At 47.1% G+C, this 71,420-nt stretch overlaps 1 protein-coding gene across 9 annotated transcripts; it reads right to left on the bottom strand.

The window, feature by feature from the left end:
• Positions 1 to 14,566: 14,566 nt before the first annotated feature.
• On the bottom strand, positions 14,567 to 57,402 carry EHF (ETS homologous factor). 9 transcript variants are annotated; one of them, XM_051852261.3, is made up of 10 exons: positions 57,241 to 57,400; positions 48,798 to 48,932; positions 36,354 to 36,453; positions 31,050 to 31,295; positions 28,384 to 28,446; positions 25,871 to 25,939; positions 25,691 to 25,759; positions 20,837 to 20,899; positions 19,050 to 19,245; positions 14,567 to 18,934 (listed from the first exon to the last, which is right to left on the bottom strand). In XM_051852261.3, exons 3-10 carry the CDS (start codon positions 36,448 to 36,450, stop codon positions 18,835 to 18,837), a joined length of 903 nt encoding a protein of 300 aa, XP_051708221.3. In that variant the 5' UTR covers positions 36,451 to 36,453; positions 48,798 to 48,932; positions 57,241 to 57,400; the 3' UTR covers positions 14,567 to 18,834. The 9 variants fall into 9 exon arrangements, with proteins under 9 accessions (XP_051708221.3, XP_089165902.1, XP_017201404.3 ...); XM_089309776.1 differs by lacking the exon at positions 48,798 to 48,932 and having other exon boundaries at positions 20,837 to 20,896; positions 36,354 to 36,530; positions 57,241 to 57,402; XM_017345915.4 differs by lacking the exon at positions 48,798 to 48,932 and having other exon boundaries at positions 20,837 to 20,896; positions 57,241 to 57,401.
• Between the last annotated feature and the right edge of the window lie 14,018 nt (positions 57,403 to 71,420).

Genomic DNA, 71,420 nt, shown 5'->3' on the forward strand with positions numbered 1-71,420 from the left:
AATTAGCCAGCTGTGTCTCTTGGTGGGGATTCTAACCACTTCACATCTCTTATTTTGTCTCCGTAAGTCAAGGAGACTATCAAAATCTCCACTTTCTTTTCTGCCTCTATGTAGCTGCCTCCTGTCTGGGCTCTTTCTTCCAAAGGCAAAATTTCAAAATTCCCTGAGATAAAAAGTCACTTTAAATTTGCCTTTCTGCACAGTTTCCTCTTCCTTGGGACCTTGTTCCCATTGGTTTTGGTTGCCTTAACCACTCTTGATGCCATAAAATTTTTCCAATTATTTCGTGGAAAATCATTGTGCTATTATGGTTGGAAGTAGAAGTCTACACTGTTATTTTAAAAGATGAAGAGTGTTTATATTTCATTGGACCACAGTGTTATTTTATTTTTAGGAAAGATAGAAAAAAGAAATATAACTTAAGAGTTTGACCTTTATGTGATAGAAAGTTTTTTGAAAATTCACAGCCCAGAATTGACACATCCAGAGCTCTGTTGGGTAGATTATATTGGCAGAACTGCATGCAATGGAATAGACATGGGAGAGGCCAAAAATATAAAGATCAAAAATGGTTTCCCAGCCGGCACCATGGCTCAATAGGCTAATCCTCCTCCTGTGGCACCAGCACCCCGGGTTCTAGTCCCAGTCGGGGCACCAGATTCTGTCCCGGTCGCTCCTCTTCCAGTCCAGCTCTCTGCTGTGACCTGGGAATTCAGTGGAGGATGGCCCAAGTGCTTGGGCCCTGCACCTGCATGGGAGACCAGGAGAAGCACCTGGCTCCTGGCTTCGGTTCGGCGCAGCGTGCCCACCATAGTGGCCATTTTGGGGGTGAACCAACAGAAAAGGAAGACCTTTCCCTCTGTCTCTCTCTCTCACTGTCTAACTCTGCCTGTCAAAAAAAAATGGTTTCCCTGCTTGAGAAACAACCGAATCTTTCAAATGCCTACTCCTTGCTCTAAGAAGAATAAAAAAATTGTTCATCCTGCAACAGTGAGCTTGTGGGCACCACTTCCTAACAGAGTGATAAAGGTAGCTCAGAGGTAAAAGGAAGGACTTTGACACCAGATAGACTTTGGTTTAGCCCTATCCCTGGCACTAACAAATTGTATGAATGTTGTAATATCACAATCTTTCTGAATCTCGTTTTTTAATCTGTAAAATAGAAATACTAATACCACATAGTTAGTATACAGATTAAATGTGATTTTAGCATCATGGTTGAGGCAGGATTCAAACCCAGGGGATCTGGCCTGGGAATCAAGTGTTACAATGCACTACCTCTCTAAGAATCAGAGCGTGTTGGTGAACTCCCAAAGCAAATTTCCCCAAGACTGGAAAGCCTGGAGGAGGAAACAGGCATTGGTCAAGTTCACCCAACTCCTGCAGTTGCCCAGCATCATCACTGCCACCAGATCAGGGGGTTGCAGGAAAGGACTTGGACCCACAGACCACAGCAATCAGAATCTCTAGTAAAAAGCTGCCAACTATATAAGCATCCATTCAGATCTCCTTGGCTCAGGATTCTGTCTCTACTTGCCCCTGGACTGAATTATACCCAATGCCTCCAAACACTCCACCAGAGAATGCAGTAGGCTCCATGTATCTGCCAGGACAAGTCCTTTCCCCAATCTCCCAACTCTCCCTCTGGGTTCTTCTTGGCTTCCTTGCATTCTCCCAGCCCGAGGGACAAATCTGCCTGTCAAGAAACAGCTTGCACTATGATAAGCAGGCTGTCATCACAATGTTCTGTACCTCCTTAACAAGAATAAGGACCCTTGTAAAATGAAAAAAAGTTAAACTCCTAGAGATTGGGCCCCATGCCCTGTATTCTCAGGCCTTTGAATCTTTATTCATGCCATTTCTCCTACAGAAATGTGCTCTCTACAAGCCCTTGTCACCAGTTACCCCCACAACTGTATTAACCAATATTCTTCATTTCACAGTCAGCATAAAACTCATACTATGTAAAATCAGGGAAGATTCCACCCTGTAAGTAAATAGTCTAGTAGTGAGGAGTGCTTCCACCAGCCAAGGATGCCTACTCTCCCCATTCCTATTCAATATAGTCCTGCAAGTTTTAGCTAGAGCTATTGGGCAAGAAAAAGAAATCAAAGGGATATAAATTCGGAAGGAGGAAATCAAACTATCCCTATTTGCAGATATCATGATTCTATATATAGGGGATCCAAAAGACCACTGTGAGACTATTGGAACTCACAGAAGAATTTGGTAATGTAGCAGGATATAAAATCAACACACAAAAATCAATAGACAATGCCATGTGTGAGAAAGAACTTCTAAGATCAATCCCATTCTCAATAGCTACCAAAAAAATTAAATACCATGGAATAAATATAACCAAGGATTTCAAGGATCTCTATGATGAGTATACAAAACATTAAAGAAAGAAAAAGAAGACACACAAAAAAATGGAAGAATCTACCATGTTCATGGATTGGAAGAAATACCATCAAAATTTCCATACTACCAAGAGCAATTTACAGATGCAATTTAATCCCAATTAAAATACCAAGGACATTCTTCTAAGATCTAGAAAAAATGATGCTAAAATTCATATGGAAGCACAGGAGACCCCAAATAGCTAAAGCAATCTTGTACAACAAAAACAAACCCAGAGGCATCACAATACCAGATATCAAGACATACTATAAGTCAGTTATAATCAAATCAACCTGTTGCTGGCACACAAACAAATGGATAAACCAATGGAACAGAATAGAAACACCAGAGATCAACCCAAGCATCTAAAAGCAACTTATATTCAACCAAGGAGCTAAAACCAATCCCTGGAACAAGGACAGTCTCTTCCACAAATAGTGCTGGGAAAACTGGATCTCCACATGCTGAAATATGACGCAAGACCCCTACCTTACACCTTACACAAAAACTCATTCAAAATAGATCAAAGACCTAAACCAATGACCCAATACCTTCAAATTCTTAGAAAACAATGGGGAAACCCTGTTAAGACATTGGCATAGGCAAAATGTTCTTGGAAAAGACCCTAAAGGTACAGGCAGTCAAAGCCAAAATTGACAAAGAGGATTACATCAAACTGAGAAGTTTCTGTACTGCAAAAGAAACACTCAGCAAAGTGAAGACGCAACCAACAGAATGGGAGAAATTATTTGCAAACTATGCAACTGATAAGGATTAATAACCAGAATCTAGCTCAAGAAACTCAAAAACAACAAAACAAACAACAACCCAGTGAAGAAACAGTCATTTTTCAAAGGAGTAAATCCAAATGGCCAACAGACACATGAAAAAATGCTCAGGATCACTAATTATCAGGGAAATGCAATTCAAAACCACAATGATGTTTCACCTTACTCCCGTTAGAATGGCTTTCACACAGAAATCAACAAACAACAAATGCTGGTGAGGATGTGAGGAAAAAATACCCTAATCCACTGTTGGTGGGAACGTAAACTTGTGCAGCCATTGTGGAAGACAGTATGGCGATACTTCAGAAATCTGAATATAGACCTACCATATGACCCAACCATCCCATTCCTAGGAATTACTCAAGAGAAATGAAATCAGTATATGGAAGAGTTATCTCATGTTTTATTGCAGCTCAATTCACAAAAGTTTAGATACGGAATCAACCCAAATGTCTGCCAATTGATGACTGATAAAGAAATTATGGGATATGTACACCATGGAATACTACACAACAGTAAAAAAAAATGAAATCTTATCATTTGCAACAAAATGAGTGAAATTGGAAAACATCATACTTAGTGAAATAAGCCAGTCCTAAAAGGACAAATACCATATGTTCTCCCTGACCTGTGATAACTAATAGAGCACCTAAAAGGTAATCTATAGAAGGGAAATTGACACTTTGAGATGCAATGACTTTGAACATCCCTTTTCTCAACTGTTGAAGAATAGTTTTTTCCCATACTATTTGTTGAAACTTCTATTTAGTATTGAGTTAATTGTATATGTATAAAGTTAATTGAAAATAGATCTTAGTAAAAAATAATGGGGAATAGGAGACAGAGGAAGAAGAGGGGTGGAATTGTGTGTGGGAGGGCAGGTGGGGGGGAAGAATCACTATGTTTCTAAAGTTGCATTTATGAAATGCAAGAAGTTTTTATTCCTTAAATAAATAAATGTTCCCGGAGGAAAGGAAAAGGAGTGCTTCCGATCCAGGTCCAAACTAGTGCAGGTGTTGCAGATGTCATCAGAGATCCAGCAACCATTCTCCAAATTTTTGTTTCTTCTGGCCCACTCAGGATGCTGCCTTTACCCTCAGGCTCAGTTCCTGGGTGGAAATGAAAAGATAGTGTCAGTAGTTCTTGGATTCACATCCTCAATCTTGAGAAAGTGACTTCTTCATCCCAACATTCCCAGCCAATGGAGATCCACTCTGGTGGGACCATCAGAGGTGATGCTGACAGCCTGCATCAGGGACCCCGAATGCTTGATCCCTGCAGCCCAGGCCATGTGCTCCATGCTGGAGCTGAAGGAAGAGAACTTTCCTAGCAACCACACAGATTCTGGAAGGAAACGGAAATCTCCTATGGAGAAAGAAGAGAAGGAAGTATTTGTAGGAGGAACCAAGAGGAATGCATTCTGATATGCAACCTGACCAACCCAGAGGTGAATCAAAATAAAGAAGTAAAAAGTGGATAACCAAGGTAAAAAGTCTTGTAAACATCTTACACACTTAAACTTAGATCAAAGACTAAGCACCTTAGGAATTCTAGTCTTGAGTTTTGTCAAAAAGAATAAAAGTATTTAAACGTCAGCTTTGTAAAATAAAATTATAGCCAAATCAGTAAGTGGGGGAAGGGAAGTGGGAGGAGCCAGGCACGGGTCAGTTTTAACCCTTTTCCCTCAAGCAGTCCGTCAGTCCTGTCTGACATGGGAATGTGTATTTTTGAAAAGCATAATTACTCAACAGTCAACGTTTTCATGAACCTAGAGATATCTTTGTAAAGATGAATATAGCTTATATTAAAGAACTATTATCTGAATTTGGTGATTCTTCCCCTTTCTATTACTTCAAGTTGAGTTCAAGTAAAATTGAATGATTTTTAATTTCTAAATGACATGTGAGGTCACATTTTCATAAAATTATTCCCGTCTATGCACTTATCCTTTTAATTGAATAACTAGTATGCTAATATGGTACAGATACAAAATTTTGCTGTGGAGCTTGCTCTTGTGAATATCCTGCAGCCTCCCAGTTCCCAGTCCTCAATCTATCTGTACTTTCATTATTCTGGAAGCCTGGAGGATTGTCCACCAGAGCTGCACAATGGTCATTTTGAGTAGTGAGATTTGAGTTATTGCTCTTTTTTTAAAAAAAATTGTGTTTACCTATATTTTTGATTTTTTCAAATAATATCAGATGTCACTGTTTACAAGGTACAATACTGAAAAATGAAAAGAGGGGCAGTCATTTGGTGCAGCGGTTAAGATGCCATTTAGGACAGCTGCATCCCGTATCAGAGTGCCTGGGTTCAAGTCCCGTCTCTGCTCTCCATTCCAGCTTCCTGCTCTCATGAACCTGTGAGGCTCAAGTACTCGGGTCCCTGCCACCCACATGGGAGTCCTGAATTGAGTTATGAGCTTTTGTCTTCAACCTGACCCAGCCCACGCTGTTGCAGGCATTTGGGAAGCGAACCAGTGGATGGAGGATCTCTCTCTCATGTGTGCATGTATGTGCATCCACATGTATGAGTGTCACTTTGCCTTTCAAATACACTAAGTAAATAAATAATTTTTTAAATGAAAATAGTTCCTCTCCTGCAGTGGCAATTAAATTCCATGCTTTTGGGAAGCATTCCTGGCCGTCAGAACCAGCGATTGCCTTTGTTTTCTCTGCCATCCTGTACCCCACTCTGGGTCCCCCCGCCACATACCCACACACTGTCTGGGCCCATTGTATTTGTTGGTGTGTCATGTATTCCTGCTGCAGGAGCTCCCTGGAAGTCCACTCTGTGGCTCCATCATTCAGCATTTCTGGGACCAATGAGACTCAATAAAAGGCAACATCCCTCTTGAGTTTTGAATTTCAAATTACACTGGATGCCACAGATACCTGTTTGCTTTTGGCAGAACTCAACTTCCTGTTTCTAAGAAAGCAGACTCGAAGGAATACGGGAGTACACCGGGCTATTCAACCCTCAGGTGATGCTTGAGAGTTCCGCTGAAAGAGACAACACTGCTTGGGAGCTGGCTCGTGCCCTACTTTCGCCATCTGGGAAGGCTGTACAGTCATTCTGAATAACAGCATCCACATCCCAAGGGAGCAGCGCTAACAATGGATGTTACACATCTCATGTCGGGCACAGTACTCTGCCCGACATGAGAAAACACTCAGTGAGGGAGCAGTGTTCCCAGGGGGCAGCCTCACTCGGAGGAGATGCAGTTCTTAGTACGCCAGGGCAGCTTCCCTGGCACTGGTCACACATGTCCGGGGATCTAGACTTGGCTGCATCTGCCTCCACTCTCAGACTCTCACCTCCACGAAACCATGGCCCTACCACAGTTCACCCAGGGATCACTTTAGCTCCCCAGTTTATCCCAGGGCAACAAGGGAAGGTATTTCCAGACAGTCTGGCTGAATCATGTACATGTACATGAATGTTGGAGTAGACTCAAGCTTATTTTCATAAATTTCTGGAACTTTCTAATTGGAACAACCTCAGAGATGCTCTCCCCCAACCTCTAGATTCCCAGATGAAGACACTAAGGCAAGAGAGTTTAAGAAAGTTGCTAGGGGCCCGTGGCTAGTTGATGGTGGTGTTGTAGGCTAAGTTTGGGCCTAAATGAATCTTCCAGGCTCTTGCCTTTTACCTAGAGATGAATTCTAAGTACAGGCCCAAACACGGCATACAGTGTGATAAACTTTATTTACAAAATGAGAAAAGGGCTTTATTTTGGGAAAGTGGACTAAAGAAAGGGAATTATCATACCCTGCTCTGTTCATCTTGAGTCCACGAGGAAAAAGAGTGCGCTTCCACTCTTCCTAGCCTTTTAGGAGCTTAGAAAAATGGAAGTGTTTACGTGGTACCACCCCCACGTCCTGGGTAAGAGGAAGTTGCTAGGGAGAGGTTCCCTGATTGATAGGTAGGTGGACATGGCAACACAGAGTGAAGGAGGTGCAGCCTCCCGCTCACAAGTGTAAAATTATCTATCTAAGCCGTCTCACAACAGTGAGGCCACACCTGGAGCCCTGGGAGGGGAGAGGGGTCTCCCAGCAGCTCCCTGTTACAGATCACATTGCCATGTGATGTCCTGGCCACTTGGCTCTCTCCTCCTGTAAAGTCCATGCTTCAGCTTAGAACTCACCACTTCTGCATGAGGAAGCTGAGGTTTCCAGAGGTTAAGTCAGTTGCCCAACGTCACCCAGCTTAGAAGGGAAGGTAGGGGAATTGCAGCTGGGATTGTTCCAGCTTAAACGCCCCTGTATTTTACTCTGTCAGCCTGTTTTCCACTTCCAGGGTTTGGAGAGAGCTCTTCCACCATTAATAGAGGCAGAATAGTGGGGCAGGCCCGGAAGTCAGGTGGGGTTTCCCACCCAGCTGCTGTGTGAGCCTGGATCGGTCCCTGGGCTCTGTCTTTAGTTTGTCTGCACTGTAGCAGTGCCCAGTGCATTGCCTGTCACCCTGCTTGTCTTCAACACGCCGCTGAAAGCTGTTGACAGTGAAGTACTTTTTTCCTTGTACCTGGGGCCATGTCTATTTCTTCTTGCTTTCTCTCTTGGTGGGGAACCCAAGGGGGACTCAAAATCTTGGGAGTCCCCACTCAGGTGAGGAGTGTCCTCAGGTCAAATGTAAGAGATGGCCTCTGTTTTCACAGCTTGGGCAGGGATCATCGACTCTACCTCGTGTGAATACACTGTTTGTTTTCCTTCTTCTCTTTCTGTTTGCCCTTGGAAAAGTCCATTGGTGTTGAATGACATGACTAAACAGTGAAAGAGAGAACAATTGATGTGTTAATAACTCTTAGGTAAACACCATTTGTTATTGTCACCACTGAGCTTTCAGAGAAAGGGCACCACTCCTGCTCCTGGGCTATCCTCCCATTGGCTCTGTCTTGCACCCACTCGGAAAGACAGGTTTGGAAAGGAAACAAGTCTACAAGGGATTGGTGAGCAAGAGGAAGGAAGGATATGGGAGAGAAACAGGGATTCCTAAAGAAACACAGAGAGCAGGAGTGGGAAGGGCAGGTGTATGCACTCATGCACACACACACACACACACAACAGAGGAGAGACAACAAAGAGCCCATCTTTGACCAGACGCCACGTTCTCTCATGCACCTTGCTGAGAAGAGCTGGGACCTCTGCATTCATCATTTCTTTTGCTGATTCACTCCCAAATTGGCACAACAGCCACGCTGGGCCAAGCTGAAGCCAGGAGCCAGGAGCTTCTTCCAGGTCTCCCACGCGGGTGCAGAGGCCCAAGGACTAGGGCCATCTTCCACTGCTTTCCCAGGTACATTAACAAGGAGTGAACCTGCCAGGACTCAAACTGCTGCCCACATGGGATGCTGGCATTGCAGGTGACAGATTTACCTGCTACACCACAATGCGGGCCCCTTCATTCATCCTTCCTTAGCAGCTCTGACTTGGTCACTCTGGTTCCACATTTGCTCTTCCATCAACCTCTAGGAAGTGTGACTCTTCCTCCTTGACTTGCTGTGATGCAGAAAGGAGATGATGCTGCCTGCACTAGAAGAATCAGCCTAAGAAGGTTGCACAGCATCTCCACGGAGGCCAGGAGGAGTGAGGGCTTTCCCTGAGACTGTATCCGAGCTGGGTTTGGAAGATCTCTGAAATGATGGGGATTTGAGGTCAAGAAAGCTCCAGTTGGCTGGAAGGATTAGGAATAGGAAAGTGGGAAAACTGACTTCCTCTCCTAGCTAAGAACCCCAGGGGCCTCAGGTCTGTACATTAAACTCGCCAATCTCTCATGATAAATCTTGTACCAAATAACCATCTGGCTGTAAGCAACTCTGGGACTATGGTTTTTAGATGAATCAGATACCAGGGCCAGCACTGTGTGGTGCAATGGTTTAAGCTGCCATTTGCACTGCCAGCATCCCAAATGGGCATCGATTTGAGTCCCAGCTGCTCCACTTCAACCTAGCTCCTTGCCAATGTGCCTGGGAAAGCAGAGGAAGATGGCCCAGTTCCTTGGGCCCCTGCACCCACGTGGGAGACCTGGAAGAAGCCCCTGGCTCCTGGTTTCTGAACAGCTCAGCTCTAGCCATTGCAGCCATTTGGGGAGTGAACCAGAGGATGGAAGATCTCTCTCTCTCTCTCTCTCTCTCTCTGTCTGTCTGTCTCCCTTATCTCTCTGTAACACTGACTTTCAAATTAATTAAATGAATCTTTTTTAAAAAAAGATGAAACAGATACCAATTCTTCATCACTAACTAGTAATAGTCAGCTGTGACAGGGTGAAATAATATGCTAGGTATCAATACATTCTGGGCTATGGGGCCGGCACTGTGGAGTAGCAGGTAAAGCTGCCGCCTCCAGTACTGGCATCCCATATAGGCACCGGTTCAAGTCCCAGCTGCTCCACTTCCAATCCAGCTCTCTGCTGTAACCTGGGAAAGCAGCAGAAAAGGGCCCAAGTGGTACAGCAGGTTAACACCCTGGCCTAAAGCACCGGCATCCCCTATGGGCGCCGGTTCAAGAATGGCTGCTCCACTTCCAATCTAGCTCTTTGCTATAGCCTGGGATGGCAGTGGAGGATGGCCCAAGTCCTTGGGCCCCTGCACCCACGTGGGAGACCTGGAGGAGGAGTCTCCTGGCTTCAGATCGGTGCAACTCTGGCCGTTGTGGTCAATTGGGGAGTGAACAATCAGATGGAAGACCTCTCTTTCTCTCTCCCTCTCTCTCTCTCTCTCTCTCTCTCTCTCTCTGCCTCTCCTCCCTCTGTGTAACTCTTTCAAATAAATAAATAAATCTTTAAATAAAACAAAGAAAATGGCCCAAGTCCTTGGGCCCCTGCACCCATATGGGAGACCTGGAAGAAGCTCCTGGCTTCAGATTGGCACAGCTCTGGCCATGGTAGCCAGTTGGGGAGTGAACCAGCAGATGGAAGACTCTCCCTGCCTCTCCTTCTCTCTCTGTATAACTTTGACTTTCAAGTAAATAAATAAATATTTTTATAAAGATTTTTATTTATTTATTGGAGAGGTAGAGTTACAGACAGTGAGAGGGAGAAACAGAAAGAAATGTCTTCCATCTGTTGCTTCACTCCCCAATGGACACAAGGGTCAGAGCTGTGCTGACCCGAAACCAGGAGCCAGGTGCTTCTTCCCGATCTCCCATGTGGGTGCAGGGGCCCAAGGGCTTGGGCCATCTTCTACTGCTTTCCCAGGCCACAGCAGAGAGCTGGATTGGAAAAGGAGCAGCCAGGACTAGAACCGGCACCCATATGGGATGCTGGCACTATAGGCCAGGGCTTTAACCCACTGCATCACAGTGCTGACCCCTTCATAATAATACTTTCAAAGAGAGACAATAGAGCATCATAATTAAGATCTCACAAAGGCAGAGGTTCAGACCACAGCTCTGCCACATATCAGCAGGGTGAACTCTGGCAAGATCTTTACCTCTCTGGCCCTCAATTTTCTCTTCTGTAAAATGGAAACAACAGCCAAACCTATCTCATGAAGTTGGAGTGAGGATTAAAGGAAAAAATAAAAACCCAATATTTAGCACAGTACTAGGGGTGTATAAACCCTCCATAAATTATCAAATAATCAGATGTTAGAGACCATTCATTTGAGTTCCACAGCACCACCAGGAAGTAGGTTTGTGTTTCCAATTAATGGAAGAGGAACTGGGACCGGCACTGTGGCATAGTGGGTAAAGCCACTGTCTGCAGTGCTGGCATCCCATATGGGCACCGGTTCGAGACCCAGCTGTTCCACTTCTGATCCAGCTCTCTGCTGTGGCCCGAGAATGCAATAGAAGATGGCCTAAGTGCTTGGGTCTCTGCATCAGCATGGGAAACCAGGGAGAAGCAGCTGCTGGCTCCTGGCTCCGGATCAACCCAGCTCTGACCGTTTCGGCCACTTAGGAAGTGAACCAGTAGATGGAAGATCTCTCTCTCTCTCTCTCTCTCTCTCCCTGCCTCTTTATAACTCTGATTTTCAAATAAATAAAATCTTTAAAGAAAAATGGAAGAGGAACTAAAGAGTAGAAAATGAAACATCATGTCCATAGTCCCCAGCCAGCTAGAGTTGGAGAAAACAGCCTCTCTCTTCCTTGTATCATTGTGATCGCTCAGAGGCTGAGTTTCCAAGAGGCAAACATTTGAGGGGGTTGGGGGAGGAAGAGGGCCGGGGTATCCCATCTTGGGGAACACATACAGTGAGAGAGACGGGCACAATAAGAACTGCAGAGGAGCAAGAACTTCTCTGCTGCCAAAAACAAGGGAGTGGATCTTCCCCAGAAGTAGGGAGAGGAAGGCCACTGGGGGCAAGAGTCACAAAGTCAAGAGAAAACAAGAGGGGCCTTCGTTTGTTTAACAAATAATGCGAGGGTCTGGTGCATGTGTTAAGCACACCCTAAATCTAAGAACAGGCAAGGCCAGGTCCCTGCCCTCCCAGAGTTTATGCCCCAGCAGAGAAAAAAGATACTGTACAATTAGACTAATAAATTAAAAGTATAATTTCAGACAACTTAAGCTCTGAGAAGATAGTGTGGATAACATAAGCAGCAGCTAATGTAAGGAAGCCAGTGTAATTAGGCAAGGTGAGTTTTTGAACCGAGGTTTGCTTGACTAGAAGGGGCCACAGACATGAAGCTCAAAAGCAAGTGCATTGTAGGTAGAGACAACAGCTGAAGCAAAGTCCTTGAGGCAGCATGAGTTTGACTATGACCCTCAGTGGGGCCTTGCCAGTGATTTGAGGTGAACAGAGGCTGGATCTTGATAGTTAACAGGGGAAAATTGTCTTAGGAGGAAACAGAGAGCCTAAGGCTCCATCACTTATGCAAAAAAGTTGTACCCAACAAGAAGAAAGAAAATGGCATTAGAATCATTGATAGTAGTCGAAGTATTTATTTCTCCCTAAATAGAAATGACAGTATTTTTCACTTTATGTTTCTGTGTGGGAGCAAACTGTTGAAATCCTTACTTAATGTATACTAAGCTGATCTTCTGTATATTAAGATAATCAAAAATGAATCTTGATGTGAATGGAAGGGGAGAGGGAGTGGGAAAGGGGAGGGTTGTGGGTGGGAGGGACGTTATGGGGGGGAAGCCATTGTAATCCATAAGTCGTACTTTGGAAATTTATATTCATTAAATAAAAGTTAAAAAAAAAAAAAGAAATGACAGTGGCAGACGTTCCTATTTGAGGAACTTTCATTTCCCTTTCCGTTTCCGTGATCCCCCCTCAATGGCAATATTCTCGACCAGAAAAATGGCATCCTTGAGACATGCTTAGTGCTGCCTGTAGGGTATCTGTGGGGTTTGAAGATAAGGCTAATCAATTCCTCCGGACAGCATCGAATGTGTTTGTACTCACAGATACCATCATCATTCCCGCAAACACAGAGCTACTTCCTCTGAATCTTTCCTTTGTGTTATCGTTGTTCTCTACAATTGGGGGCTGCCTTTGATTTCTAAGGCTCCTTGGATCCTGTTGCACAGTAGCTTAGTTTTTCTCTCCATTCTGTTTGGCCTCCCCCCCCCCACCATGTCAGATCCTAGAGCCTCATTGTTCAGTGGAATTTTCTCGGGGGGTGGGAATGTTGGATCCTTGCACTGTCTGACTGAGTAACCCCTGCCGCATGGAGCTATTCAGCACTTGAAATGTGGGCAGTGTGAGTAAAGAACTAAAATTTTAATGTATATTATTTTACCTAATTTAAACCTAAACAGTCACATCTGGCTTTTGCCTATAGTTTAAAATAGATAGTTCTAGAAAGACAAAATATAGAAGGGTTCTCAATTCCTGAAGAGTTGCTTTGCAAGCTCTTGGTGATTACTGAGAAGTGCACCAATGCAAATAAATACACCCAGGTCAGTCAGTGAGGATATTTCTTCTCAAGGAGAAAAAAAAAAAAGTGGAATATACTCATAGTTTCTGAAGTTTGATATGCAGGAATATTATCATCATAATTATTTGTCCCAGATATAAAGATACCACTTCTTGTACATGTGAAAAATAATCTGCAGGGGCCAGTGCTGTGGCGCAGCAGGTTAAAGCCCTGGCCTGAAGCACCAGCATCCCATATGGGCACCGGTTCTAGTCCCAGCTGCTCCACTAATGACCCAGCTCTCTGCTATGGCCTGGGAAAGCAGTAGAAGATGGTCCAAGTCCTTGGGCCCCTCCACTTGTGTGGGAGACCCGGAGGAAGCTCCTGGCTCCTGGCTTCAGATTGGCACAGCTCTGGCCATTGCAGCCATCCAGGGAGTGAGCCAGCAGATGGAAGACCTCTCTCTCTGTCTCTACCTCTCTGAAACTCTTTCAAATAAATAAAATAAAACTTTAAAAAAAAAAGAAAAATAATCTGCAAAGATCATTATTTCTCTAAGTGTATTCTCAGGAATGCTGGTTTCAAGAGGTCTTCTTTGCTGAACAGGACCTGTTGTCACATAGGCTTGGGAAACTGGGCACACTTGCTCCTTCCCTTGAATTAGAGGACTTCAATAAGGTCATGGGAAATAAAAGATAAGCTTATCTTGGAGCCCCAAATTTTGAAATCCACACATACAAGGTATCTTCCAAAGGCCATGAAAAAAAATGCTTATGTTTTAAAGGTTTATTTATTTATTTGAAAGGCAGAGTGATAAAGAGGAAGAAGAGAGAGAGCGAGATCTTCAATTTCCTGGTTTACTGCCCAAATGGCCACAATGGTCTGGGCGGGTCCAGGCTGAAGCCATCAGTTTCCCACATGGGTGACAGGGGCCCAAATATTTGAGCCGTTTTCTGCTGCTTTCCCAGGTGCATTAGCAGGGAGCTGGATTGGAAGTGGAGCAGCTGGGATGCAGCATTGCATGCGGTGGCTTAACCCACTGCACCATAATGCTGCAACCCCCTCCCCACCCAAAATGCATATTATGAAGAAACTATGCTTGGATTTCAAATATTTTGTCACCAAAATAAATTTTTTGTTTAATCCCATTTTCCGTGAACTTTCTGAAGCACCCTCAGACTGACAATGGCCACTGTGATGAAGACTCTAAGGAATCAGTCAGTAAACACCTCTGGAAATAATTGCTCAGCTTAGTGTGTCTTTAACCACAGAAACGTGTGTGCTCTAGCACTTTCTGGCTCTCTTCCTTGCCCTCCGTTTCTTTACTACAACCTGATATGCTGCATTTTATTTATCTGCTGGTTAGCGGTTTTTTCTTGTTTGTTTCCATCCCAAATACGGACTTCATGACAGTAGATGATTTTTGTCTCTGTCGTTCTCTGCCATATCTCAGTGCCTAAGAGACAGTCTGCCACGTGGTAGATAATAAGCGCTTGTTGAGGAAACAAATGCAAAAGCTATGTATGTTCCACTGCTTACTTTTGGATGGTCTGTTAAAGAATGAAGCATACATTTATAGGCTGGTCTCTGGTTTTATTAGTGTTTTCAGGGACTCATCAAAAAAAAAAACCCACATTTTGAAAAATATAATTCTTTCATAAAACAGAAATGCTCAGTTTGAATTTAACACAGTTTCAAGGGAAAGATTTGTGATTTTTTTTAAAAATGCAATAGCCCAAGGGTTATTTCCCACAAATTGTCAACCCAGAAGCCAGATGGGAAGAAAAGCAAGAATTACGCAGATAGCTACAGAAAGATTAATCCCAATTTAGCTAAACCTGTGAAGGCCTGTACATTGCAGAGGGTCCTAAGGCATAGTCTCAACAAGTTGTTGTTTTTTGTTTTGTTTGTTTTCAGCTGCTCTATTTCCTATTCCAGAAGCTGAATCCTGGGAACTAACACTGAGGAAAATTCAGCTCTGATATTGTGATTCTACAACACTCTTTCATTTACACTGCAAATATCCATCCAGCAGGTACATGACAAGTGTCTATGGCACACTATGGAATTAGACAACTTCCTCATATATACAGTTCCATGCTATGCACATAGTAGGCACTCAGCAAATGCTTTTTTTGACCATAAAAGAAAAATACAATTGCCTTTTCCTCTATTTTACCTTTTTCTATATTTATACATCTGAAAAATAACACACTTGTAAAACTAAAATCTCATATACATTATCAACCTTATCAAAAGATCCCTAAGTACGTTTCAAAAAGAAAAAATAAAAACCAACCCAAAAACACTAAAACTTAGGACTAATTTCCATTTAAATAGCAATTTACATCATAAAAACACATTCATAATCTTCATTTGTTAAAACACGTCAAAGGTTCATCACCACTGGCGCCATGTACCAGGGAAGTCTCACAGTTCCAAATAAGGCAACAGAAATCTCATCTAACATACATTGACTTGTGGAACCAAACAGCCTGTTTTGGTTTCATTTGAGCACGGTAGTAAGGCAAGTAAGGAATCTCACAGTAGAATATCCATAAAAGATCCTATGTCCTTGGAGGCTTGGCGTTGTGTTCTTTTTCCAGTGAAGAAATGATCTATACCCCAATAATAGGCATGTCCTCCAAATCACAGCTGTCTTCTAGAACTCATTCATTCATTTAGTCAACAAAGAGTTAGTGTGCACCGTCTTGTGCTAGGCACCAAGAAAGCAATAATGATAAGATACAGTCCCTGCTGTTAAAGAGATGACAGTCCGGCAAGACCAGAACTTTGAGGAAGGACCAGTATCATCTCAACATCTGGGTCTGTGCTGCTCCAGGGCACCTTCAAGAAGCTGAAGGCACGTAGGTCAAATGTCTAGGATCCTCAGATAATTCAAGTCTGGTAAAGTCTTAGCAGTACAGTTCCTGCCTCAAGTTCCCATGAAAAGCTATGGAAGCCCTTAGCTTAAGGAAGGTCCAAGAAGGTTGTACTTGGTAACCATGTGGACATCTAGCACAAACAAGCTACTCCAGGGAGAAGCCGTATCTCCCCAAAAGAAAGGGGGACTTTTCTGCAGGACTGTGTTCTCCCTTTCAACACTGTGGTAAGAAGTACGCTGTTTACACCTTAAGTTGGCATGGTTCAATTACCTTGCGTTCTCCAAGTCACGAACAGCACATAGAAAATGCAGCAATATCAAGCCAAGACAATAGAGAGATCTGCTGAGAACTTAATTCTCCAGCCTATTTAAACAGACACTGTGTGCCAAGAAGCCATCACTTTCAACAAATAACACAATCTGCTAATTATCTGCAGAACTCTTCTGGCTGGGACTGCCCAGATTCGCTTACTCCCTAGCAAGGACTGCTCTTCAATCAAAAGGCTGTAGAAAGAGCCAAAATCCATTTGAAGAAACATGAGAAACTTGCAGGTTTGAGGATGGGTGAACTCAGAGAAGGAGCTAGCCGCCTCATGTAATGAACAGGCCCAGCCAGGGAAAGAAAATGTCCCTAATAACTTCACAAGCACACGGACACCCAAATACCCATGTATTCACAGCACTTCAGTTATCTGGATTTTTCATTTATACTGTGAAGTACAGCCAAATGCTGGGAAGGCCTCAAAGTTCCTTAGCACTGCTTGGAGAGCAAGATGTGTCTTTTGTGCATGAATGTCCTGGCTGATCTTTGGAACTTTCCTTACTTTGTCCATCACTGCTACTTGACCACACCAAGCAGAGCCTCTGTAGAGGTGACCAGGCTAGGCAGAAATAAAAACGGACGTGGCTGTACCTTCAGAAGGTCTTTTGCAGATGCTCCAAGGTTACCACCCATAGTGATTCTTAATGTAATTAGGGAAAATTATTAATTCTTCTTACACCCAGCCTTCTGAACATGAGCGCATTATAAACACCTAGCAGTCTTTGAATGTGAATCATTCTACCTCAGCCAGAGAAGACCCTGTAGAAGGTCCTCTATGAGCTGGTGAAAAGTACTCCCTCCTACCAAATGAATGTTTTTGTTCCCATATTATTGCTCAAGATAGAGAGCCAGGAGAGAGGAGAAAGACAAAAACAAAACAAAAAACAAGAAGAGCCAAAAAAGAAAAGTTGTAAAAGGGAACTTGATGTGCAAAGTCATTTTCAAAGTGTCTACAGACTCATGTTCCTCCCAGATGAATCTCCGGGTGTCCCAGAATAATCCTATCATTGCAGAAGCTTCCAACTCCATGGTGACAATAGTTTCTGAGCTGAATTTTCTATTTATTTTTTCTATTCTTCCTTTCTTTTAAAAAAAAAGTTATAACATAAAATATTGGGTACAAATCTAGGCAACAAATCATTCACCTTGGAATGAGTTCGGATGAGACAGGAAAGAGAAGAATCAACAATGGAAGGATTGTAAGAATTAACACCTGCAAAGATTTTCTCTCTCTCTCTCCCTCCCTTTCTCCCTCCCTCTCTCTCTCTCTCTCTCACACACACACACACACACACACACATTTTTCTCAACTTTTCCTTCTGGAATGTAATCTTCACTTCACTTTGTGATTCTTGTGAAAAAGTCTTTTACTGGAGTTTTTGCTTTGTTGCTATCTTTAATCTGTCTGACATGAGTTCTTATCTGGGGTTCTGAAAAGAGGTCATGATAGATATTTTAACCCCTGTCTTTAACATTTTGAAAAATAAATCTATGAAATCCTGCTTTGCTTTGCTTCCGAGACTGAAAGGTCTTTCATATCTTTTTCGTTCCAAGAATAAATCACCATCATCATCTTGACTGGCTAAATCAGGGATTCTCAGTCAAGGGCAATTTTGTCCCCAGTAGACCATTTTCTGATATATGGGGACATTTTTGGCTCCAAGTGTTGCTGGGATCTAGTGAGCAGAGGCCATGGATATGGCTAAACAGCTGACAAGGCACTCAGCAGCCCCTCCCACCAAGAACCACCCAGCCAAAAATGTCAGCTGTGCCGCTTGAGAAACCCTGGGCTCTGAGGACTCAAGAGAAAACTCATCTGTCATTTCCATTTCACCATCTCCTTCTCCCCACTTCCTTGTGAACAGCTGGAATAAAAATAGCCAAGGCTGGACCCTCTCTTAAATAGCTGGAAGTGAGAAGTCCTGGCCATGGATGGTTTTTCACCAACCATCCAAGGGGAAGATGGGAGGAGAGCCCTAGCATCTGGTAAATCATCCCAGGATGAGTACAAAGCACCCTACCATTATTCCTCTCACTAAGTTAAACACTCCAAGTCAAGCGATTATGCAGTGATTAGAGTCCACCCTGGATTTTGGAAGTCCCCGTTCTCCATTCATTGGCTCCTAAAGGTCAAGTCAAACCTCCTAGCATCCTTGCAGTGTATCCCACCCAGAAGTTCAACCCAGCAACCATGTGGATGCTCCTGTGCAGAGAATACATCACCTCTGTCTAAATTATTTTGCATACAAAAACATTTAATGCCCTCTGGGTTTTTTCTTTTCATTTTTTTCCCCTTTCTCTTAGCAAGAAGCACAAGGCTACAAACTGTGTGATTCTTGCAGTGGAAAAGGACTTCACAATAGAGGCAAAACCAAACCACAACCACGTACAGCATCATATTTCACAGAAAACTGTGTACATTTGTTCCCCATATAGGACATACTTCAAAGTAACAAAATAATTTTCTTTATCAACTGTAGTGTTCCTTCTTCCCATTAGAAGTAGATTTTGTTTTCCCCTTATGGTACATAAATATCAGAGAAAAAGCCGTCTTTGAAATAGTCACGTCCAGGAGTTCGCCATTTGTAAGTATTCTGTGTGTGTGCTGGTTTGTGCTCAAAAGGGTTGGCAGCTTCAATTTTCATTTTCTCTCCAGCCACGAGCATTCTTCCCAAATTTATATACCAGTCTGCGTCCGTCCACACGTTCCAGAATTTCTCTTTTGTAGTAATATCTGTATGCAACAAAGCAGAACGCAGAAAGTGGTCAGGCAGAGGGATCGGACAGAGCACCTGGGCGAATGGCGGGTCTTGCGGCCTCAGCATTTTCAGAGATGTGAGACCCCTCACCTCATGGCCCTGCTGAGCTTCTCGTAGGTCATGCTGCTGTTGTTTTTCTTTTTGCCCCACAGCTGAGCCACAGCCTCTGATTTCAAGAACCTGAAGATGCCCTCGGACCGGTCTTCCCATTTGATTAGCCCCGGGTTCTTGTCTGGGTTCAGGAGGATGTCGCGGATGAATTCCCACAGGTGAGTCCCTCTTGGATCTGACGCAAAGCACAAAAAGAGGTTATTACTGTCCTGACTCCCAGCAAAGCAGGGGCGGAGGGAGCGCTGAGTTACAGAGCCTCCCACCGAGCAGGAGACACGCCATTCTCCCCTACGCACCAAGGAAGCCAGATCAGAGTCACCAAATACTGGATATTTTTTTAAAAAAAAAAGTTATTTGAGGGAGTCAGTGTTTGGCACAGTTGTTAAGTTGCCACCTGGGACACCAGCATCCCATATCAAAGTGCCTGGTTCAAGTCCCAGCCATCCCACTTCTGATCCAGCTTCCTGCTAATGTACACGCTGGGAGGCAGTAGATGATGACTCAAGTATTTGGATTCTTACTATGCATGTGGAAGACCCAGACTGCGTTCTAAGCTCCTGGCTTTGCCCTGGCCCAGCCCTGACTGCTTCAGGCATTTAAGGAATCAACCAGCAGATGGAAAATCAACCTCTCTCTCTCTCTCTCTCTCTCTCTCTCTTTTGCTCTGTCTCTCTCTTGATAATGAATACATAAATAGATTTTTAAAAACCTGAGGATGAGCTAGCACAATCAGGAAACTGAGGGTACAGAGAATGAAGTGAGTTTACCAAGGTTACACAGCCAACTAGCGGCAAAGCCAAGACTAAGGAATCGACTTTAGGTCTCCTAAGCCAAAGAATATTCCTTCTAATTATTATTCATAAATTACCTACAACTCACTTCCACTTGTTGCTTCTTTGGGAGAGCAACATTCAAGCAGTTTTATCCAGTGCCTCAACCAACTAGACCAGTCTGACCCACTAATTGTTTTGACCCAGCCAAATACTATAAGTAAGCCTCGAGAATTTTAGAGGGATCAGAGTGTCACCCAGGTTGAGGGTTGAGGGGCTCAATTAGAAAATGAAACAGCTACCATTACAGGTCTAGCAACACACTCAGTGCCACTCCTGTTGGGTTTCTGATGCCTCCTCGCTCCATCTGAGTTCTATGGAAACTGAGTTCTTTGGAATGACTTAGAGCAGTGGATAATAAAGACATTCCAAGTCCCTCTAATTTCTAGATTATACCAACCTTATTTCTTTCTGTGTGACATTCCTCCTCACTACCACCAATCCCAAACCTCTGATATTTCATATGTGTCCATGAGGTTTTATTACTGGAGGAAATTCAACTCCCAAAGAGCAATGGCAAATCTTAAACTGAACGGTCACGTCTTGGAACCATCATTGCACAAAAGCAAGGGGGTGCCATTTGACAAGAGCAAGAATGACTCATCTCAGTGCTTTCTCCCCCCCCCCCTTTTTGGTGGGGAGAGAGGAAAAACTCACTCCCTCCACACCTGCTGGGCATTTCCCCCCACTGGGACTCCCAGTCTTATGTCAAATATTACAGGATGTAGAGAAATAACGAGGGGACCCCACTTTGGGGAACATCTGCAGAGGGGTTGCTTTGCCAGCCAGCGAAGCCTCTTTTTTTCTCTTCCTATGCAGTCTGCAGCAAAGAAACAAAGGCAGCAAGCAGAGGCAAATTTGCCTTAAAACAAGTGGCCTCCAGGGAGGGCCAACCTGAAGGAGAAGCCAAGAGCAAGGGGAAGGTGACCAACTTACTGTGCTTTTTGGTGTGGGACTTGGCAGGGTGGTCGTGCTCCTTTTTCATATCAGCTGACTCTGCTAGGAGAAGAATGAGAACCATTGCATTAACTCACTCCCCGCACTCACCATATCCATTTAACTAGTATGAGGGTAGTTCAGGAGGTTCAGAGAAAAATGGAATTAAAAGATTTATTGGGAAGCTGGCACTGTGGCATAGCGGGTGAAGCCGCCACCTGCAGTGCCAGCATCCCATATGGGCGCAAGTTTGAGTCCCAGCTGCTCTGCTTCCGATCCAGCTCTCTGCTGTGGCCTGGGAAAGCAGTGGAAGATGGCCCAAGTCCTTGGGCCCCTGCACCCGCGTGGGAGACCTGGAGGAGGTTCCTGGCTCCTGGTTTCAGATTGGCGCAGCTCTGGCCATTGCAGCCCTCTGGGGAGTGAGCCAGCAGATGGAAGACCTTTCTCTCTCTCTCTCTCTCTCTCTCTCTGCCTCTCCCGCTCTCTCTGTGTAACTGTGACTTTCAAATAAGTCACAAATAAGATTTATTTATTTGGTACAGGAAATTGAAATCCATGTAAAGCTTTTTTTTCATTTTCTACCAAGTATCGAAGTGCTTGTGTATATATGGAGCTCCTACTGCATACCTGACACCATGAGGCTATGTGGTAATGAACCAAACAAAACAGATGATGCATGCTGTAGCGAAAAACAATGCAAAGTAAGAAGTGGGAATTGAAATAAGGAAGTCGGAATAGCTTGCAATTTAATACAAGGTGGTCAGAAGGACCTCTCAGATAAGGGGATCTGAAGGATATTAAGAGGGATGCAATGTGAAGAGTTTGTGCAAGAGCCTTCTACCCTCTATGATTAATAATAGCAAGTGCACAGGCCCTGAGGTCAATGTGTGTTAGTTATGCATACAGAACAGAAGGAAGCATAAGGCTGCCATCAGGAGGCAGGGGAATAGGAACTGGCGCTCTGACCATTAATGTCTAATGAGACTTTTCAAAGACTTTATTCTGTGAGAGATGGGAAGCTATGGAAAGAGTTAGGTCACTGGAGGGATTTTTTTTTTCCACAACACAAAAATGTAAACATTTACAACAAAGAAAGATAGCTTTTAAGCCAAAGGTGTGCCTTTTTTTGGCATACAGAGTTACATTTTAATCACCCTGACAAAGGGGCCATTGAGTGGCCTGAACACAGCACAGAGGCCGCAGTAGACTATGGAAAATAGATTAGTTTAGCCAATGAGTCAGTATGCTAACGTTCGAGAACATCACCTCAAGCTGACCTGTGAAATAAAAATGCTTCCAAACAGAAAACCCAGTGACCCGTGTGTGTGTGTGTGTGTGTGTGTGTGTGTGTGTGTCAGAGGGTACTTGGGATCTGCTGAAGACCAAGATCATGCCAAAAATGCCCACAATGGAAAGCCAGCCAGTTTTAACACACGCAGCCCCTAAGCCCAAGCCAATGCTGTAAAAGGGTCGGTCCCGTCAAACTGGCGTCTTACATGTACGTGATCATCGGGGCTTCTAACTGAGGGCTCACTCACACACACGTGGGCTTCCCGGGCATTCTGCACTCACTGAAACTACACGCTAAGGGAGAGAGTGCACATCATTTCTATGTCGAGAGCAATCTGTTCTTCAAAACAGTGTATCAACGTGACTATTAGTTCCTAATTAAAATGGCTAAGAGGAAGAGCTAGTATCTAGTGAGCACTTACCCTGCACCAGGCACCACTCTAGCCATTTCTCACGACTCGCTCTGTTGTGCTATACCACACTGTACACTAATCCATACGTTACAACTGTGAAAATTCTGAAAACCAGAGAGGCCAATGACTTGCCTATGGTTATCCAGACTGAAAGTGGAGCCAAGATTTGAACACAAACCTTTAACTCATACCCACCACTCTACGGCATTTCCAAAGACGGTGGCCTATGCTCAATCACCTTTGGCACTTAACTGATTTCACAAAGATCTCTCCTGGCCTGAGTCAGTTCATTGCTGTAATGCTCTCACTAGTGGAAAAAACTCATTCCAACCTGGAGATTCTGTATTTCTCAAGGGGCATGGGCCCATTTGTCTGTCTGATCACCCAGTTAGCCATGAATCAGCCCCCTGGACAATTTCTCCAAATTCCATGTCAGGATGAAGAAAAGGGATTGAATACAATCTGGGCCCAAAAGGATCCTCTCCTGGCTAAGAATTTCTGCCTTGGCATTGGCATCAGGAGTGCCTGCACTTAACTCTGTTTCTCTGAAATCTGGAAAGACAAATTCACAGGAAACGTAAGGCGTCTTCACTCTGCCTCCCTGTGGGTTCCAGGGTGAGGTTGCAACATCCCATCAGGATGTGACAATATTGCAACAGGGCTGGCACCCACCCCGGGTTTCCAAGTGATACATCACTCTGACAGGGCCATGTTGTTCTGCAGACAAAGAGTGGCATTTACCCAGCAGGCCACAAGCAATGCTGGTTTTCAACCAGCACCCAGAAGGGAGGCAGGGCTATTATTTCAGAGCCAGGGCTAAAATCCGGAAAAAAAAAAAAAAAGTGTCTCTCAGCATACTGGCCCCTGTCACTGTGAGTTCCGAGCTGATCCAGAACCCTTCCTTTGGATTCAGCTACTTTTGTGAGTAAGATTCAAGCTTTCATGCCCCTCCCCCAGAGAAATGTGCACATGTGTGAAGTGTGCACACTTGGGAAATTTTGTCAACAATTTTAGGGGTCCATGGCCACTCACAAGTTCATGGACTCTCAAATAAAATCTCCCACACTACATAAACCCTGAGATGCCAGCTGTTTACCCAGGCTAGACTTCCATCCACTGTAGGAAGGATTAAAAAAACAAAATCCCTAAACAAAAATGGTTTTACCATATCATGGGGAAAAATGCAGCCAAAGGCAAAAAAAAAAAAATCTCATTTCTTCCAGCCCTCTCTCCCCGTTCCAATGAGCAGGCTCAACCCATGGCTCGCCGACGTGACTTCATGCTACATCTTTTGATCTGCAACCTCGCTTTCATATGAAGGTCTCACCCCCTCTGCCCTCCCCCACCCCAAACACAAAGCAAGACCTTTGAAGTCAGCCAGGTGGTTCAGTGACTCATGCATATGAAATAATGGCTCGCTTGCTCTGGGGGAAGTTGTCCGGCCCGGCTTTCTCTTGCAGGGCTCCCAGTCACTGCAGGCCGATGTCCGGCGGGCCCAGGCAGGAGCAGTGAGAAGCCAGATTGTGATGCAAGCAGGGGAGCATGGCTTCGGCTAAGCTGCTTCCCAAGAAGCAAAGATTAGGCGCATTTGCATATGATTCACCTGTGAGCCATTTCTTTACGGGATATACAAATGTCAGAGTTCCAATAGGCTGTGCCACCCTAGCTTTGGGCTCAACAAGTCAGTAGATAAACACATCAAGCCTGAGTTGGCATGACTGGCTACAAGACTATCCAGCAGATCAGAACACTGGCGGGGGCCATTTTATGAAATGGGCAGATGACAGAGAAATCAAAACAAAGCCCGCTTCCCCACCTACATTTATCACAAAGGGCATCAGTTTACGCTCAGCCTCGCCTCAGCTCGGCTTGTAACCTGCACGAAAACCTAGACACATACTCAACTGCACTCCATTTTATGGGAACCTGAAATGCAAAGACGCAGGCAGAAGACCAAGGTCTTTTTTGGGGGGTGGAGAAGGCGTGGGGGGAGTGGTTCTGATCTTCCCCAGAGCCTTGCAAAGTTGTCATGGACTACAGAGAGCTCCTACTCCAAAAAAATTCACCAACCCCAGACGCTGTGTTGACTGTTTGGTGATAATTCCCGTAGACGTCCCGAGCTGTGTCACTCATTTTCCAGCTCATGTTCTAATTGTGGGATAGGAATGAGAGCCAGGGGAAATAAGAAGAGATTTGTAAAGTCAGACGGTTCAAAAACACAACAGGTAGATTCAGGAGACAGTGAGCTGCTCTTACTGCAAATATGGAAGCAGACCCTGCCCGCGACGGCCCCTGTTGACTCCTAGGTTCTGAAAGGTGGAAGTCAAGATACAGATGAGAGAAGGAAGAACAAGCCAGGGGCTGTGGACAGCAGAGCTGTGACGGCAGCTTTTAGATTTCCCAAGTGCCTCAAGCACTAAGGCTCAGGAAGAGGTGGCTTCAGCTTCCTTTTCACCTGGAATCTTTTGCAGAAAGTCCAAGACCCACATGGAAGGACGATTCTAGAGGAAAGCAGAGGTTCCCGGAGCCCCGAAGCCGCTGGTATTGTCGGGGTGACAACTGCCACAGAAATGTCACCCCAGCTGGCTTAGTTTCCCAGAGTGACAATGCCTTCCCAGTGTTTGGTCAATTTCCCAATTTCAACAAAGCCTTCGAGCGACACAAGTGAGACATAATGCTAAAGGCTGTTGGAGGGGAGGGGTGGGAGAGCAGAGAAATGAATGGGCCTCAGTCCTTAAACCTCAACGCCTCTCAACTTACGCTGGCTCCCAGCCCTGTCTCACTCAAGCCACTTGACCCAAAACAAAACCTCAAACCCAAACCCTTCCGTATTCCTGTTCTCAAAAACATACGCTCAACGAAAGAAAAAAGAAAAAAGGAAGAGTTGTTGTTTGAGTCCGTGCTTTCTTTCACAAAGACTCAATTAAAGTCCAGTTCTGAAGTTGCCCCAGACTCTGTTCATGGAGGAGGGCACTTCTCTGGCTCCATCTCACAGAACTGGAGCGATCCAGAAGTGTACAAGTTAAGGGACCACAGGAACTCTTTGACTCAACTAATTCCTGCATGTGTGCGTAATGGACCTCTCTTTCCCACTAATTCTCAGTAAGCACTCGCAGTAGGCACGTTGGCTTCAGTTGTCAGTACAACTTACCGACGGGAAGGTGACCAGTGGTTGTCATGGAGATCTGGGCCCGGCAGAAGGTTTTGCTGTCCAACAAGTCTATAGCAGTGGGAAAATAAATGGCATTAGCAGCCCCTCCTTGCAACGTAAGGCTGTGGCTGTGAGACAGAATGAGAATGTGGAGGTGTTCAGTGTTGGGGAGTTAGTTACCTACTGTGCTACCATAGTTGGTGTCATATAGGTAGTTCTCTTCTTTCCAGGAGTTCATGATGGAAGGATCTACAAAGCATAAAAAATGGAAAATGTCAGCTTTCATTTCTTCCAGGGTGAGGGGTCTGCATTTTCTAACCATCAGAGGGAAGGCAGGAGATTTTGCTTCAGTCACATGCGACTGTAAATAATAATGTGATCCCATTGTTCTTCCAGTGTCCCGGGGGAGACAGGATGTGCTGTGGTCCACACCATGTGCTCCATCCCTGATGCGTCTTTCCGGGAAGGAAGAGAAATCATGGTAGCAGGATTGTGTCCCAGCCCAATCCTTTAGCTTCTGAGGGATTTCCCCAGCCCGCCTTGTCTTACGTTCTACTATATAATCCCCACAATGTTTCGACCCCAGGTTGGGAGGGAAGCCTCGTCAGGAGTAAGAATATTTATAATGCATGATAGTGAGCATCTCCTATGAATATCTTCCTGGGAAAATTAATGTTTATTCTCTCAGAAAACATCTAGGCAGTCTTACTAGTTTCTTCATTGCTGAAATACAGAGGGAATCCACTCTGAGGCGGGCTGACATCCCACTCTCTCTAGGGTATCCACAAGTAGCTTACGAGGTGACACGAAATTCTTACATTGGAGGGGAACAACTCAAACAGCTCTTGACAGTAGGAGCCCCACTGGTTCATCTCGCACTCTCTGTGCTCGCTCGCTTGCTCTCTCTCTCTCTTTCTCCTGTGTGCTGGGTAAGCACGTCTCTCTCCGATGGACTTTTTAGATCCCAGATTTGAAGGAAATTCCCCTCCACCTGCCCCAGGTGAAGCCCAACTCCTACGCAACCCCCAGGTCTGGGCTGGTCTCCAACAGAGCATTCTCTTCCCCAGCTGCCCCAGAGTGCTGAGATCCCCTTACCCGATCCCCACCCGAGGCTCCCTGCTTCCCCTTGCCAGCAACGCAGACTGCCCCCAGCTGCCAGCCCGCCCAGGTTCTGAATGTTAGGCCCAGGGTGCTAAGCCACCGGCCGAGTTTCATTTTGTTTTTATAGCATAAATGGTATAAAACCTGACTCACTGGCTAAGTCCTGTTTACGACATAGGGATTTAGTTGGTATTTGAACTAATAGCTACGTGTTTGGGCACCCCAAGCCCAATCTCTCGGGGTTACACCCTCTCTTCTTGTTGGGTCATCTTGTACACCTGTTGTTGTCTTTGAAAACAAACTGAGCCACAGAGGTTTGGGGGTGTTGGCCCCTCTAGGAGCCTCTGCTCCCCTCCTCCTCCCAGGGTGGACCTTCTTCCCCACCCTTCAGCTCGGCTTTTCTGAACTGGCGACACAAGAATGTCTGGGCAGTCAAGGAGGGATTATCGAGTTATTTGAGACCTCTCCAATGTCACCCTGGCTCCTCCAGTGGGACTATCCGGCAGGTCAAGTCGGGGGTGGGGAGGTGGTGTCCTCTTAGCCAAGTCCTCCTTCTGCCTCTAGTGCAAGGGCAAGTCTCTAAAGCAAAGACCACCCAGGTAACACAGTCCCTGGTTTCTAGAGAGAAGGGCAGGGCTCAGAAGCCCCGATTAGCATGCTTAGCAGCTATTGGTTTTTTTTTTTTTTAATTATTCTTTAATAATGTCAGAACAGCCCCCTTTTAAAGAACAAATAACTGCATGAGTCAATTTTGGCACCAAGTGACTCACAAATCACCACCAGGTCAAATTCTGTCCTTGGTGACTGGCACACAACCCTCAGGGAGGCCTGTGGCATACCCGATCTCCCTGATGGGGACATAGGGAGGGACCCAGGAGCAGTGGCAGCCACAGTTGGAGCACAACTGTGGGCCTGGGGGAAAGTGCTGGGAAAGAGGCTGGGGACGGAGGAAGGGGAACCAAAAGGAACGTGGCACCACGGGGCTGCAGATTGCTCCGAGCCAAGCATTGTTTCTTTGCTCTAAAATATTGCACTGGAAGCAGGGGTTGAGTTCCACGATCTTTGGCCATCCCCCAGGAGCTCCTGAGGGCTCCAGAGACCACGGGAAGCACAATCCCAGGCTGGCATGTTTTCCTTCTTGTGAAACACGCCCTCATTAGGAGAGGGGGCAAGGGGAGGAGACACTGACTCTCCCTCTTCTCTTTTTCACTTTTCTGAATATGGCCAAGCCCCGCACCCCAGACTCTTTTCGCAGTGGGGAGAGCTACCTTAGACTCTGCCTTCTCCTAGGTCCTGCCCAGAGTTTGGAGGATGCCCTGACCTGTGGTAGTAGGAAGCAAAGAGGTGTGGGCACAGGCGGCTCTCACCATCTGTCTGTAGGCCAGAAATAGTTGGCAGGTACTGGCTCTCAAGGGCAAGGAATGGCATCCAAGGTGGGGTAGCCCACTGGAGACAGCCAGGAAGAGGCCTCCCCTGGTTTCCCACCAAAACCCAATCCCTCTCTCTCTCTCTTTCTCTCTTGTGCTCCCTCCCTGTTGTTCTCCCAGAGCTTCACCTGGCCAAGTTGGCTGCCTTTGGCCCCTACTACTCACCGGTTTGTTCGGTCTTGACAATGACATTGTGTGTGGACTGGAACAGGTCACTGCTGCACTGACCTAGGAAAGACAGATTGGGAAAGTCAGACAGGACCCAGCGGGAGCCACGGGTTTGATGCTTCAATAAGGTCAGAGCCGGCCTCTCTGAAGAGCTTCTGCCAGTCCCTTCACTACCTGGTCAGCGTGGGTGCTCATGGGAGGGGGCTTTACACTCAGCCTCTACAAGCCCGAGTCTGCAGTCCCCAGTAGCCTAGGGTACTCCAACAGTGGGAACTAAGTGGCACTGAGTAGCAAAGACCTCTACTCTGGAGAAAAGAGAGTTACAGAGGTCAGAAGATCAGTGTTTCCACTCCCATCCAAGGAGCCTATCAGCCCTTCTGGGTCTCAGTCTCGTTGTCTGCACATTTGGGGGTGACCACTGAGGTGCTTTTCCATACTGCGATGTGATATGAATTAAAGTGAGAATACAGAGAAAATCATGTTAACCAACGTGATCCCTCTTTCATTTAAATCAAATCAAACTCATCTTGATTGAGTCCAATACCTGAGAGACGTCTGTGTAGCGTGCAGGGACTCTGCCCTGATTTATGCCTTCAGCACAGGGACCAGCAGTGCACATTGCATTTCCTTGTGCTTGCTGGCAACTTCTCTCTGGTTGTGTCATACATAAAACACACACAAGGAGTCTTCAAGAGTTTATGGAAAATGGACCTTATCTTTTAATTCCATTTTTCCATGAATTCTTTTAAGTATTCTCGAATATCCTTGTGAATGAATCTAGTATATTTTCACTACCCAGATAGTTTATAAATATTTCAGGAGAGGCTATCACTGTGGTGTATGTAGTAGGGTAGGCCTCTGCCTGCCATGCCAGGATCCCATATAGATGCAGTTTGTGTCCCAGCTGCTCCTCTTCCAATCCAGCTCTCTGCTGATGGCCTAGGAAAGCAGCAGAGGATGGCCCAAGTGCTTGGGCCTCTGCACCTACAGAGGAGACCCAGAAGAAGCTCATGGCTCCTGGCTTCAGATCAGCCCAGCTCCAGTCATTGTGGCCATTTGGGGAATGAACCAGCAGAGGGAAGACCTCTCTGTCTTCCCCTGCCCCACCATAATTCTGCCTCTTAAATAAATAAATCTTTTAAAAAATAATAAACATTTCAGGAACAGAGATCACACCTCTGACCTCTTTGGCCTTCAGTTTTCCCATTTGTAAAATGGGTACATTGTATATTTTGTTATATGTTCATGGATGGATCAATTCACCTTAGATCACCTAGTGCAAATAAGCACTCAGTAAATGTTAAGTCAATAGAATATCTCCAAAAAAGCAAACAACAAAACAAGGGCGAGAAAACTGAATGACATCAGGCACTCAGGGGCAACAGCAGGATGCAGTAAGACCAAACAAGCCAGGGAAAGTCAATGGGAGGTCAAACACGGCCACGGCACCTCCCAGGCCTTCCCGCCTCTGGCTTCAACCAGGCAGGGCAAAGCTTTAAAGGGGTAGATTGAATAGGAAGTGGAGAAATAAATAGTTTTTGAGTCTCCAAGTGTAAGTCTGTTCTTTCTGGAGACTCCTGAGGGTTTGGTTTGGTTCTAGGAAAAGGAAAATGAGCAGCCACAGCTGTGCGGTGGGGAGGTGGAGCAAGTGCCAGGAACTGAATGAGGTCATGCAAAATGGCCGCCACCACTGCCGGCTCTGCAGCCAGGCTCTGGAGCTACGCTGGTGCTGCTGGCAGTGGTCAGGATCTGACCCCGGACCACGGCCCTGGAGCTCACACTTCCGGAGCCCCAGTTAACCTACCCAAACATGGCTTCTGCCAAGACATAAACACACTCTCCGCTGTAAAGACACATCTTGCGGGCCTTAAACATTGCTGTTTAGAGCTTTTTTTTTTTTAACACTATCAGGGGAACTTTATGCCAGTGGCAGAGACAGCTTGCAAGATGAGCTGGCAGCCCTACTGAGAACTACAAGCCAACGTAGCATGTGTGATGGTTGAAGAAGCTATCAGCAGTGAGCAGCATTTGCCATGGTGACCTATCTGTGGGAAAAGGGAGGCCTTGGCAGAGACACCTGAGGCTTTGGGGCGGCAGCAATTGCAGAAGCCACTGCAGAAACACCCTCCCCGTGTCTAGAGCATTCATTCTAACCCTTCTGTAGAGCTCTGGACAGGTTAAGGATCTGTCAAAGTACTGTAAGCCCTCCCTCCACCCAAACACAAACACAGATCTAATTGCATACAGCATCCCATCCCCCTTAAACTCTCACCTTAAGAACCTAAGTCTAGAAGACTTTATTGGTTTTTAAAGTAAATTATTAAAATACTGAATTAGAACATTGAACCCTGTTAGCAAAGGAGAGAAAAAAGGGTTGCTTCAGAGTAGCAAGTATTCTGTGAAGATCCAGCCAGTGCTTGTCTCCTTAAAAATTGACATGGCAGAGCCTGAAGGAGACACCTCAATTATATTAGAATTTTATGGGATTGGATACACCTGGTACCCCAGGCTTTGCACCTGTCCCCTCATCTCCCTCCCACTTCCCTGTCATGGGTAATCCTGATAAGGAACCCAGCCATGGGCAGAGCCACTGCTCTTCCCAACCAGCTCCTGGCAAGAAGGGAGGGGGGGGGAGAGAGAGAGAGAGAGAGAGAGAGAGTCACCATTCCACTTGAGATGCTGCAGGTTGCTGTAGAGGAGCTGTCCCGCCGTCCCTGCTGCCCTGGTGAATTCTTGCAAACTCATGCTGCAAAGGTGCTCGCCATTGATGTCAAACTCCTGGAAGGGAATGCAACTGGCGTCCAGCTGATTGGTGTCCAGGAGGTGCTGGAGCCACTCCCACACCTGGTACTTGGTCCAGTACTGAGGATGGATCTCATGCCACTGGCCTCCAAAAAACCCGCTGGAAACTGCAAAACAAGAGGTAGCCCCATGACTGAGTGACCCCTGGCTGTTCCCAGGGGGCAGAGTCTCAGACACGGGGATGCACTGCTGGCCGCTGGAGTTTATGGGGAGCACAACCACAGTGCGTGCACCCCAGGATATGGGGTAGAACACAAGACAGGGGGTTCACAGCAATATGGTTCTTCTCCCACTTGTGGTCTTTTAGCCTCTGTGTGTCACCGTGTCCTCCACAGCGTGATACTTGTCCCTAGGCACTAGATGAGGACACAAAAGCTGAATCGCTCTGTGCTCGCTCCCTACCTCCCCCAGAGTAAACTAATGTGAAAGCTGAATAATCTTGGCTAGAGTCTCTGCACCGTGGCTTACTATCCACACCCAACTAATTCTCCTCCTCTCAACTCTCTGTCCCATTTTCTTTCTCAAACACACACACACACACATCCTCAAATTCAGACACCATTGGCAACCAAAATCAAGGCCTGAAATTAAGATCCTTTTCTCTAAAATGACTTTGTTTCTCCCCAAAGTGGTCTATATTATCCATCTGCTAACCATGCTGATATCCCACTGCCCCAGGCTGGTTACTATAGCAACCATGATGTCACTGACCTGCTCAGTTACCTTCAGGACCCCCCCCCCCATCCACTGAAGTTAAATATAAACCTGTCAATCCAGCCATTGAGGCTCTTCACTAACTACTCCTCGTCGGAACTAGGACTCTTGTCTTTTTTTCCCAAATTTTCATTTACTTATTTGAAAGACACAGCTACAGAGAGGGAAAAGGGGAGGGAGGGGGAGAGAGAGAGAGAGAGAGAGAGAGAGAGAGAGAGAGAGGAGACCTTCCATCTGCTAGTTCACTCCCCAAGTGGCCACAATGGCTAGAGCTATACCAGACTGAAGCCAGGAGCCAGGAGATTCATCTGGGTCTCCCACGTGAATGGTAGGGGCCCAAGCACTTGAGCCATCTTCTACTGCTTTCCCAAGCCATTAGCAGGAACTGGATCAGAAGTGGAGCAACTGAGACTCAAACCACCACCCATACGGGATGCCAGCATCGCAGGTGGCAGCTTCACCCACTAGGCCACAATGCTGGCCCCTTGTCTTTTCATCTGTGCTGTTCTGTTAGCCCAGTTAGCATTCTGCCTGTCACTCCTGTTGAACTCCTACCCATCTTTCAAACTCTGACCACCTCATAAAGCCAGCTCGGATACCTCAACTTACAGCGAGGGCTCCCTGTCGTCTGAATTTCCAGGAGACACTCATGGTCTTTCTCATACTGGCCTTTGTTAGGTCCTGCTTGTCTCTAGAAGTCTCTGGTATGGTCTCATTCTCCTTTGTAGACTGTATATTCAAGGTCAGAAACTCTTACCTTTGTATCTCCTATAAAACCTACCCAGAGACCTTGCCAGAGTGGTTGCTCACTGTGTGTTTATTTAATAGAATTTGTTGCTGAAGAAGAAATTGGGTAAGAACCTTGAAGAGTTGTACGGTGTATTACAAGGTGATTAATGCAGACAGCAGTGAAGAAGTGAAGTTCATTCAAGTAACTATTGCTCAGCCTCTACTGTGCTGACCACTTAAGTATGTAAAGATCACATAGTCTGGGGCTGGTGCTGTGGCATGGTGGGTTAAGCCACTGCCTACAAGGCTGGCATCCCATATGGGCACCAGTTTGAGTCCTAGCAGCTCTACTCCCATCCAGCTCTCTGCTAATGTGCCTGGGAAAGCAATGGAAGATGGCCCAAGTGTTTGGGCCTCTGTCCCCTATGTGGGAGATGCAGGTGAAGCTCCTGGCTCCTGTCTTTGGCCTGGCCCATCCCAGGCCATTGCAGCCATTTGGGGGAGTGAACCAACAGATGGAAGGTCTCTCTCTCTCTCTCTCTCTCTCTCTCTCTCTCTCTCTTTCTCTTTCAAATAAATTAAAAAAGAGAGATCTTGTGTCCAGGGTACCTAAGAAGGCCAGAAGATCTTAGAGTTCCCTGGAAGGCAGAGGTGAAGGGGAGCAGTCCCTTCCAAGAAAGGTGAGGAGCAAGGGCCGGGGCGACGCCGCTGCAGCCCACTAACTGGAGCACGTGAGGAGTAAGGGCCGGGGCGATGCCGCTGCAGCCCACTAACTGGAGCAGGTGCAATCCAGCTGAACACGACGTGCAGATACTTCCACAAACTCAAGGTTCGCCCAGTGGAGGAAATGCAGTGCCAAGAGACTGTCCCTTTTTCTTCAAGGTCATCCTAGATGAGAACGTCTCAAAATTCACCATGACCATGAATCACCAGGGACGGGACGACTGTCCAAATGCAGAATCTGATTCAGCAGGCCTGGGGTGAGGCCTGAGTTTCTGCATTCCTGACAAGCTTCCACACCATGCCCCTGCCGCAGGTCTGTAAGGCGACAGGTGCTAGAGGGCTCAGAAAGGCCTGATCCCCGTGATACCCATGGCCTAGCCCTCAATATTCCCAGAGGAGAAGGGCCGGGGGGTAGTGTTTCCAACCCAATCCCACTTTTTCTAACACCCTCAGGATCCATCCTCTGCTTCCAAACCTTAGAATCACTAAGATCAGGAGGTCAAAATAATTTAGGGAACAAAAGTGACCGCCACTGACAATACCTGCCGCTCACAGTATGTTTTACTTCTCCCTTTTTTAAGATTTATTTAGGTATCTGAGCTTTACTTCTTATCCTCATGGCCACACAGAAGCAGCCCTAAAAAGGACATCTTTAGTGTTGGTGTGGGGAAGGGATAAGGATTGAAAACTTGAGTTCAAAAATCTGGTTATATAGAATTACCAGGACAGGCAATTGGCCTAGTAGTTAAGACGCTGATAAAAAAAAAAAAAAAAAAAAAAAAAAAAAAAAACACCTCTGTGTGTGTCCAGTGCTATGGTGTAGCAGGTGAAGCTGCTGCCTGTGGTGCCCGCATTCCATATGGGTGCCGGTTCAAGTCCTGGCTGCCCCACTTCCGATCCAGCTCTCTGCTATGGCCTGGGAGGGCACTGGAAGATGACCCAAGTCCTTGGGCCCCTGCACCCACGTGGGAAACCCAGAGGCTGCTGGTTCCTGGCTTCAGATCAGCACAGCTCCAGCCTTTGAGGCCAATTGGAGAGTGAATCAGTGGATGGAATCTCTCTCTCTCTCTCTCTCTGCTTCTCCTCTCTGTGTGTAACTCTGACTTACAGATAAATAAATAAATCTTAAAACACACACACCCCTCTGTATCCCACATCTGAGAACCTGGATTCAATATCCAGCTCCAGCGCCTGACCCCAACTTCTTGTTGATGCAGACTCTGGGAGGCAGCACTTGATGGCTCAAGTAATTGGGTTTCTGCCACCCATGTGGGAGCCCTGGCTTCAGCCTGGCCTCGTCCCAGCTGTTGTAGGCATTCGGAGAGTAAATCAGTGTGTTTGCTTGCTCTCTGTCTCACTCACTTGCTCTCACTCCCTCTTAAATAACTGAAAAGAGAGTGAGAGAGAAAAGAAAGTAAAAGAAGAGGGAAGGATGGAAGGGAGGGAGGGAGGGAGGGAGGGAGGCAGGGAGAGTGAATTTCCAGACGAGTAACCACACAGAGCTTAGACTAGCTGTTTCTGTTTTCCTCCACTTCTGATGTCTCACAACTATAGCTGTTTAAGGGTGGACTGTCTATTTTTAGTGGCTCCCGGAGTCCTTTGTCTTTCTTTTCTGAAAGAATTGCGTTGCTATGACACTGCAGTTCTGGGTCAGCCAACAAGAGGCCACAGCTTTCAACAACCCAACAACGGGCTTGGAATAATCTCTTCTGCAAACTTACTAGGATCTAGCTGGAAGCACAGTTCCTGATATTACATCCTGTTTAGACTCAGAATATCACAGAATTTTGTCTGATATCTGCTGAGGGAAGACTCCCCCAGCAGGCAGTGGGTCCCTCAGCTTCCTGGAGTTTCAGGAGGAACACCGAACGTCCTCAGGGTTCAGACCTGCTCTATCCTGCGCCCATTAGTCTTCATCGGGAGCTGAGCCTTCTTTGGGGCCTGTGAAAGTTCAGAAATAAACACACCACTCAACTTCTCCCTTCCTCTAGCTTTCTCCAAAGCCAACAGGAGAAACACTGCCCAAAAGAAGGGTGCCCAGGGGTGCCCAAGACTTCCTGCTTCACGTGAAAGTGTCCTTCTAGGTTCCTCCAGGGAATCTGAGGTCTGCGACAGAAAATGCACCTGTCCAGAAAGAGCACAGCTTTGGTAGGACGGATGATTGAATAAGGGAAGGCCACCTAAGGCCACCTGTTCACGCTTTCCACCATGCTTGGCTGGGAGTCCAAATACCAAGAGGTGGAGCTCCATGTGGATCAGGGCCACTTGTCAGAGAATCCAACTCTCCCAATATCCTGCCACTCCTGGCCTCTCCGACTCTGCTCCCCAACAGGCCACCTCCATGTTTCAAGGCAAATAAGGTCAACAGCACCTCCGGCAAGGAGATTAGCAACAGGAGTGGAATAGGGTGAGGGCCAGCACTTGGATGTTGGATGTGCAGCACTCAGCTTCCCCCGGTGTCTTCCCAATGGGGTGAGCTGCCCCGGATTCTGCATCAGATTCATTCTGTTCCGCTATTCCCCACCAAATTCTGATCAGCATATTGTAGATTAAAGCTCTAAAGCAGAGGCCTAGCTCCTCCACAGTCCCCTCTCCCTTTCCAAAGATGGAAGATAATATAGAAAAGATCAGTTGTGGTCCTCTGCCTCTTAGCCTTCCTATCTCCGTGTGTTACACACACACACACACACACACACACACACACCCCTCCTATCCTCTCCCGATATACCCCAAAAACAAGCTTCCCCCACCCTCACTGCCAGGGGGCCAACCCGGAACCTTGAATTTTCACCGGAGATGATGGAAAACGAAAGTGAGTTTTTGCCCGGCGCCCTGGAGCTCAGTAGAGAACTCTAGAAATCAAGAGCCACCCGCGCCATCCCCTCAGCCTCTCCTGGATAAAACTTTCAGGTTGCAAATGTCCCCGTGGAAAAGGAATTCCAGCCGAGGAAGAATCCCCAGGGCTGGCAGCGACGCCCACGCCCGCGGGGCCCCCTTACCGTTGCACGTGGAGTAGCTGTCCGCCCAGGCGGGCTGCTGGTGGTGGAGGCTGTTGCTGGGGTTCAGATTCATTACACCACTCCCTTCCAGAATCATGATCTGTAAGGGGACCAAACAGCCCATTCAGGCAGTGCCTCTCGGACAAACGTCAATTGAGGGTGCCGATCCTAGCGTTACTTTAGGAAGAAAAGAAAAGAAAAGAAAAAAAAAAAAACCAATGTGTCCTTCCGCCCATGGCCACAGCCCTTTAAGCAAAAGCAAAACTCAACGGCAATTAAAAATATCCAGGTTCAATTTTCATATGCATGAGGCAAGTTTTTACAGCCACCCATTCATAAATGAATAATCTCTGATCAGAAATGAAGCGAGAGGAAAATGCAATACCTGCTCCCAGGGCGCGTCTGGCCAGGATCCAAGTATTTTACAAAAGTGAAAATGCCAAAGAGATTGTGTTTAAAGTGGAATTTCAATCAATGAAAACTCGAGCCGGAAGCGGGGCAGACCCAGCGCCTACGCAGGAACTCCCACGAGTCCCCGGCCCACCCCAGCCACCCGGCACCTGGGGTCCCGGGAACAGGTTCTCCCGGGTGGTGCCTACTCGGGGTGGGCTGGTCCGCAGAGGGTCTCGGTAGTGACCCAGTTAGGTCAAGAGCTTGGCTACGTGGTCACGCCATAACTCAGTGATTTCTCTGACAGACACGGCCCCTTTGTGGGTAAAGAAAATGAAATTGTTCCTCTCTGGGGGAAAAAAATCATGATTAGGTTTTCTTCTCCGGTTGGAGACCTGGAGAATTCAACCGACTTCCACAGGAATCTTCCTTCCTCCATCTGCAGGATAGTTTTCCCGGGAAAGACCTGGGGAAGAGCTTTCTTCCATGGACCTGTGGCGACTTTCTGACAGTGTGGGAAGTCCTCACTGGGCACAGCTTCTCTTCAATCATCGGGCGTGCACGCTGCCCCCACTGCCGGGCTGGCCACCCTCCACTTACAGACCAGACCCAGCAGTGTGTTCAGTCATGCAAAGGAACTGCAGCCTCTTTCCAGAAGTCTCTTGCGCTTTTCCCCGAAGCTGTAAAAGTACCTTGTGCATTGTAAAATCTTGAGGTGGAGAGAGGTCTAGCTTTACAGCAGGAGACCGGGAACACTTGTCTGTTTTGAGGCAATCTTGCACCCTCGAGGGTCACCCATGCCCACCCAGCGTGATTCCAGCCCTTGACATCCCTATCTCCTAATTTAGCTACTGCTCCTCTGGTTCTGCCTAGGGCCTGAGGTTGGAGAACAGGGGTGTGGGAAAGGTGTAAAAATGTATATATGTGTTCATTTATTCAACCATATTTATTGGTCCACTCATGGGCTGGGTGCTGTGCTAGGTACCAGGGCTAGAGCAGTGATTAAGAATTAAACGAGGCTGGACTTGAACATTTGTGATGACTGTGAGCACTGTAACATTGCTGCCTTGTAAACAATCAGTTCTGAATGCGGCCTAAGTAGCAGGTGGAGAAGGAAAGAGAAGGTAGGAATGGTGGCCATCATAACCGTACAGGAGCCCTGGTGGGGAGATCGGGAAGCTGGGCTATGTGTCCTGGCTCCCCAGGTAAGAACTCTGAAGCCAGAAGAGCTGGAGTGGATTCCTACCTAACGTGCTAAGATCAGTCCTCACTCAACAAGTTCCTTCCCCTCTTTGAACCCTGGTTGACTCTTGTGCAGAATCCAGATCATCATACCGAGGCTGGACATTGGTTGGAGATTAAATGAGTTTCTATAGGTCCAGAGCGTGCAGCACAATTAAACAGGGCAGGCATTAGGAGGAGGAGAGCCATTTCCTGTCTGGATAAGCAGAATCAGAAACACCACTGGGCCTCAATTCCCCCATCAGGTAACCTGAAGAAGGTGACACCACTGATTTCCAAGTTCATGTTCAGATCATGACCCTCACCCTTGGAGAAGGAAAGCCGACTCAAGACAAGCATCTCTCTCTCTCTCTCTCACACACACACACACACACACACACACACTTTTTCTCTCAAGAATAACCCAATATTTTCCTACCCAGCTTTCTAGAGCATTTGCCCTAAAGCTAAGAAATCAGTTTGGGGACTTCAAGGCAAAAGACAATGTCCAGGTCTGCAAGGAAGGTAGCTGGGGGAGGGGTGGACATGGCCCAGTCTCTTGTTTGCTCAAGGCTGGGCTTATTCCTTGCCAGCATTTGCTCAACCACAAGCAGTGGAAAGGTTACTGTTTAACCCTGAATGTACTGAAGCTCTGAGCCCAGCCCATTTGCACCAAGGGGTTGGCCGTCCAGGCTTGGAGCAGCCAGGCTGGGAAAGATTTCCCTGAAATTCTTACACCAACATGTGCTTTCAGAGCTGTTTCAAAGTGGCCATGCCAGTGGGAACAAGACCTACTGGGTCAACTCAGAGTTACCACCCCAGGGTTTGCATCCACTGCTTCCCAGTCAACAGAAAGCAGGGTGATGGGACAGAGTGCCCAGTCGTTGCGGCTGGGGAGATGAGAACTCAGATTTTTCTTCTGCTTGACTCTGGATAACCTTGAGAAAGTTCCAAATCAGGCTAGCCCAAGACTTTATGACCCTCCCTTTCCCCACCTGTAAAATGGGAACAACGCCAAACTCAAGGAGTTCGCAGAGTGAGAACCAACGAAGCCATTGTACATAGAGAGTTTAGCAGGTAATAAAAAGTGAGCTCAATGAATGTCTCAGGGCCAGTTCTCTACTTGTGGCCAAATGCTCAGAAGCCCTTTTCCTGAAGGCAGGCATCATTTCTCCATGACCTTCCGGAAGCTTCCAGAACTGCCCTTCACCCAGAAAAGCCTCGAGGAATACAGGACCACCGCTGCCCCACCCACCCAGCCACCCCCTCCAGAGGTGGGCCTGTGTGCCAGCATTGATCCCGGCTGGTACCCCTTTTCCAAGGGAAAGGAGCCAGCGTGGTGAGGGGCCCTTTTTACAGGGTGCACTAAATGGTTACCACTCATAAAAGATTTTATGTGGCTTAACCCTTAGTGAGTCACAGTTCACTTGAGCTCACCCAGGCTTGTGAGCAAAGAAGGTCAGGGTCCCCAGCCCAGCAGGGAACAGCAGAGACAGTGCCCCCAGGGTGGGCCCACGAGGCTGAGGCTGGTTTGGCTGAAGGTCTCGGGCCAAGTCCTAGCCCTCTGAGGCCCAGTTTTTCAGTTGTAAACGAGGATGTTTGCCCCTAACAGCCTGGCAGGACTGTTGAGAAGATCAAATGAGATCATGGATAATAAATGTGCCTTGAGAACTGTAAAAAAGCTTTATTATAACCAACCCACCCACAGTCCCACGTAGACCTTCTATGGTGCACAGGGACGACTTTATGGGGTATAAAAAGTGGTCCCTTTAATTTAAAAGGAGGGGATTGTTAATGCTCTTTTTTCAGCTCCCTACTTTACCTTCTGCATAGATTTCATTATTTCTATTTTTTTAAAAAAGTGCCAAGTATGTGAAGGAGAGACTTTGGAATCAAAGAAGCCTGGATTCGAATCCCGGCTCTGCCTCTCACTCATGTGACCTTGATACGTTAATCTTTCCAAGTCTCCATTTCTTCACTGCTTTAAAAAGGAGGGGGGTCGGGGGTGGGGAGCAATACTGATTTTTCTTTAAGCCTAAGGGCTGTTTTGAAGGATAAATAATAAAATGGATTTAAAGGTGTCTCAGCCAGTGCCTGGCACTCATGCCCCCAATAAAATCCATTTCCTTTCTTTAAACATTAATTCTCAAGGAGTTCCTCTAAGACCTTGCTTCTTCCATTCACAGCCTAGAGATTCTACCCTGTGACTCAAAGACGAGCTGGCACAAGGACCTGAGCTATAGAGGGAAATGGAGGTGGGGTGATGGGGGAAGGGGACTGGGGGGCTCCTCAGCCCATCTAAGCTTCTCAGTGCATGGCTGAAATTCGGGGTGGGCTAATTCATTGTGGGAATATCCTGTGCACTGTAGCATGCTGAGCTGCATCCCTGGTTTCTGCCCACTCGATGCCAGGCCCCTGGCCCTAAAGTCCCCCAGAGCACAATCTGATCAGCCCAGTTGTGAACCATGGTTAAAAGCAAAGCCCATGAAGGCAGAGAACACCCACTTCACTCCTACTGGTGGGGCGACCTTGGCCTTCCGTAGACGTTCCAAGCTTTCTCCTGTCCTGGGAAACATACACCTTAGTCCCCACCTCAGGGGCTAGAGGACTAAAAGTGCTAAGGGACGGTGCACCTACAGCACAGTGCCTGCCACACGGGAAGTAGTGACCTAATCAGAGCAGGCTTCGGAAGATAGATGGGGCAGGGGATCCCCTCTTTGTCCCTTCCCAGGTGGTATGTATTCAGGGAACATAAGCTAAATCATTATGTGGACTATCAAAAACTACACACGTGGGGCCAGCATTGCAGCACAGCAGCCTAAACCTCTGCCTGGAACATTGACATCCCATGTGAGCTCAGTATTTGAGTCCTGGCTGCTCTGCTTCCAATCCAGCTCCCTGTTAATGCACCTGGGAAAGCAGCGGAAGATGGTCCAAGTGCTTGGGCCCCTGCACCTACAGGAGACCTGGATGGAGTTCCAGGCTCCCGGCCTCAGCCTGGCCCAGCCCTGGCCATTGCAGCTATTTGGAGAGTGAACCAGCACTTGGAAGATCCCTATCTATCTATCTCTTTCTAATTCTCCCTTTGTCTCTGTAACTCTTTCAAATAAATATGTTTTAAAAAACTACACACACACACACACACACTCACAAAGAGTAGGTTTTATTTTAAACCCAAAGAAAGACACTGACTGTGGCTTATCCTTCCTGGGCAGAGCAGTGTATGACACTGTGCTTCACTGATTGCCCAGGCTAACACACGGGCCAGAACTTCAGCTGCTGGTGCAGGAGCTGATAAGACTGACAGTGTGGGAGACGGCACTTTATTCGAGGAGAAGGAGCAGGCAAAGCACAGACAAGCACCTTCTGCCAGGCATGCAGCCAGCACCTATTGGGCTATAGGAAGCAACTCCCCTCTGAATGATAAGCCAGAGGCTTAGCTGGGCTGCTAGGACATGGCCTATTCAAAGCTGGTTTTGCAGCGAGACTGTGCTATGCTGCTGCGCCCAGCAGCCACACCTGAGCAGCAGTGGGAGACACAAGCTTCATTCTGTGCCTCACTTGTTCAATGGAAAGTTTTACATAAGCATCCATTCCTGTGGTGCCCCAAGTTGCTGCTGTGCCGCCCCACAGAGAGACAGCCATGGCCCTCTGCACCCACCTTTCCTCCAGGTGTTCATCAAAGGTTGGCTTCTCTCCCGAGAGGACTCCCTGGCCACCACCACCACCACCACCACCACACACACACATACCAGGCTGCACCACTGCAGGAAGAAAATGGAGGGAAACCCGAGCAGCTGGCCTGACCCTACGGCTTATGTGACTCTCACATGTTGGCTGTTGGTGAGTGGCAAATTGTGCACAGGAGAGGGTCAGGCCTAGCCACAGAGATGGAATCCAACCAAATCTGAGCTGGGAAGATACATTCAAGCGTGCAAGCAGCTTCAAACTCAGGCTTGCCTCACCGCGTGCCTGGAGGGCACCTCTTGGGTATAAGAGCTCAGATGGCAAAGGTTGAAATTATGGTGCCACCTCTTGGCTGGTGGCATTGACCTTGGCGAATTTCTATAGTCCCCCTACAGCCTCAGTTTCCCCTATGAGAAAACGTAGAAAAAATGGAGTTGGAATGAGGATTAAAGGACAACATGTGTGAAGTCTTCAGCACGTTAGCTCACATGTGGAAAGTGTCAAGGTCACTTCTTATCATAGGATCTGTGCATGAATCTGTCTTTAAGCTGGATGGGTTCACTTTGAGGATGTGCTTGGGGTAGGAGAAAACTCCTCAGAAGCAGGAGGGCCTGATGGGTGGGAGTCTTGGGCTCTGGAGTAAGATGGCCATGATTTAAATCTTGACATTGCTGGCCAGCGCTGCAGCTCAATAGGCTAATCCTCCACCTTGCGGCGCCGGCACACTGGGTTCTAGTCCCGGTTGGGGCGCCGGATTCTGTCCCGGTTGCCCCTCTTTCTGCTATGGCCCGGGAGTGCAGTGGAAGATGGCCCAAGTGCTTGGGCCCTGCACCCCATGGGAGACCAGGAGAAGCACCTGGCTCCTGGCTTCGGGTCAGTGCGATGCGCCGGCCGCAGTGCGCCAGCCGCAGCGGCCATTGGAGGGTGAACCAACGGCAAAGGAAGACCTTTCTCTCTGTCTCTCTCTCTCACTGTCCACTCTGCCTGTCAAAAATAAAAAAAAAAATCTTGACATTGCTAACTCACTAAACGGGGCAAGCTTAGACAAGATAGACAACTACCCTGGGCCTCAGTTTCCTCATTCAGAAAATGGGGATGCTAGAAGGGTTGTTGAGAGACTAAATGAAATGATATCTGCAAAATGCTTGAGAAACTGTGACATAGGAAGTATTTGATAAATATTAGCTTGTCTTTATAATAGTAGTCATTGTTATTGTTTGAGTGAACTTCCAAGAAGGAACTTGAGGCCCAAGTCTATTTCAAGCAAAGCCTCAGACCTCTATCACCTGCACAGTATTCTCCAAGTCCACCTGCCTGGCACAGGCAAGGCCACGCCTGGCTCCCCCACTGCCCCAGGCACCATTCTGGGGGCTGCGGTGGGATGCACCATTACTGCTGAGTGATGAGCGGTGAGGCTCAACCCCTGCTCACAGAGGCCATGTGGTTTTTTTCCTTGAGGGCACAGTTCTTGCCCAAGGGACTGAAAAGCACCCTCCTGCTCCCCTTCCTCTCCCCAGACTCACTGTGCCTGCAGCTGCCAGGTGCAGTGGGAGAGCACGCAGCCCCAAGCTCCGGGTGACCACGGGCACAGCATGCCCACACACCACAGCTGGTGAGCAGGTGCGAAACAAAGACCAGGGACAGTCGCGGGTCTGAAATGCAAGCTCCTAGCACAATGTGGCTGAAGGGCTCCACCATCCTACAAGGTCCCTGAGCACAGGGGAGACTCAGAGATTGCAAAGAATAGAGTGTGGGATGTGGGAAAACAGGGCCAGAAAAGCAAGAAGCAGAAGCTGTGAGACTTTGGCAGGGAGCTGAAGGCAGGCATCTCAAAACCCAAGAGGCTTGGCCCGGTCTCAGGACTCCACACGGGCCAACTGCTCCCCTGGCCTCTTTTCTTGAGTATGCAAGGGAACCTCCTGAGAGAGAACAGCACAGCCCCGCATGGGCCCTTTCAGCTGGAGAGAGGTCTACTGTAAAAACAATAACGATGGGACTATAGGAACTGGGACATATTGAGCACTTAAAATGTGCCAGCTCTGTGCTAATAGTGTCTCATGCTTCATCTCACCCAAGGCTGACAACCCTGCAAGCATTATGTCATTCAGTGGGTGGCCCGTCTGAGGCTGAGTGGTCACGTGACTGGTTCAAGCTCACAGAACTTAGTAAGAAGCAGAGCTAGAAGAGAATTGAAACTTGGACTGTCTAGAAATAAACCCTGGGGATGCAGCTGCTGGGAAGGGGGGTGCATGGCCAGAGAAGCAATGCCCTTGATTCATCCATCCTCACTCCCACTCCTGCACCAGACCTGGCCACAGCATTTGTTTTCCCTGTGCTGTCTCCTGCCTCAACCCTTTTCTCAAGCCTATATACAAAGACACAGACAGGTACACGTCTACCTACACAGGTACACACTCTTGTCTATACGCATACATACAAACAGACTGAATGTAAACAAACACTCCCCCTAGGACTCAATAAAGTTATTTTCAAATTTTATATTTGGGAAATAAATTGGCCCATGATTATTTATGCTTTACCTGAATTAGACCTCAGGCCAGAAAGCAGGGTTTGTTGCCCCTGCAGAAGGGAAGGTACACTGGGAACCAGCAGGCCACAGCACAGATCTTCTGCTGGGCTTGTGCCTACATTCCCAGCCCCAGGGGATGGAGAAGCAAGACCACGGACAACCTTCCTCCCAGTTCCCTTCTCCAGTCAACCACATCACCACCCGAGTGCCACGGAGCTGGCTGCCTTGTGGACATTGTTGCTCCTCAAGCCAGCAGAGCTCTCGGGCCTTTTAAAGCATTACTTTTATGGTGACAGCGATATCCAGACCATTCCCAGCCCTTCATCAAAGTTACCATTGGGTGCGCTCACAGCATTTGCCCTAAGGATGTTGCAACAGCATACTGACTTCCTGTTTCAATATGACTGGTGTGTCCAAGGACTGCTCCCAAGTAGGAGAAAAGAAAATTCATGTACATGTGAAATGTAACTGAACAGAACCCTACAGACAATATTTCACATCTTTACAAATGAATCAAGATGTGAGTCAAGCTTGGGGAATGTACTGATGCCCTTACATCACAGGGAATTTCATACCTTCATAGTGTATCTGGAAACAGACACTTCACATTCCCAGAGCAACATCAGATGTATTATTCCTGGGATTTCAAGCATTTTCGTCACCAACCACACATTATTGGGAGGACAAACCTGGGTCCCTTACAAGTGCACCTTATCAACTGCAAGCCATTTGGAAATACACATATTAAGCCGATCTTAATCAGCCTCGGCTCCAGACCCAAACAGGACGGCACCTACCAACAGCAGCGGGCACCAAAGTTGATCAAATGACAAGATTGCTTGAAATAACTCCTGGTGCCTTTATCAATGTCGCTCAGATATGACAGACTAAGAGCAGGGCAAGCTTTGCCTTTTCAAAGGTCACTGAGCCTTTTGAGACCTCAGTAGAAGCTAAGGCTCTCTTTCAAAACTGCACATCTATTTTCATTTGCACAAGTGTTCTGTGGGCCCCAGTGCCTATGAAGACTGTCCATCGACCCCCACAGCTCTGTGAATAGAAATCTCTTCAGAAAGTCTCTCTTGCATTCACACGGGATTGAAACTTAAAGAAAAGTTTGTAAGAGAGTCAGGGTTGAGAGACATAAATTTACTCTGACCTATGAGAGAAGGCCTGAAAGGTTCCAGTGCTGATGTCTTACCTGGCTTGAGTGTGGTCTCATTCTCCCATGGTTCCATTCCATTGGCAGCTGGCATAGCAACCATGCTGTTTCCTGGCAAGGCTACTCTGGGCCCAAAAATTCACCACCACCCTTGAACTTCAAAGTCTGTCTCCCCAACTCGGCTCCTTTCTCTAGTCTTAAACCAAGTGACTATGAAGTAGAGGGAAGAAAATATAGCAGAAACACAGACCCCACTTTGTGTGACAACCACAAGTCTTTCCAGGTCTTTGTAAAGGCCTGGAAGCCCTCAGGGTTACTCCTATGATGCTAATTTTCCCACTTGGCTGAAGAAGCCACGCAGGTTTCTCTCAAAGTGTGCCCTATAAACCACCTGTATCATCATCTAAAGAGACATTGAACTTGAAGTTTCGAGGGTCCTACCCCAGACCTCCGGATCAGAATCTGCATTTCTGAGAATCTCCTTGCGCACTGTCCCCACTAAGAATTTCTGGTCTAGAGACTCTCCTTGATTTCCTACTGTAGGATAAGTACCTCCAGGAGCTCTCCATCCATAAACACAAGAAAACCCCTGTGAAGTCAAAGACACAAGATGCAGGCAGGAGAATTCAAGCTCCAATCCATCTGTGTTCAGAACCCCTGAACTGCTAAAGTCCACGATGGATGGTGCTTCTAAGTGTGTATCTCTGCAGGCTGGACAAACAAGTCTGGCCTCAGAGTATGGCATCTGCCGAGGATCTCTCTGATGGTGACTGCCACCAAGAAATTCTCGCACCTGAGTCCTTCAAAAGACTACATCACCACCCTGGATTTGAGCCTCATGTTTCCCAAGAATGTTGGTGTCTCAGCCTTCGGCAGAGAGAAACTATCACTGAGAAACTGCTCCTAGCTGCTGAAAGTATTTATTTATATAAATTCAATTAATATATATTTATCAAATGTCTACCAAAGGCTCACCCCTGAGCTAGGTGCCAAGGCCATAATAGTGAACAAAACAAGGACACCGCCCTGCCCTGATGGACTATTAGCAAGGACACCACTTCCAAAACAATAGTAGCTCTTTCCAAAGTGGCCTGAGTGCATTCCCCACCTCCCATGGGGAATGGAATGGAGCAGGAGCCCAGAGAGCCAGGAACCGATCCTCCTTCCTCCAACAACACCAGGTCGGTGCCTTCACAGAAAACCCTCAGGAAGACATGCAGTTGGCAGACAGGATAATGTTTCTGAGTTTCACAGAGCAGCCTCAGCCAAAACCAATCTCCACTCAGGGCAGAATAAAGCAGTGGGTTGTCTGGATGGCCGAATGTCTCTCCCCAAGACAATGGTGTGTTTATGCAGCAGAGGGTTAGGAGCAGGTTGTTAACATAAAACCCACCATAAACAGAGTTGATAATTCGGTCCCCTGGCAGGGGCTTCTGTTATCTTCTCAATGCCTCCCAGAGGGTATAAGCCCTACCTTTTCATTTGAGTTGGCAGCAGAGTTATTTTTTTGCACCTGTTGCTCTGCTCCGATAACAACGCAGTTAAGCATTGATTTGTTGGAAAATAAACAGAAAAAAGCAAAGAAAGGCATCTGCCCAAACAGCCTGAGCTGGTTCGACCGAGCATTCATGCCAATTTGTTTTTCCTATAAAACCAAAGAAAAACCTGTGCTTTCAGTCTGGATGCTACCCTCCCACTCCCTCAGAACAGAAGGAGGTATCAAACAGGCCCGCGGGAGCTGGCAGGCCAGAGAAGCCAGAAGACACTGTACTTTTCCATTGGCTGCTCCGGTGAGGGCACTGAGGGGTAGCCAAGGCCTGCAGAGAGATATGGCCAGCTTCCAGCCAGCCAGGTTCCCGATCATGAATTAGATTAACAAGGGCAGAGAAGGGGCTGCTGGGATACCATCGAAACCCAAACCACACTCTTCCAAATGATTGACTTCTGAAAGTCAACATGGTCTAGAGAATAGGTGTGGTCTGTGGGTTGCCTCCTGAAGCGGAGACTCAGCAGAGCTGAACCTTAAACCAGCCTCTCCCACGGACATCCTACAGCGGGCTCTGGGCCAAGAGCACAATTGGAATCCCCCCAGGCCCTAGACCACAGCTGTCCCGGCGCAGAAATGAGGCTAGCATACCTACCTCAAAGGGGGGCTGCACAGATTCACTGGTGCTTGGCCAAGGCGGGTGAGGTCCCAGGTCCCGGGTGGAAAGAGCCTGAGACGTTTGAGGTGTCATTCCTGCTTAATCCAAGCATCACTGCACTCTCATCTCTCATGAGTTTGTCAATAGCACATGATGAGCCAAAAAAAGGGCCACCAAGAACTAAGCAAATCACTCAAATGGAGATCACGGACAACACCAATTAAGTGATGGCATCATCACCCAGCCCTCAACATACACAGCAAGCCTCTTAACGCCTCTGTTTAAGCTTTGGAGAAGAAGGCACAGACCTGGGCGATATGGAAGGTCCCCCTCCCCCAGACACAAAGCTCCCCCAGGCATTGTCTCAGTCCCAGGGCCTTGGTTGCCACCAGACCACTGGCTTAATGGGGGAGTCATAGCAGTGGGGAAAGGCCGCAGAAATGTCACTCCGCCAGGAGCACTGAGAACAGGGTGTTCCGACAGGGGAGGGATATGGCTGGCTGAGCACTCCCAAGCATTCTTGTCATGAGCAGGGCAGGGAGTGGAGTGCCTCCAAACCAAATCAGGCAGCAGAAAAATAAAAGATTTAACAACACCCTCAGTTGACTGAAAAATAAATAAGACCAACTGTGCAGGAATGTGGGAAGGGTGGAGGGAGGTGAGGGGTGGGGATGGGAGCCAGGGAGGGGTCAAGATGGATGAGGACAATGGAGTTGACCATTTTGGGAGTCAGGTTTCTTCCCAGGAAAAGACCAAGATGCTCAAGCCAAGGAAAGATGGACAGCCACCAGTTCAGAATGTCACAGGCTGTATAATTACAAAACAACAACAAAACTATGACAGTGATGATAGTTCATGTTCACTGAGCGTTGATGACATGCTAAGGAGTCTAGCTAGGCTTTACATAAATTATCTTATTTAATCCTCACAACAACCCCAAACATGGGTACTAATATTATCCCCATTTTACAGGTGAGGAGGTACAGAGAGGTTAAGCAATTTGCCCAAAGACACAGGTCTAGTAAATGGACTGGCCAGACTGTAAGTGCATTCGGGAAGGGCTGAGAAGAGCAACGTGACTCTTGGCAGCTTTGGAAATGGAACCTTGTGTTCCTAAAGAGGAGGAGGATGCTTGTTAGGACCTTGGACTTCTCCCTTGAAAGTCGAGATTCTTTGAATACAGCTGCCCTCACTTTTCACCTAAATATGAGAAGGAGGCATATTGACCATCCTTGAACCCTAATATGAAAATTCTCCTTCAGTGCACATCATTCCAGATTCCTACAGAAAGATCAGTTCACGGCCACTCAGACCTGTCTGCCAGAACTTCTGTCTGGGGGGCAGGCATTGTGCTGCAGCAGGTTAAGCCGCCGTTTGAGTCTCCAGCATCCTATATCCAGTTCTAGTCCCGGCTGCTCGACTTCCCATCCAGCTCCCTGTTGATGCACCTGGGAAGACAGAAGATGGCCCAAGTGCTTGGGTCCCTGCCACACCTGTAGGAGATCTGGATGGAGTTCTGGGCTCCTGGTTTCAACCCAGCCCAGCCCCAGCTGTTGTGGCCATTTGGGGAGTGAATCAACAAATGGAATATATCTCTCTCTCTTTCTCTCTCTCTCTCTTCCTCTCTCTCCGTCACTCTGCCTTTTAGATCAATAAGTAAATCTAAAAAACAAGACCAAACAAAACAAACTTCAGTCTGGCTTCCTCTTTAATGCCCCATCTTGACTCAGGGGTTGGGCTTGTCTGCCTGAAGCCACCTCAGACTTATTAATAAGCATGATAAAAGAGCAGTAATCACCACGAGAGAAAAACTGCTGGAAAACACGGGGAAATTATAGCTTCTTAAAAGAGCACCTGATGTCTGAACCATCACACACCCGTCCCGATGACAGACCTGTATGTGTCATGAACATCACACCGATGAGAGCAAGGCTGTGTGTGCTCATTGCCGGGAAGCCCAGGACCGTCACTCAGAGAAACCTAGGGGAGCTTTCTGCCTCTCCTACCATCGCTGTGTCTATGACCATGTTGTAAACCTTGGAAACAGTTCATTGCAAGCTAGCTGTAAAAGACAGACAGGGCCTCCCAAGGCAGACCTTGTAAGCTGGGAGCCATTATCACCCTTGCAGCTTACGAAGCAAACAACATTTGAGCTTGTGCGTAAATCAGAGACCCTCAGTTTTTAGAAGTGGAGTTTTCCTTTTATACAGGTTATCATTAAATGACAGTAGGCAGGACAGCCGAGTTCCTTTCAGTGTCTTCCTAGGAGAACAACAGGCTCTCAGCACCCCAGATCTCAGTTTCCCTCCAGAACAAACTGCGCTCTGTCTCCCCCAGCTCACTGGTTTATGCAGCGAGCCCTCTGGAAAACAACAAGAAAACAAAAAATCCAAACAGCTCCCTACCAGAAAGACTTTCTGAGAAAAGGAATCCCCTCCTGCCAATTAGTCAGCCATTCCACCAGTCATTTTGGAAAAAACCTTTGCAGCACAAATAAAACTGTAAAACTCACTAACTCAAAAACTCTACTGCCCCTCCTCAACAGCCTCAGCTTTCCGCCAGAGAGCCGCTAGATGAGCAAGGTAACAGCATGCAGGATGCTCTCTACGGCAGCCTCCCAGACTCCCAGCTTGGGAAGTCACCAGATAGCCAAATAACCTTACCACATCCAGAGGCAGGACCAGAGATGTAATCTGAAGGGCTTAGTGCACAAGGAAAATGCAGAACCTTTGTTCAAAATGTAAGAATTTCAAGACAGCAACAGTAGAGCACTAAACCAAACACGGAGTCTTTCTAAGAAAGGGGCCCTGTGTAACTGCACAAGTCACACGCTCATGACCTTGACCCTCCCCCCCCCCCCGCCCTGGGAGCCAGTCCCAATGTATGTCTTCACCTGCACCAATGTTCCATCACCATGGAAGGTAATGTCTTTCTGTCTTTGTCCCGGGAACTACCTCCTTAGGTTGTAGAAAGATTAGACGAAGTATGACATGGAACCTTGCTGACAGCAGGTACAGACCAAAAGGTGGCTCTTACTGCCATCGCCATTATTACTAGTGCAATCATCTTCATTATACCAAGGTCCCACCACAATTCCCAGGCTACCTGAAGACAGGCAAGACCATCACTCTTGTCTGTTCAGAAGTCATTTCACTAGCCCTGCATGAGAGGACGCTATAAATTATGGGCTTTCACCTTTTATTCATACCATGGACCAATTCTGCATTCTGGTAAGGCCTACAGACCCCTCCTGAATTGTCCTAGTTATCAATATATTTTAAAATAAATGTATAGCATCATAATAATATGTGTGTGTTTTTTTTAATCAACACACCAAACAGGAACCATTACTACAGGTCAAATAAGTTCTGAAATGACAAATACTGATATTTTTAAATATCTGCAACAAGTGTAATTAATATGTCATGAAATGCACTCGTTTGATGACAGTCACAGCTGCAGCTGATACTAATATGGAGTTTTGTTTGCATTCACAGTGAAAGAAAATGTTTAACTTTACTTAAAGGTATTTGAAAATATTGTGATTTTTTTTTTGACACTCAAATTCATAGACCCCTTGAATTCTCTCTGTGGACACCAAGTGATCTTTGGGCCCCAGTTTTACTAACAGCAAAGACTGCTTGTTCCACCCAGCCTCTGAACACCACTTCTACACAGGACATTTGAACAATTCAACAAGAGGCAGACCCTTCAGTGTCCGAGCAAATTAAGCCGGTAGGAATTTTTCCTCCCAAAGCCTCTAGAATGTCCAAGATGAAGGCAATGGTCGGTCAACATCTGGAGGTACTCAAGAATGTTTGGGATGGGCCATGGTATATAAAGTTGCAGTTAGTCATGTGAACTTCCTGGAGGGAGATCATGTCTGGCCCCTGCACACCAGGCATCAAGACACCGGGGTGTTTCCATGCCTGTGTGCCCGCCCCAGGTCTTCCCCAGGACACCCCCCTCCCCCAGATTGTGGTTTGCAGCCTGCTCAAAATAAGGCTCAATTTGGAGGTCCCCAATTAACATGGTTTATCCCATCTCCCGGCTGTCTATCTTCCCTGGTAAAAACCCTACAGCATTATTCCCCCAAAAAATTACAGAACGGAAGCCACGTTGATCATTACAGGGAAAGATATTCCACAGTCTCATCCTCATCCACTCCAATCCAACAGAGACTCACTGAAAAACACCCAAATTGAATATTTATTCTTGACTTCCGTTCCTCAGATTGCTGAGCATCTCCTCACAAACACTTGTTCTGTTCCAGTGCTTTCACATTCTTTATTTAATTTAATCCTCACAACAGCCCTATACAGAAGATGTTATTAACCCCATTTTCCAGAGGAAGAAACTCAGGTGCTACAGCTTATTATATAGTGCGACCAAAGTCACTTACCTATCCAGTAGCAGCATCAAACTTGAACCCAGGATTCTAACTCTAAATCCAATGCCTATCCCAGCTGCTTCCAGGCCACAAAAACTCAAAGTCTCTGCCCCATCAGACAACAAGCAGTCACACTTTATTCTTCATCAGCGTCCCTTGAACACAGCCTCTGGCCAGCTGAGCGGTGAGCTGGGTGCTCTGGTTTTTCAAGTGGACATAGCTGAGGCAGAGACTGAGTATAGGGCCCATCTAAGGCCTACTGCAAAAGCAAAACAAGTCTTGTTGGCAATCACTATGACTACTCCAGGAGACAGGCATATTTTCCAAGCTCCATTGTCACATACAAAAAGTAGAAGACCCTCTTTCTGTTCCAAGAAAGGCTCAAAACACTTGGAGGAATTTTGCAGAGTGACTGCAAATTCTCAGATCTATAACTGGGCCAGCAAGGGTCCAGGTCCCAAGATTATCTGTTGTGTGTCTATGACATAGAGTGACGGGGAAGTGGCACATATAAATTTTTAATTTCACCACAGTTATGACATCGAAGAAAAGTAGACATCCAGACATACAAAAGTGAAAATAAGCTGTTGTGTTAAAATGATGGGGTTAAGGAAGCAGTTTGTTGGTCTAATAACCCAACTATTATAACAGGCATTTGGGCTATTTCTTCCTTTCTTTCTTTGCTTTATCGGAAAGTACGTTTTGGGTCTGGCATTTGGCCTAATGGTTAAGATACTGGTTCAGACATCCATGTTCCTGGTAAGAGTCCCTGGGTTCAATATATGGCTCTGGCTCCTGACTCCAGATTCCTGCTAAAGAGACCCTGGGAGGCAGCAGGTGATAGATTCTTGCCACCCACATGGGAGACCTGGATAGGATTCTTAGTTACTGGCTTTGGTCTGGCCCAGGCCTAGCTATTACAGGCATCTGGGGAGTAAATCAGTGGATTCTCTCTCTCTCTCCCTCTCTCTCTCTCTCTCTCTCTCTCTCTCTCTCTCTCTCCTCTTTCCCTCTTTCCCTCTTTCTCTCTGCTTCTCTCTCTCAAATAAATGAGTAATTTATAAAAACTTTCATTAAAGCATGTCTCTAATGTACCTATCCTGGTCATATTTTACATAATTTGGCCAGTACTCTTTATTAAGAGGCTACTAAGAAAAGAAGTGAGGGGGCTTGGAGGGCCAGGATGTGAGGACGGATAGAAAGAGGAACGAGAATGTGACTCCAGTGAGCCAGAACAAGGGGCCCAGCCCAGTAAAACAAACCAAAGTTAGAATATGATTAGGTGCCAGTGAAATCGGTTTTCAAAGGAGTATTTTACAGGGTGTCTCTTTTAAAACAAGGTCAATTAATACCCTAGGAGCCTTGGTAAATAGGACAACCTGCTTGACCCTCTTGCAAGTTGGAGTTGCTCCAGATAGTCAACTCAGGCCCTCTGGGGACACGGGGGCTCCAGATGGAGCTGCCCGGAGGCTGGGCCAAACATATTCCCCTTATGACTGTCCACAGGGTCTTCCTCTAGGAGAAGGGAATCCATGTCCCCCAGTCTACCCTCTACTTCCTGGACAGTAAGTCAGGCAAGCTCACCAATGCCAACTCCGCAGAGGCCCCAGCTGCCTGAATGTTGACTTTGCAGCAGGCTGCCTCCGTGTTTTATAGAAGACGCCAGGACAATGCCTGCTCTCACACACTGACTGCTCGCTGTGGTCCCAAAGCAGTCCGCTTCGATCCCTGCACGCTCAAGCCAGCGGTGGACACATGAGACCAACTGACACAGGTGGTTTGTCATCATAGAGTAAACCAACACCCCTCCTACAGGCTCCAGGGGCCCGCTCTCTGCTCCTCCATTAACTATATCCCTTGAGCAAAATTCTGAAGACCCTAGGAAATCCATCTGAGGGTCTTGCTGCGTTTCTTTTCTGTCTCATCCTTGTGGGACACTCCTCACCGGGGCTCGCTCTCGGCTTCCACAGACTTGTCCTAATCCTGCTGACTTCCAGGCATAGCACCCCAACCCCAGCTCTCTTGGTCATTCGAGCTGTTCAATTGAAGTGTCCACCTGGATCTCACGGGTGATTGGATTCCAACTTCTTTGTCCAGAGGAGAAAAGCCAAACCCAGAAAGTGGAGTGTGCTGCTCTGGGGTACACAGCTTTGGGAGCACTAGAAAGCCAGCTCTCCTGACTGCCTACCCTGAGCGCGTCCCACCGACTGCCTCTCCTACCCGGCACCCTCAGCACTCCAGTGTGGGAGTCTGACAGGCTCCAGGAAAGACTCTTCAAGAAATACACTTTTTTCCCTCTCTGAAGGCCAATGACTTTTTTTTTAATCAAATAACGCTGTAGGATCCATGGAAATTTCTACTCCAGCACCTTCTGGCTTTCTGATTTCATAGTCATTTGGTTTGAAAATGTGTCCCATCCTAAAGTGAGCTGCTGTGGGGAGCGCCTTCCTCCACAACACTGTTAGTTCCTGCCTGGCCAAATAGTCTGGCCCTTTAAGATCCTGTCTAATTTCAATAAACATACAACACTAATATATTTTTAATCAGCGCATAACCGCCTGCTCCTTAGAAGAAATTAAAGTATTTAAGATCTTATTGTTAAAAGCTGAGCATGGGAACATCAGATAAAGTTAATTATCCACCTCCCCCCATCAGTTCTTCACCTGGACAAGATGTGGGTGCCCACTCGTCTCTGTCTTCAGAGACCACCAGGAACCCGGCTCACCCAAGCAGAGGGTCCCGGCACTGCGTGTCAGTTACCCAGTAACGAAGGCAGGTTGAGAATGTGTGGTCTCTAAACAAGGAGCCAGCGCCTCCCAACCAGGGCCCCACCCACAACAGAAAAGATCACCACCTTGACTCCACCAGAGAGCGATCTTAAAACTAGTGAAAACTACTAAAACTACTGAAAACCAGGTTTAGAATTTCTGTTTAGGTCTTTAAAACTGTGCTGTGGTTTCTCAAAGGGTACTCTCAAGTTCTCTCTTGGTGTCCACCCCACCCCAGCTCTCAGGGGTCTTTGAAAACTGTATCTGTTTGCAAGGACATGCAGATGACTCCATTTGGAAGGAGGGGAAAACACTGAACAACTTTCTGCTGACTTACATTAGCCTCTATGTCTGTGCTTGCTGCTATCACAAGGCATGGGGTCCTTACACTGGGCTTTCAGAACACAAGTGCTCCAACTCCCCAGTGCAGGGAGACTGGGAAGGACGGGAGAGACAAGGAAGAAATAAAGCATTGCAAGAACCCAGAAAGCTCAATCCCACTGCCTTAGACGTGAACGAAGGTCAACAGGCACGCATGCTCTGACCTGAGACCTGACAGGAATTCCCTCCGGTCCCTGATTATCTAGTTGAGTGCAACTGTGTAAACATTTTGACCTCTCAGTTTCCCTTTTGTCTCAGATAGTCAGGAAGTCAAAAACATATTGAAAGAGGATCAGTGTAAAGTTGGGAGTTCATGGGAGCACTTTAAGATACCCATAAACACAGAACCGCGAGTGCAAATATCGGGCTCTTCTTGGGTCTAGAAAGGCCCAAGGGACTTCTACTGGGCGATCACGATATAATAATATAAGAAAAAATGGGAAAAAATGCCCCCCACATTTTATTTGAATTTAACAGATACTTTTTAATACAAAAGAATAAACAGAATCAAATGTGAGAGCTTTTTAGAAGTAGAGCCTAGATCAAACTCATCTCCCTCCCCACTACCACCTCCAAAAGGTCTGGGCTAAGGCTACCATCTGGAGTGGTAACCCCAAAGAACACACAGCAGAGCTGTTCACTCAAAGTCACTTTGTTTAAAATGTCTCTGTAACATATTTTGGAGAAGGATTTTCTCCATGATGTTTATGATTTTTTTTTCAAATATGATTACTGACTTCCAAGAAATTCTTCTCATGATTTTTCAACACTATTGGCCATTGGAGTGGAAGCTACATGGTCTTGCATGACTCCATACTACGAGATGGAATAGATGAGTTCATTTTCAGTCCCAGGATTTTAGGCCACAAAAAATAGGATACATGGAGCCTTCTGTAAACTGCGAACAGAGCTATTATACTCGTTCTTAAAATTTCTGTCAAACCTTTACTGATAGCCTTGCCCAACCAGCAAGTTCTCCTGAATACTACTTCTTCACCTCCAACTGGAAAATGACCCTCCCTTCACCTCAGTGGAGTTATCACACCCCTCTTCACACTACCCTCCTGCCCTTTGACACTCTGAAGAACCCTTTCTGAACACATCCTCACCTGCACGCACACAGAGCCAGTGCCTGGACTGGACTGTCTGTCTGTCTGTTAGGAAGTTCTCCATATTCAGCCACTCGCTCACTTTCTCCCTGTTCCCTAGAGCCAGTGCAGGTAGCCAACCGAGGTGCCAGTCCTGCCAGCCTCACACAGTCTCACACTTCCTCTTAAAAGCATATGCTCCCACAACAGGACTGGGAGAAGGCTCACTGAGTGAACCAGGTGGTGAAGACATGACATGACCCTCTCACTTCGGCATTATCGACCAGCAAGAAGAGTAAGCCCCTGCTGCTCCCATTCCATTCACCCGGGGGCCAACACTTCTCTGGGATGTCCAAACAAAATCAAAAGAGTCCCTGTTCCGAAGGCATTGGTTGCTGCTGAGTCACGCCCGCCTGTCTGGCTATGATATCCCATCAGGGAACAAAGGGTTACTGTGTCCGCTTGTGATATGGTAAGAACCCTTTGCTAAAATTGATTTTTTTTTCTTTTTCTAGACAGAGTCATTGTTAGGTGCTCAGCTCTCTCCAGCGCCCCTGCCTAGGAGGCAGGTGGCTGCCTGGTCACTTCTTCCAGTGTGGACATATATGCCCTTGCCTGTGGCCAGCCATGTCCCCACACTGGGACATACTAAAGATGAACTGGCCTTTCCCTACATGCAGCTCATGAGTCAGAAAAATTACCAGCAGAAGACATCTCTAGAAAGTGAGGCCGTGTGTTCTGAGCCCCACAGCGATTTAGCCAAGCAGCTCTTCCCTGAGCTACAGCAGAGTCACCTGTCTCTGCCTGCTTGTTTCAGAAGAATTCAACCCAGAGACATCACTTTGCCCCTACAAAGAGCGGGAAACTAGGGGGGCTTGGAAATTCACAGGGACTGGGGGTCCAGACAATACAGGCAACTCACAGAAAACAAGCAAAGTAGTCCAACTGCCCTCCGAAATGAGATTCGACTGAGAGCGAGTGAGGAAAGCCAGGTGAGACAAGCATTACTTCCTGCCAGCTGCCCTCCAAGAGCGTTTTATTTCCATCTGCCTGATTCCAGGCAGGCTTTTCTTTCCACTCAGGTGTTTAGATTCCAGAATTCAAAAGGTCTAAAAAAAGAAGGACTTACCTCATTTACCCCCAGATTCTGGATGGGAAATCCAATAGCTGTGGCTAATGGGGAGCAGGCAGCAGGCAGCAATCACGCCAGCTCCTACGGGGATGGGGAAGCACGGGTGTTATCACGTCTGAGCCCTCATCAGAGTGGAGATAAATGCAGATGACAATAATTTTAAATCATTTTGTAGGATGTTAAGCAATAAGCCACCAACCGGGAATTCCCTAAGTCACTTCCCCCTCTTCTCATTGGCTGCCCAGCCCTTTAAAAAAATAAAATAAAGGATTACAAACATTGGCTCATTTGCATTTGGCCAACTCACACGTTAGTGTTCAAACAAAACAGGTCTAACCAGGTTATGCCTGTCTCAAGACCAGAGAGACGACCTGTTAATGGATGAGGACTTGATTTGGTGGTGACTGTTCTTTTCGGCTTAGAGCCTGCTGCAAACGAAAAAAAAAAAAATAGGCTCCCCCAGAGACCCCATCAGGAAGGGAGAATGTAAAAGCCAGACGAGCAGGAGTCCCAATCTGGAGATGTTGGTACAGGGGCGTGGGGGCCCTCTGATATCTGTCCCATTTCCTACTCTGTTTGGCAGCAAGATCTTTGTCCTGACTGTGCAGGTACCAGGTTCTAGAAGGGGCTCTTAGCCAGTTTTCTCTCCAGGCACCACGACTGCACCTCTGTGATCCAAGTGATCCTTGGTGGTTGCAGTAGACTTTGGAAAGCCAATCTCCCCAGGCCCCAGTGAAGAGCCTTAGGAGAAGACTCAAAAGGGAGGGTCCACTCTGTAATGTTCAGGTCCAGGACTCAACTCTCAACAATGCACAGGCAGATTACACAGTGGGCAGGACTAGCTAGATTCTTCGCTTCCTCTTGACACTTACATGATCATTTTTGCTGTTTATTGACGCTCCCTAGAAGAGTTAGAGAGGCAAAGACCAAGATGCTGAAATAAGAGCAAGAAGAAGATGGAGTGTTGGAGGGGATCAATGGGTTTGAAATGCCCATGAAACCCACATCCTCCTGGGCCAAGGGCATCTCGGGAGTCACCTTTACCTGCTTCACTGGGTCACAAACCTACCTGTACTTGTACAGATGAGTGACTGCTGCTGACAAGGAAAAATACCATCCCCTAACCATTAACTTTCTCTCTCAAGTCTTCCTGGACACTGGGCCTCTCCCTTGGAGGAGAGGGAAGGGAAATTTGAGTTTTGGCAAACAGACAAAGATTTTGTGATCAAAACCAAGAAGTTCCTTGTGTAAAAAAGGAAGATCTGCATAAGAGCAAAGGTTGCCTGTGAACAGAACACAAAGCAAGTGGTTGTGGCCTTGAGAGTGGTAGCATTATTTCTTCCTTGCTTGTTTTCTTAGTTTATACAATGTGAATGCACAGGCTTCCGAGAGTGTGAAAGACTTGGTGGAAAGGTGGACTTGCAAGGGTCCGAGGGTCCTGGAATGGGCAGGAAGGTCTGGAAGGTGTGAGCAGTGCAGTGTAGAAAGCTCTAGAAGCCCCCCTGCCTCTCTAACCTGCCCCAAGCATTCCCACCCTTCCCTGCTGTTCAACCTTGTGAGCTTGCCAAGGGCCCTGTTAAAATGCAAATGCGTGCCCTGGGTCTGATAAAAACAGTAAATGTCATTATTGCCCATTATCACATTAGCCCCAATTAGTTTATCAACTCTAGATCTGAGAGCAGGGCCTGAGGGAACAGCCTGCTGCAGTTTTGCTTGCTAGATGAATCAGGAGCAGCCTGAAGGAGCCTCCACTCCACCCACCAGGAGGTATTTGCATGTGGTACTGGTGCTGGGGGTGGGGTGGGGGTGGGGGTGGCAAGGGGTATGAGTGCCAGTGGGGCTCCAGGGAAGGAAAATTTGGCCTTCTTCCCACTTTTGCCTGAGATTAACCTCAGACAGAGGGCAGGGGGCAGGGGTAGGGGTTGTGTGGTTAAGAGGTAGTGAACTTCAAATGCAATATCCAAAGTGGTGTGGCTCCCTGGCCCAGTTCCAACCGCCTTTAATTATAGGCCCTTTAATTTCTAGCTGAAGAGTTCTGGTTAGGGTTCCATTCTACCCAATCTTATTCTGTTTCAGGTGGGAAGACTACTCCGTTAAGGCACTCTTGAGAAGTATGAGTTTGGGGTGCTGCTGGCTGTGGGAGGGGATGGAAATATGTCCCCTCACACTTGCAAGCAACTTTATCTATGGAATGTTTATGTATATAAAGCACCTAGCAATGTATCTGGTACTTATTGGATACTTACTAAGTATTGATTCTTTGCTTTATCCTCTAGAAAACAAAAACAATACTTCCCTCCAACCCAAATCCAAGTTTTTAGGCATACTGCATCCGTAGACACATTACTTTGGAGTTTGAGATCCTTTATCCTATAGCTGAGATAGGATACTTATCAACAAGACAGGGCTGGTATCAAATTAGATAGATGATAGATACATAGGTAGAGAGAGAGAGAGAGTCAGGAAGGGGGGCGGTCCTTTTCTTAAGAACACTACAAGTTGGATGTGATGCTGAGGACTTCTACTCTAAGGATCTCAGATATATGAAGTATGTCCCTCAGGAATAGAAGGTTTAAACATACAACTATGAAAGCATCAAACTTAGCAAATCCTTTCCACGCAGGACATTGTAAGCTTTTCAAAGAGCAATCAGGCAAGAGTCATTATCATCCCAGACCTCCAACCTGTGTTCTCTGCTTCCAGATCTCTATGGAAGACTGATCAAGACATCTGGCAGTGAGCAGAGAGATGACACAGGAGCTGACTGCCTCCGGTTTATGGATTGTAAAACTTAAGAGAGAGAGAGGTAAAGCAGCATACCCTCTGATCAAGATCAAGAAAACACGGAGTGCAGGAACACACTCTGGAAGTCCAGTTACTCTGCATAGAAATCTGCTTGGTCCTCACTGCAAGTCCAGCTCCATCCCTGTCTCCGATCTGCACAAAGACTTGCAGCTTCTGAGCTCAGTCCTGCCGCTGGTTCCCACAGAGGACAGGGGGACCCAAGCAAACCAGACCAAGCTGTTTGCAGTGGCCTAGATGCCATGCCCCTCTGTTCAATTAGATTGTCTACTGGAGTTCCACATTGCAAAACTAAAGAATCCCAGAGATCTTAATTCCCAAATCATGGCCAAGACAAAGAATCTCTGAGCCCAGTGTCAAGCCTAAGGGGTCTGAGCATTAACACCAAGGCAGGCTGTGGTTACAAGGTTGCCAGGCGTTGTGTGCTTGCTTTGTCGGAAAGAAGATGCTCCCTTACTTTATTGCACTTACTGACTTTTAACCAGAGGCCCTGTGTTTAGCTTGGAAAGCAAGTGTGTGTTTGTATATATTTTCATCATCCCTTCTTGATGGTATGGCGTCACCTGCAGGGTTGAATGTGTCAGCTCTTTAGTGAGAGCCCCCAGGAATATCAGTGTAGGACTTACAGGAACAAGAACTCCTGGTGCTGTAAAACTCTCTGGGGATGGGGAATAGAGAAAGCAGAATATGACCATGAATCACCTTGGCCAGAGTCCAACAGAAAACTGGGGTTAATAAGTCTCATCTTGCCTCTTGCCTCTAAAGGCCCCATTTCCAAGCCCTTTTGATGTGGGGTGAGATTGCATTCCTGGAGCTCTTCGTATCCCATGAGAAGTCTCCTGGGCTCTGCAGCTGTCACTGGAGCTCTGTCTGGGAGCACTCACCTCAGCAATGTCCTAACAGGTCTGTGTGGATCACTCCAATCATGCCCTTGGCCATCACATCTGTGTCCCCGCAGCTGGCTGATTCTCTGCCAGTAGCACAGACCACCATCTGCTGAAGAGGGGGGCACACCGGTGCAGGAGTACGGGGGCGAGGGGTGGCTCATTGTTCCTGGAAAGAATGACCCATGAGACACGTGTGCACACGCGCGCACACACATGCACGCCACTCAGGCATTTGATTATATCACCAACATGACTTAAGCATCCGAGATGCATTTTCTGAACTCATCCCTCATATTTGAATTGTTCTCCAGACACTTCCATTCTTGCCTAATGCAACTCGCCTTACTGCTTCTGTCCTGTCCTGTCTCTTCTGCCTCACCTGCGTCGTCTTATCCTCTTTCACGCCTTATCTTTCCTCCCAGATACCTTTACACGGTGCCCTTACTTGCTGCCAACTGCATTGCTAGGATAAGTACTTTGGTTCTTGGATCAAACTGATATGACTTCTCCATGATATTTCCATCAGATGTGCTTGACAGTCTCAGAGAGGGAGGAAAGAGGGCTGACGTGGGCCACGTCCAGACAACCTTCCTCTGTCTAGTATTTTCTTTGACTGTATGTGGGGAAATGTTCTGAAAGTACAGTGGGTGTTTTTACATGTTATTTATCATAACTCCCATGGAATCTCAAGATACAAAACAGAATAAGGAAACACTGCTGCGGTGGGTGCTGTGGCGTAGTGGGCTAAGCCTGCAGGACCCGTATCCCACAAGGGCACCAGTTCATGTCCTGGCTGCTCCTCTTCCAATCCAGCTCTCTACTATGGTCTGGGATAACAGTAGAAGATGGCCCAAGCCCGTGGGCCTCTGCACCCACATGGGAGATCCAGAAGAAGCTCCTGGCTCCTGGCTTTGGATTAGTCCAGCTCCAGCCATTGTGGTCACTTGGGGAGTAAACCAGCGGATGGCAGACCTTTCTGTCTCTCCCTCTCTCTGTCTGTAACTCTGCCTCCCAAAAATTTAAAAAATTTAAAAGAAAAAAAAAGAAAGAAATGTGACTGCCTATGGATTGGAGGCAAGGCAATTGCAGCCTGGTATACTCTCTTGGTCTTCCTTGAACCCCTAGCATACAGTCTTCTCTGCCACACAGGTCTTCGTGTTCCGTGTTCTGTGTTCTTGCTGTAAGCCAACCAGCATCAGAATCACCTTTGCAAAGTCAGAATCCTGAGTTCCTCCCCACATCACCAAATCAGCAAGCACCTCTGAGGTCGGGCTGATAGCAAAAGTCATTGTTTCACATTCGTTGCCATCCATTCATATATTGTGGGCTCCCACATTGTTCAACATCCAGGAAACTGGAAAACTTGGGCCCTGTTGTCTAAGAAGACACGCTGATGAAGCTGAGCCTGGGTGCCTTCATCCCAGGAACTTGAGAATCAGGAAACTCTCAGATCCAAGTGAAAAATGTATGACGACTCCATCATGATGCTCAATGACTCGGAAGAACCTGTGACGTTGGAAGATGAGGGGCTGTCAGAACCAATGCCCTCACCTTGGTAAGACAAGGAGGGTCAACTTCCTCAGAGCAGCCTGGTGGGGTGGAGAAGACCTAGTTTTTTCAGGACAATTTACCATATTTACTTACACTTCAGGGCTCACTTTCCCTGTCTGCTTACTAGGAACATCAACATTTTTTTTTTTTTGACAGGCAGAGTGGACAGTGAGAGAGAGAGACAGAAAGGTCTTCCTTTTTGCTGTTGGTTCACCCTCCAATGGCCACCGCAGCCAGCGCACCGCGCTGATCCGATGGCAGGAGCCAGGTACTTATCCTGGTCTCCCATGGGGTGCAGGGCCCAAGCACTTGGGCCATCCTCCACTGCACTCCCTGGCCACAGCAGAGAGCTGGCTTGGAAGAGGGGCAACTGGGACAGAATCCAGCGCCCCAACCGGGACTAGAACCCGATGTGCCGGCGCCGCAAGGCGGAGGATTAGCCTAGTGAGCCGCGGCGCTGGCCCGGAACATCAACATTCTAATGAGATTTTTGGGAGTGAAATGAGAAATCGTAGCAAGCATCAGGAGAGTGCCGGGCATCTGGGCTTTCAGGAAATACTCTCTCCTGAGCATGGACCTCGAACCCCAAGAACACTGGTTGGTTAGCCAGCTATGAAGGTCCTCGTGGGTGCTCTGAGAACTAAGCCTCCATGATTCCAAGACAAAATAGAAAGTGATGAAGCTGGAAAGCCATAGAGGAAAGAAAGAGAATAATGACTATTCATTCACATTTGCTAAGTTTCAATCACTTCCCAACCTCTGGTCTAGGAATTCAATTGGCATTACTTCATTTAATCCTCACAGTACACCACCACAAAGGTCCTATTGTGCTTTTCCCTTTACACATGAGCAAAGTGAGCCTCCAAGCCAAGGTCATACACACAGCAAGTAGCTGGAGCTCAAGCCAGTCAATGTCATTCCACTACCCCTTCCAGAATGGAGAATCTTAGCAGCATATTGAAATTCAGATCACATATTTTACATAGGCATGGAAAGTCAAGCTCAGTTCTGCAATGCAATTGGGAATGTGAAGGTTTCTTGGAAGAGTGGGATTAGAAAATTGAAAATAAGTATGCCATATGCAAATAGGTCTGGACCTAATAGGGCAGTCTTCAGCCCCTGCCCTTCAATACCACATATTTTTAAGCTAAACGTTCAGATGAAGAATTGAGGGGAAACCCATTGGAAAAGTTGTGACTTGGTCTTGCCTGGGAAATCATGAGGCTGCTTCAATGCAAAGGTCACTCTGCCACCCAGCACACTTCTTGGGCCCCCAGCAGGCTGAATACCAAGATAGGAAGCTTTCTGGCATCTAGATCCCAAAACCAGAACAAGGGAGCAGAGCTTCCATGGTGATGAAAGCGTCGGATATGAAGGTTAGGCGTAGTGGTGGGACCTGAGAGAAGACATCCCCATCATTTTCTCCATCCCCATTGTTCATAAGCAACTGAGAGGCTCTCAGAGTAATGTAAAATGATAATCAACCAGATGGCTGCCCCTACCTGCCTTCCAGATAGAAATCAGAAATTCCAGACCTGGGGCCAGCACCTTGGCTCACTTCGTTAATCCTCCGCCTGCAGCGCCAGCATCCCATATGGGCACCGGGTTCTAGTCCCGGCTGCTCCTCTTCTAGTCCAGCTCTCTGCTGTGGCCCGGGAGGGCAGTAGAGGATGGCCCAAGTGCTTGGGTCCCTGCACCGCTTGGGAGACCAGGAAGAAGCATCTGGCTCCTGGCTTCGTATCGGCACAGTGCCGGCCGTAGCAGCTGTTTGGGAAGTGAACCAACAGAAGGAAGACCTTTCTCTCTGTCTCTGTCTCTCTCTCTCACTGTCTATAACTCTACCTGTCAAATTAAAAAGCAAATTCCAGACCTGTCCGTGCCCCTGGAAAGAATGTATCTAGAAACCTGAAAGTGATACCAGAGAGTTGACAGGCATATCCACTGGGGCTATGCAAAAGCTCATTTGCATAAATAAATTATCCATTCGGTGCATTCAAATCACATGCACCTGCAAGTTGGTGGAATGTCAAGAAGGAAGCCCTGGGCATTATTTCTGAATACTTTCCTATTTGGGGGACATCCAGACAAAATCTCCCAGCATGTGTCATGTTATTTCTCCAATTTCTCGCCCTTCTCTCTCCCCCACCCAGATCCTTATTGACCACATAGAAGTCCAGGGTTTGAAATTAGTCAATCTGTCTTCCTGAACAAGGATGGAATGCCAAAAGACCTATTTTGAGATTTGGTTTCTTTCATGACAATGCCCCAGGGAAGTTTTATGGAATCCTAATTTCATGTTGAAGGCTAATAGCTCTGAAATTCTGAGAACCAAAAACTGTTGTGTAGGTGGCTGTACAGTAAAAATGAAATAAGGAACTCTTCTGCAAAGTGAGCCAAAAATCTACAGTCAGTGCATCTGAAAATTTCTCCTGGGAGGTGAGCCCTGCTCACTTCCTTACAATGGAAAACAGAAAGTCCTGGAGCTCTATTATGCTGGGTGTAGTGGGAGGTGGAGGGCAAGGGGCAGGAGGCACCCCGAGAAGGTACATGTGAGAGGAAGGAGGCCCCAGCTCGCTCTCGCCTTTCTCCATTAACACCAAGCTTCAAGGTCGATGGGCGTTTTCCATCCAAACCAAAGAACTTCAAAGTCTGCTCATGGTTTGTGGTCCTCAAATTCATCAGTCTGTGGTTCTCCGAGGGTTGCCAGAACCACCAGGGCAGAAAACCTCAGGGACACCAACCTTAGCTCTCACAATTGTGTGTGGTTGTGGTGGAGGAGGGGCGTCCTTGGCAAAGAGCTGGTTCTTGCTAATCCATTTTCTTTCCAGCTTGACAGGTCACCTTAACTTGGAAACTGAATGCCCAGTAAGGAAAAATATGCCTGTTAGGGGATGGGCCAATGTTCTGTGAACTTGAACCTCGGCTGGGGGTAGCATTCTTTGAACAACCAGGTAAGACAAGTCTGGAAAGCGACAGCACCACGCCAGTAGCGACTCCATTGCCAGGCACTTAGACCCCCCACCCCCATGGGTCACTGCACGGTCTGCAGCCTCACTTGGACTGGACCCATTCATTCCTCCACCTGCAGTCTCTCTCTGCTCCTCAGAGCTGCTGACAGCAAGCACTGAGCACAGGGCAAAGTTGCCAGGAAAGAGCGTATGCTGAAGTCGAGAAAGAGAAAGATGGGGCGGAGGCAGGGGAAGGGTGAGACGGGGAGAAAGGGGAGAGAGTGAATGAAATTCTTACCTGCTCTATCCTGATAACCGTAGAGAAGCTTTGAAATGCCCCCAAAACTCATTTCGGTGATATTTCTTATCATTTGCGTTGCAACTGTGTGAGCATTTTACACACATGCACCCTCTTCTGCACTTCTTCATGTTGGGAGCCTTCTCAAAAAGCAACTAGATCATTCTCTTCTCGAAAGTTCCCCATTCCCTGGAGTTGTGTTTCTCAGAAGGAAGTATGCTAAGGACAAATAATTGGTTTTCTTTTTAACAGTTGGGTTTTTTTTAATATGAAAACAAATTTTATAAAGTAAAAAAAGGAGCAATTTAATAAGCATATTAAGTAAATAATAAAAGTGGATACAGACACTTGGCAAAGCAATGAGAAGGAAATGGGAGTGGTGGACATTTTGGAGAAAATGGTCTCAAGACAGGCAGCCTGATCTCCCTGAGGGAGCACCACTCACCAGCCTCTGCCCCTGGTCTCCACCCAGGTTTCAGTCCTAAGCCCCTAGCTCTTCAGCGCTGCCTCGCAGGGCATGTCCCAGGCCCAGGGGATCTAAGTCACTTCTGCACACATAACCTGCTCCTCCCTGCCTCCTGCCAATCCCAGCACATGACCTGGGAAAAGATGGCGCCCATCTTTGCCCAGTGAAACCCAAATCATTTTCCAATTGATTTCTCCATTCAGCCTGCTGCAATGGCCTTCATCAGAATTTGTATCTCCTAAGACCTTTTATTTGTGCTTGGAACCATTCAGGATTCAACATTCAACAAATGTTTATGCAGTTCTACCACCTCCTGGGCTCTGTACTAGGCATTGTTGGAGGAGGAAGAAAGGAAAAAAGGAAAGTAGATCCCTATGTTTCTTATTCCACCTTGGAAAGCGGCTTTTGGGGTCCCAGTTTGCCCCAGCCAGTTTGGCTTTCCCAAGCAGATGGGTCTCTTTCAGGGCCATATCCCCAGCTTGATCTGAGATAGCTCCTCCCAAGTAGCAGAACACTGAAACTTGCTCATTGCATTGAATTGCAAGGCCTTTCTCAGAGGTTGAAACCCCAGAGTAGGGACCCTGGTATCTACAAACAGTAGCATCACTCACAGACTCCCTGTGTTTCTGAGATTTTTTTAAAAAAAATTCCTCTCTGTATCTCATTAGATCTGTATCTCATTAGATCCTCACCTTGTCCCTGGCTGTGCAATGCAAACAGGATAGTGGAAATGAGTCCATTGGGTGTGGTGACTTTCTAGAGGTCATGCAGTGAGTATATGGCAGGCAGAGGCCTGAGGTCAAGTTCATGGTCTCTACTGGTTGCTCTAAGCTCCATGAGACTCTGTTCTACATCTACATATGACTCTAATTCCTGCTGGGACTCAAACCCACACAAAGTATTGAGTGCCAACTGGCACTGCTGGAAAGTGCACACCCAGGAGCACCGTTAATGCTGGGAGAAGCACCCAGCTATCTCTGCAGAAAGAAAGAACAAGTGCAGAGCCACTCAGCCATTCTCTCTCTGCATCCCCTTTTTCTCTTCTTTCTCACCTCTATCTCTCAGAACCACTGTGAAGCCTCCACAGGCAGGTGGCATGAGTGTGACAGAGAGTACTCAGCTCACACCTGACTCCCCCATTTTAGCATCAACTGCCCCACATCCCAGGAAACCCATGCTCTCAGGCAAGCCAGGAGGGCTGCTCACTGTAGCCGAGTGTCACATAGACTGTGCTACAGCCCAACCTGCCCGCACAGCTGTGAGTGCTTGGACCATCACTTACCATCTCTGAGAAGTCTCTATTTTCTCACCTGCAAATGGAGACAACACCACCTTCCAGGGCTATGATGTGTGTCGAGGGAGGTGATCAGTGTGCCATGCATGATGGCACTGACAAATACCTTTGGAAGACAGACTGAAAGCAGGGAAAAGGGGAGAATCAAAAACTGAATCCAAGAAGCTCCCATGCCAAGGATCACGTGGCCACAACAGACACACTCAGGGTCTCCCCAGGGTCTCTGAATGGCAGGAAACAAGAGCAAAGTGCTGTAGACCCAAGCTTCAGTTGACCCAGCTCTACCTCATTCTTATGAAGCACGTATTATCTGCCGGATAGGAAGTTCTTTGCTATGCATGTGATTTTGCATTTAACAAAGCAGCACTGGCATCCCCCATTCTAAGGAGGAGGGAACTGAAGCTGGGAGAGATTAAGTGACTTGCCCAAGGTCAACTGCTGGGAAGAAGGAATGCCTGACCTCAGAGCCTCTGCCCCAACCTCCACGTCGAAGAAACGTCCTCTTCCCCTGCATCTACAGGAGCTGAGAGCCTTTCTCCCCTGAAAATAGAAGGAAATTGGCATTTGAGTAGGCACTGGGCCATTGATCAGTCTTGGAAGGAAGGGGAATTAGCAGGGGAGCCCTAGCTGAAACTCTGCTGGGTTTCCCAGAACCCTGAGTAAATATTTACATAACCATGATTTTGCTCAGCAGTTTCAGGCCGAGGAGAAAAACACAGAACCAACCTGGGCCAATGTACCATTACCATCTGCACAGATGGATCCTTGGCCCACATCAGCCTACACACTAATTCCTAGAGCCTGACCATTACAGAGGAGAGGGTCCCTGACTTGGTAACAGATTGGGCTTTGCATCCTGCCCATTTTGGACAACTTGAGGCTCAGTTGTTTCATCTGTAAAATGGGAATTAAGTTTGTACCAGCATCATCAACACCACCACTCATGAGTGCTTAGCAGTTTGCAAAGCATGATCCTTGCTTCTTTGCCTCAGATTCTCCCAGACATCTTTTCATGCAGTTACTATTTTTTGATGCCTATTTTATACTTGAGAAAATTAAGGCTCAGAGAAGCTAGGACATCCTAGCTCTAGGTAAGTGGCAAGGGTCACTCCTATAGCCTACACTGTCAAGCTCCTGAGGAGACAGCACAGGAAGAAGCACCCAGCTCAGAGGTCACCCGTGGCAGCACCCCCATTCCACAGTCCTCAGCCACTGCTCCTTACACATCCTGGAGAGAAGGGACGTGGACTCCCCATGGGAGGGTCTCCTCCTTCCCCAGTGGCTGCCCTCCGAGGTGGTGGCGAATGATTCAGCAGTGCACGGAAGCATGCGTGAGCTGGAGAGTCACTCAGGAGCGCGGAGGGACTGAGGACGGAGCATCTAACTGCAGAACAAAGCCAGGCAGCTACCTGTGGCAAAGATAATTATAGACCGGAGCGGCGACACGAAGGCCGAGGGCGGTTTAGTTTATAAGGTAATAAATCACAACCTCAAAGACTTTGAGGAGGTCTAGAGGCTCCACCAGGGCACTGGGGACCCAACTAGGATTTTAAAAGCAATAACCAAAAAAAAAAAAAAGAAAGAAAAGAAAACCACCCTCCTGCAGTCCTTACTACCACACTGCTTGCCTTTCCTCCCAGGATGTATCCTTGCCTACGTCTCCCAACACTGCCCCCTCATTAGCCCAAAATCTTAAACAGGGGAAAGGGTATGTAGGTTAGGAGTGTAATAAACTTGTCAAGCACTCATATACACAAATCTACGAGGTTAGTTTATAAATGGAGCAGGCATTTAACCTAGCAACTGAGACTCAGGTTACAACACTAGCGACCCATATCGGAGTACCTGGCTTTCATCCCCAGCTATATATTTGAGAGATTGAAAAGGGGAGAGAGACAGACAGGAAGAGGTCCCAACTATTGATTCACTCCTCCAGTGTCTGCAGTGGAAAAGGCTGATCCAGGGCTGGGACCATCAGGACCCAGAAACTCAATCTGATCTCACTCACAGGCAGTGGGGATCCACCTCCTACAGCCATCACCGCTGCTTCCTGGGGTCTGTATTAGCAGGAAGCTGGAGTCAGGAGCTGGAGCAGGGTAACACACCCAGGTACTCTGATCTGAGATGTGGGCATTTTAATCACCAGGCGAAACACCTGCTCCATGCTTCCTCGTTTTTAAATGTGGACCCTAACAATACTCATCTGAAGGCTGCTAAGGGCATTGAGTGAGATAATACACATCAAGGGCTACTGTTGCCGGTATTTCTTTATTCTGCCTATGACTCTGAATTGGATCTGGTCCTTCCCCAGCCCTCAACTAACCATCCTATACAATTTCCTCCAAATGCCATCTCCCCCTGGTCATCTTAGCCTGACCCCTTGGGGCCAACCCCAGTCTTGGGTTCCTGGCTCTGGCTGTCCCAGACATGCCGGCAACAGGGCCTGTGTTGTCTGCAGTTGGGTCCTGACATGCCGTAGTCTCCTGTTTTACTTGGAGAGGTCCCTTTTCTCCCTCCCCACACCGGCCACCCTCCCTTTCCCTTTGCCAGTGCTGACTTGCTCACCTGCACGCAGCCCAGAAGCTAACAGGCTCTTCCCACAGAAATGCTGTTTGGTTCCCTGCTGTTTTGCATTTTGCAACACCAGAGGCCTGCAAGTGAACAAGACTGGGGATCAGCCACAGCTTGACCATAACAAAGGCACTCACACCTCACCCTCCTCTCTCTAGCTACCAACCCTCCAAGCACAACCAAGATCTGTGTGTCAGACAGAGCTTTCTATAAGGACAAAACATCAATAATAGTCATTTATTGGGTTGGGCACAATGCAATGTACTTGAAACACACCACTCCATTGCTTCTAGAAGTTGTTTGGAAATGCATATATTCCATTGAACCCTCAAAGCCAGCTTCCAAATATCCCAGTTCCTACCATCTGCTTGGGAAGCCATCTCTCAGGTGGCAGGGGCAATTGATGTCATGGAGTACCAGGCTTGTCACACAGAGGGGCAGTAGGGAAGACATACCCCATGGCTGTGTCCAAGCAAGGGAAGAGGGTATGGTTTCAAATGTCCCAGTAGAGCTGAGAAACACTCATGGATAATACAAGCATGGGAGCCAGGCACACTTTGTGGTGAGCCGTTTGGTTATGTCTATCAAAATTTCAAATGTTCCTATCCTTTGACTCAGCAACACCAAACTCGGGAATTTCTTCCACAGATACACGGACAAAAAGTCACAAAAACATGTGATGAAAAAAATGAGAATAACTTTTGTGCCCACTCATTGGAGGATGGGTCAATAAACTGTGGTCCATCTTTACCTTGAAGTACAATTAAGAGATCTCTATGCCGGGATGCTGAAAGATATCCACAGAAAATGGAAAAACAAGCTACAAAACAAGGCGTACAGTGTGATTGCATTTCTTTTGTTTGAATGTGTGTGTTTGTGTGTACCTGGGAGGATGGAAGGAAGGTTCACATTCTTTATTTTAATTTTGGACAACTGTGTATTTATGTTTGTGTTCATCAGTAGATGGCAAAAATATGTGGAAGCACAGATTGCTCAGTTCCTCTCTCTGGTAGAATCTCTTCCTCTGGTAGAATCCTCCAGCAGAGCAGTGCAGCGTAACCCCCAGATAAATATTTTTTTCAGAACTTTGCAATCTACAAAGCAATTTCACAAACAAAAACTCCTTTAAATCTCACACCATCCCCATGAGATCACCCCCATTTTACAGATAAGGAAAACAGAGGCTCAGAGGAGAAAAAGTGATTCTGCCCTATGTCAAGTGGCTGGTGACTCAGAGCCAGAGCTAAAAGCTCAGGTTTCCATCCCCAGCACTGGGTGCCCTGCCTAGTCTCCCACAGCTGACGTCTGCAATATTTTTTCTATGGCCCCAATTATGTCTTCTCTGGTACAGTTGAAAAGC

Source organism: Oryctolagus cuniculus, chromosome 1, assembly GCF_051225735.1.
Source record: "Oryctolagus cuniculus isolate XC-2025 breed Fujian yellow rabbit chromosome 1, ASM5122573v1, whole genome shotgun sequence".
Taxonomy (NCBI): domain Eukaryota; kingdom Metazoa; phylum Chordata; class Mammalia; order Lagomorpha; family Leporidae; genus Oryctolagus; species Oryctolagus cuniculus.

Excerpts from the sequence above, each read along its gene's own strand:
- EHF (XM_008269643.5), bottom strand. The coding sequence starts at position 36,477 with ATGGGCTGTTTGGTCCCCTTACAGATCATGATTCTGGAAGGGAGTGGT. Across the intron at positions 25,940-28,383 it reads TGTCAAGACCGAACAAACCG|ATCCTTCCATCATGAACTCC; the intron begins GTGAGTAGTAGG and ends TATGCTTTGTAG. Across the intron at positions 19,246-20,836 it reads GTCCCACACCAAAAAGCACA|ATCCAAGAGGGACTCACCTG; the intron begins GTAAGTTGGTCA and ends GCTTTGCGTCAG.